Below are 72,089 nucleotides of genomic sequence, written 5' to 3'. Positions count from 1 at the left end.
CAGCAGGAAAGTATTTAAGTTTAGCGCTCAGATAGAAAAACAATCAGCAAATCCATAGATATGTGAATCACTTCTAATCTTTATACACAGAAGGACGAAGCTAAAGTTGGCTTCCTATTCGCCAGCTTCTTGTTCGAGTTTTCCCATTCCACCTTAAATAGTGGAGCAGTCACTTTCTGGTTGATGCAGTATTTAAGGTGGAACACAACCAATACGCTGCATTCCCTCCGTTATACAATCCTAGTCCACTGCAATATTCTTGAAATAGTGTAATTTTGGACAGTATCTTTCTTAAACTGCTGCTCTGTAATGGTACTGAATGCAGTCCAGCAGCAATGTTGACTGCCCTGAAATGGAGGTGTCATTGACGTGCCTGGCTGGACCCAACACGGTATCTAGGTGTGTATGTCTACGGTATAAAGACCCCAATAATGAATGTACTTGTGTGCTGTCTGATGGAAACCTTACAAGCAAAAAGCTTGCTCTTTACCCACTTCCCATGACCAACTTACAAAAGACTACAAATAGATGACAACATTCAAGCACATTTATTAGAAAAATAACTGATTTCATTCTAAAACAACCCTGCTGTGAGTGAGTGTGTAAAGGGCTGGGGTTAGTCCCAGAATAAATGCTAAACGCTTGCATTGCACCTTCTATTTTCTTGCTGATGTCTTTATCTTAAGGCAGCACATCAGTTTTCAAAGCTTATCCGAGCATATTCCTCACAACCCTGCAAGATTTCATTCAATACACCTGGGAATCTGAGCGAAATATCCCACTCCCTCTTTAAGCAAAAGTCATCCACATGACTGGGGGAGCTGACGGCTTCAGTGAGCTCTCATGTTAATCAAGATGGATGAGAAGAGGATGCTTTCTATTTGGCAAATCCAGGAAGGATTACTGATGCTGTTGGGCACTAATTCCCATGGTGTACTTACTGCATAAGAGATGAGGCATTTTTCAGATGTTATTGACTCCTGCAAATAATTCAGGTAAACAGTGGTGGGTGGTATTAATAGAAGTCAGTGCCAAAATATTTTCTGAATATATACATTGCAGTGTCATGGCATCTGATGGCCAACATTTTATGTCTTGATTTCATGTAAACGTTTCATACACATGGTATATTTGGTCACAGGACCAGAAGACAAACATATGTAAATAAAGATACAACAGTCATATTTGGTACGCCTGTATTATGGTTACACCTATATTATAATATAATATATTATTAGGTGATGTAGAGATTTCAACATTTTAACTGTTTTCTCTCATGACTGTGTCAAGCTTTGGGCATGCGTAGGCTAGTGGGGGCAGATGTGATCTTGTCATGAGAATGTCTGTGGTCAACATTGAGAAAGTTTCAGTTAAATGTGGGTGGGAACAAGTGTGAAATCTCTAAACCAATCCAAACCTTGTGAGACCAGATTGCAAAGAAGGTGGTGGTGCAGTTGTCAATGTCCAAATGATATCAAACCTTTAGCGCTGTTGAGAAGTGCCACAAGACACTCCATATAAGAGTGCAAGTCTGTCGCATATGTGGAGAACATATATACTCTTGCAAGTAAAAAAAAAAGTTTAATTAACTAATAATAGCACGTTTTGTGTCTGTTATAGATTGTACCCTCTGGATGGTGGAGGTTTGTTTTGCCACAATTCAACACCAAAAGCTTAACAAGTCCCCATATGTGTATTCGCATTACAAGATCACATATGGCCCACAGAACTATGAACATGCAAGAACTATGACTACCCAAAAAAGGCTATGAGTGACATTATCATTATAACTGTGCTGCCTGGGGAAAACGCAAAAATATTCAGAAGTAAATGGGTAAAACATATGAAACATAGCTTGTTTTGAATCTTTTGCAATATTTTAAACCTAACCAGATAGAAACAAGGATAAAAGTTATCCTTTAAAAAAGGATAATTACTATTTTTTAGGTTTTGTGTACAATCCTATTTCCAAATGAAATGGTGCAATGATATGCAAACTATGTAAACCATATTTCTAAAGGAAAATATTACAAAGACAACATAAAAAATTTCTCAGCTTCAACATTTGATTTTTTTTTTTTAATTTATATCTATTTTGAATTTGATGCCAACAACACATTTGAAAAAATTTGTGATGGGGCCTGTTTACCACTGTATTTCATCGCCTTTGTGTGTTTGGGAAATGAGGAGACACTGCGGTAGTTTTGAAAGTGAAATGTTTTTCCATTCTTATTTGATACAGGATTTCAGCTGCTCAACACTTCAGGGTCACCTTTGTCATATGATGTCAGTGGTGACAGGTCTGGACTACAAGTAGGCCAGTTTAGTACCCTGACTCTTTTAATATGGAGTCATGCTGCTATAATACAAGTAGAATGTGGTTTGGCATTGTCTTCCTTGAAAAAGACGTCATCTGGATGGCAGCATATGTTGCCAAAACACACACACACACACATATATATATATATATATATATATATATATATATATATATATCTCATTCAGCATTAATGGTGCCTTCACAGATGTGCACATCACCCATGATATGTGGACTTATGCATCCCTACATCACCATGGGTACTGGCTTTTGAACTGTGCACTAAAAACAAGCTGAGTGGTCTTCAGTCCGGAGGATACAGCATCCATAATTCCCAAAAAAAATTTGAAATGTTGATTCATCGGACACTCAGGACACTATTCCACTTCCACTCAGTCCATTTTAAAAGAGCATGGGCCCAGAGAAGGTGGCAGCATTTCTGGATCCTGTTTATATATGGTTTCTTCTTTGTGTTTTAACTTGTGTTCTAATTTGTGGATGCAGTGACAAACAGTGGTTTTCAAAAGAAGTGATTTTCTTCTACAGACTTATGTCTGTTATTAATGCAGTGCCGTCTGAGGGCCCAAACGGCCAGCAAATACTGGATTTTGGCCTTGTACCTTATATACAGAGATTCCTCCAGATTCTCTGAATCGTTTAATGATACAATAGATGATGAAATGCAAAAGTTCTTTGTTATTTTACATTGAGAAATGTTATTATTGAATTGTTGCACTATTTGACCATGTAGTTTTTTTATGCCCAATTATGTTACTGGCCTGTTGCCAATTAACCACCACGTGTTCTTTTTTAGCATTACACAACTTTACCAGCCTTTTGTTGCCCTCATCCCAACTTTTCTGGAACATGTTAATGTTTAAAATGGGCATATATTTTTCAAAAACAATGAAAAATAATTTATGCTGTCTTTGTCCTATTTTCAATTAAATATATGGTTTAAATGATTTGCACATAATTGCATGTTTGTTTTCTGTATATTTTGCACAACGTCCCAACGTTTTTGGAAATGGGGGTGTATTTTCAGCTGTTCTTTTAAGATATGGTAAAGTGCCCAATGAATTACACATTTTTACATTTCTGCCAGAAAGACTCCGGAGGCAAGAGAGAAGGACAAATGTTTTATATCCTCAATAAGATCTTACACGTTGAAAGATAACATTTCGGTAGAAATTATAGTCCTTGGCATAGGCCCCATCCTCCGTCCAGGTCTTAGAGCATCGAAACCCTCACTGATCCTGACAGATAGAGATGGCACGGGGCAGAGCTTAAACACCTCCCCACCCCCCAGACAGGGACCAACTTTGGTGAGGAAGAAGGTGGGGATCATTTACGGCATTTGGCTGACGCTCTTATCCAGAGCGACTTACAGTTTGATCATTTTACATAGGTAGGCCAAGGCAGTGTTAGGAGTCTTGCCCAAGGACTCTTATTGGTGTAGTGTAGGGTGTTTGCCCAGGTGGGGATTGAACCCCGGTCTGCAGTGTAGACGGCAGAGGTGTTATCCACTACACTAACCAACCACCATCAAAACATATGAAAACATAGGCACCTGAAAGCATCTAAGTCATTTTAAAGAAGACGCGTTGTGGACTCATAATTGCTCATGAGTCATGAATGAATGAGTGATCTTTTTTTTTTTGATCAATTATTTATTTATTTTCATTATTTTCCACCTATAAGCAATAACATACATTACAGTACAAAATCAAGAATGGGGGTGATTGTGTACCCCTCCCACGAACTCCCACCCCCCCTCCCCAAGGCACCCTTCTCCAGTGACCAGTTAAGTCAAAAACAATGTTACATTAAAAACAGAGATAAGATTAGAAGAACACTATCTTCATGTTATAAGCAAAGTCATTCGGAATGGCTTGATGCGAAATATGGCAATGTGCCAAGTTCACAACAGTGGTGACAGGAACCAGATTTCTGAAGGTTTTAATGCCTCTGAAAGCCAAATTATAGAAAGCTATGACACAACATGACTGTTAATGTGTTGCCTAACGTCCAAGTCATTGTGTCACAGGATTTTGGGCTAAGATTTTGTCCTCAAATATATTTTTAAAATTCATTTAGAGAGATACATGCAGGATGTTGAAAGGCAAAATAGAACTCAAAGCTTTTTCTTTAGATTTACCACAACTTGACCATCAAAATTTACATATAAAAACTATTTTAAATGACTTTATTTGCATTGTGTCCACTCACTGTCCACTCTATTAGACACACCTACCCTGTCAGTCCACCTTGTAGATGTAAAGTCAGAGACGACAGCTCATCTGCTGCTGCACAGTTTGTGTTGGTCATCCTCTAGTCCTTCATCAGTGGTCACAGGGCACTGCCCACAGGACGCTGCTGGCTGGATATTTTTGGTTGGCGGTCCAGCAGTGACAGCGTTTAAAAACTCCAGCATCAGTGTTACTGCAGCGCTGAGAATGATCCACCACCCAAATAGTACCTGCTCTGTGAGGGTCCATGGGGGTCCTGACCACTGAAGAACAAGGTAAAAGGGGTAACAAAGTATCAGAGAAACAGATGGACTACAGTCTGTAACTGTAGAACTGCAAAGTGCAGCTATACAGTAAGTGGATCTGATAAAGTGGACAATGAGCATAGAAACAAAATGTGGTCATAATGTTATGCCTGATATGTTTGTGACGGGTTTTGTTGCTCAACATGAAAAAAGGTTTGTGCCATTTGCCTGCCCCTCCATGTCATGCCATGATGAGCTATGAAAGACACCACGCTCTCAGAAGATTTAACCAGCTAGATTGCGTGCTTGATTAAAAAGACAACAAATAATAATAAATACCGGAAAACTAAAGTAACATTGCTCCAGATCAGTTTCTCAACACCTCTTTTGTTGTAACCACTCAACTTTCCATGTGTGCATGTACTCCCCTCTTCATGACTATGAAAACTCCACCTTCCACCGGTGCCAGTCACATTAGCCGTGTTGGACACATCATGCCAGCTGTTAACCACTCTTCCTGCGGTGTGTTTATTTAGCACACTCTCTGGAGAGCTGCTCTCTTCTCTCTCCACTCAGCCTATGATCAATGACCCATCATTTTTCCTGTGGCAGTCCTCCTCGACCTTCTGCATTATATCTGCTCTCGCTTATTCTTTCTCCCTGCTCCTCTCTCATTTGCTTTCACTTGGCTGAAAGTCATTATGCGACCAAGATGAAAGAAAAAAAAAAAAAAAAGGCCTTCACTCCTTTTCACAAAACCCTGACAAACAGGCACCAGAGAAACGGAGAGAAGGGATGGAATATTCTTGGAACTGAAAATGTGTGCGATCAGTTCAAAGCTGCTTTACATGCCATGGTGCAGCAATTTAACCACAAACAGCTCTCGGTAGCAAATTGTCATTTATTGCATTGTTAGTACGGATGAAGAGGTCTAAAAAAAATCACTAAAAACGTCACTGCAAGTTTTGTTCAAGACTTGAAATTGATTGCAAATTGTGAATCCAGGTTTCTGCAGCAGGTGTTATTATGTTGAGAAAAAATGGGACAATGCCAGTGTCAGCTGCCTCTTCACAATAGAGATTATGCTTCCCAGCTTGGCCTACATGGCATGCAGACAGAATTTCAGGGGCAGCTGTAGCGTCTCTAACACTGCTGTGCCAACTTAGCACTAAAACATTTATGCATCACGACTTTCCTAAGCAAAACAATTTAGATATCTGCCCAAGAAGGTGCTCATCCTTTTGTCATTTCCAGCATGTCCTTAGATAAACTCGCTGTACTGCTGAGAAATATCACCTATATACATAACATTATGACCTTGTTTCTATGCTCATTGTCCATTTTATCAGCTCCACTTACTGTATAGTTGCACTTTGTAGTTCTACAGTTACAGACTGTAGTCCATCTGTTTCTCTGATACTTTGTTACCCCCTTTTACCCTGTTCTTCAGTGGTCAGGACCCCATGGACCCTCACAGAGCAGGTACTATTTGGGTGGTGGATCATTCTCAGCGCTGCAGTAACACTGATGCTGGATTTTTTAAACCCCGTCACTGCTGGACCGCCAACCAAAAATATCCAGCCAGCAGCGTCCTGTGGGTTGAGTTTGGTTTTTCATCTGACTTTGACTTTTTTCCAAAGAATGATTCTTCACTTTTCTTTAACTTTTGTAAGAACGCTTTTCCAATTCTTTTAATTCACTGCCCATTTTTACATTAGAGAACAGATTAAATTAAAACTAAAACAGACTTAACTTGAATTAATTAGCAACGTTTTTCCACATCATCGGGGACTTCGGAGCGGAGGATGGGGAGCTCTGGGTCCCGACAAAAGCTTCAAACTCACATGCTAGCAATGGTGTCTACCACTCTCTGCATCACATTTTTTGGGTCACTGTGTCGTCACCTCAAGAGTTAATGGTTAATTTACATTCTAAATCATCAGGATCTCCATATGCGCTGCTGTCAATGATGCATTCATAGCAAAATGTCTCATTTCAATGAACTTTGCATTCATATCTAACCTAATGTAATGGTGTGGAATGAATGAATAAGTAGGATAGTGTTTTTACCATTTAGCTCAGAGGCAATTTAAGATATGCTATCAAGCATTTATTCCTGGCATGTACTAAGCTCCAGGAATGAGCAGAGATACAGATGGTTTGCTGCTTTGTGCAAACTCTTAAATGGCACAGCCACAGTGCTCCAACTCACTGAGCAGTGCTATTTAGACTGAGCAAACATTTCAGGCATGCTCTCTTTCCACCTGAAAGGAATGGGAATTCTGCGCTCTAACAGAGCCCTGATATAATCATACTCTACTACAACAAGGACATGCATGGATATGTGCAGTAAAGTTCATTTAAGCACTTTTATATTTGCTTTTAATCAGTCCTGTGAACTTCTTAATGCTATACCTTGGGATCTGCTCTTTTTTAAAAAGTGGTTTAGGGTTGAGAACTTTGATCAAGGACTCAGCGACTACTAAAAATGTAGTCTCTGGTCGTAGGCCAACAAAACGATTTCCCCAAGAACTTTCAAAGTCGACTTACTACTGTTGAGTAACTTGTGAATCCTTACAACACAGTATCAGCCTGTCTCCACAAAAAGCTATTATTTTTCTGCACTTGCAAATTATTGTCTTTAAAATTTCAACCAATAGAGTCAAAACGATGGTGGTTGAGACTATATTTGCATGCAGGCAGAATCATTAAACTCAGCTCACCTGTAATTTAAGTTTTATCTTACACCCACAGACTTTTCCCAATTAAGAAGGATTTACTTACACAGTGGCACCTAACATGGCACTCCTAGAGACCCTCCTAGAGAGTTTTGCTCCAACCCCAATTTAACACACCTGATCCAGATAATCGAGGTCTTCAGGAGCATCTGTGAATACTGGAGCTATGCATGTTAGATTAGACTTTGAGCTAAACTCTGCAGGAGGCTACAAATACAAGAGCATGGTTGGGAGCTTTTGATTTAGGTGATATAATCAGCTTGAAACAGGCTAGAGTCTACTGTTGAAAGCCACAGCTGGTCAAGGCAGCTTTTCTTCTGCCTTATTTTTTTTAAGAAGGCCAGACTCTAGCTGCTAATCTACAACCTCCCATTTCCTACACCTGCATTCTATTTTCAGTGTTTCCACAGGCATTTTTAATAGCACCATCATCTCATATACTCATAACTCTCAAAGATGTGAAGGTTGGATTTTTCTATTCTGACCTTTGGTGTGGTTGGATTTTAAACTACTAATACAGGAGCATTTAACTCTCTAGCATTTAACATTTAAGTCTTGGAAGGCCAGTGCACAGCACCATTTGGTAATTCCTCTACACAAGCACACCCACTAAACCTGGCCATTAACAGGAGAATTGAACTTTGTTTGTGGTGGACACTGTTCCTCCAGGACCGGAGGTGAACATCCCTGCTCTAGTTAAAAACCTGCTGAAGTATCACAGCTGTATATGTGGTCTGGTCCTTTTAAAAGCTTTTTTTGCCAGTCCTAAGAAATCTTATGTTGCTGGCTGGCTTGCTGGCTTATGAACTTATGGAAGAACCTCTACCATGTTAAACATTGGGATGTAAGATTGGGGTCATAATTAAACCCTTTACAGGTATAAGAGGCCTAAAGGTTCTTTGGAATAAAGTGATAAAACCTTTGTTTCCACACAGAACTTTGTGGTGTGTTGTTGTTTAAGAAGCCTGTGCCACTGGCTGCCAGCAGTACGACAAGTTCAATGAACTCCATTACCCAGAAGCCCTCGGGCTGATTAGGCCCAACCTGGCACACCTGTGGACTCCTCTATTTAAGGCTGTGGCAAACAGCAACCCTTTGTCACACCTTTATAGAGGGGTGACCATTATGATACTTTAAACAAAATGAAAAGGGAAAAAGAAAAGAGAGAAATTGTCGCAAAACTACTTAAAAGCCGAAAAGAAGCCCTGAACAAGAAATGGCTCCAAGCCGTACAAAAAGTGTTTGCACCACAAAGAGCAAACAGGTGAAACATTAAGTCAACTTTTCTCTCATAATCGTAGAGAATGTGTCTTTGGATTTTTATTTCACTTTTCTCAGTTTTATGCTTTCAGCACCCTTTGTTTGCCTTTTCCCACCATTTTTTCGTTTCCCACTCGTTGAGATGTTTTTCCTGTTTTCGCCTATGGTGCATCAGTAACTCCTCCTCCTGGGGCTGCATCAGTGGTTCATGCTTGGATCTGAGCCACCTGGACTCCAACATGCACAACTATCAAATTCACACTCCATCACCTTAATAAGCTCATTTAAGACCCTTTCTCACAGGTTTTCCTCTCTGTACTTGGGTCAGTCTACCTGCCATTCCATAACAGTACACAATGGAAATGTTACTTAGTGAATCAAAACTGGATCCTTTATGGCAGGGGTGCCCAATATTCATTCTAGAAGTCTAATGCCCTGGAGGGTTCAAAGTAAACACACTTGGCTCTAATACTGAGATGCACCTGAAGGCCTTCATTACCTAAATCAGGTGTGTTAGATGAGGGTTCTGAAGGATGGTAGATCTCAAGGACTAGGATTAGGTGCCCCAGCTCTAAGGCATAGTTTCCCAGCCCTTGTCCTACAGTACCTCCTAATCCTTGCACATTTTAATGTTTTCCCTGCTGCAGTAGGCCCACTTAAACTTATCAAGGGCATGTTAAATAGCTCACTGGTTTTATCATGTGTATTAGAAGGAGGGATAATATTAAAATGTGCAGGGCAGGGGGTATTCCAAGACTAGTCCTGGAAGGCCTGAGTTCTGCAGCGTTTGCTTTCTTAATTTTCTTATTCAAACACACCCAATTCAACTCAACAGCTAATTGCCAGGCATAGTAGGTGTGCTATAAGCAGGAAAATCATCCAACTGTGCTGGACGCCGGCCCTCCAGGGTCACAGATTGCCACCTCGGTTCTACGTCACTGCTCCAAAAAACATTTTTTTTTAAAAACAATATTTTTTTTTAAAAAGTGTAGCCCCATATGAGGGCAATTGCCTCTCCTTGATCTACTTTATAATTTGCTGCTCGCTCCATTGTCCGTGTTGTGTTCTCTGACAGGTCTGTGTTCTGACATCTGTTCCTCCTCAGTTAGCACATTTTTTTTCTTTCAAACTTCCAGAGCCCTTGTTGCTCTCAAGCTTAACAAACAAGTACTTGCAAAACAAGCAAGTCATGTGCGCTGATAGATGGCCATGTCTGCACTCTTATGTGACAGGAAGCAAACAAAGCTCATTTTGAATGCAACAACTATGCTGAACCATTACAGTACAGCTAACATTAATCATACAATCACCCGTTTTTGTCCTACATGGAGACAACAAAAATTCTGCTATGTCTGCTGTCTCAGTGCGTTCAGTTTTACAGTGAAAAGCTCTGGGATCTTTACGGAGGTTAATCTCCTGCGGAATTTCCACCACTTTCATGGATATGTTCCTTAATGGTCTTTCTGGCAGTCTTTTCTTATAGTGCAAGAGCAAGTGTTTCTCTTGAGATGGATTGTAATCTGTTTCTTGGAGTGTAAATTGTTAAGCTCAACGAGATGGAACAGTGGTTTCCAGCCGCAATCTCAGTGTGCTCATCCTCTATATTGTTGATTTTCTTTTTAATACAGCAGAGAAAGTCTTGGGATGGGACAGTTCACTTTAAATATCCAAAGTCCCATTTTAAACTTGGTCTTTACAAGTGGTATCTCTGACATTAAGCATTGGTTCATGGTTCCATGGCTTTTAGGCTTTTAGTCTTTAAATTTAACTGAAAAGGTTAAGATTTGGTCAAAAACAAGAAAAATATCTACATTAATGATGAGGATGTCTGCTAGTACCCCTATGAGATTTAAATATTATAAGCACAGTTAATGCAGATAAATGATAACATTTTTGGCCATTCTAGATCTTTGAAGTTTCTAAAAGACTTTTTTGTTTTATTTGAACCTTGCAACAGACATACTAGGCTAAGACTTTATTTGGATAGTCCACTTTAGATGGTTTGTAGATATTCAATTTACTTTCATGTTACATTCAACTAAATATCATCTACTAAACTGACCATTTCATTTAACTCTTAACCTGGCTCTAATCCTAACCTTAACCTCAACCCAAAACCTAAACCCAACCCTCACCCAGGTCCTACCTCTATCCCTGGTCCTACCAGCCCCTACCTCCGGACAAATTTGCTTAATCCTACCTCGCTCCAAAACCGAGTTACAGGCCCTGACATCTTACCACTCTTAGCCGACTTTCGGCACCCAAATCTCGGCCACGCTTACGTTCTAACCTCCCGCAATAGATCCACCGGCTTCCCCTACCCAGGTCCTACCTCTAACCCTGGTCCACATCCTAACCCTCACCCCACTACTGTTTCAAATCAACTAAGTTTCAAGAGATAGTTTATTAACAATTTGAACATCTGTAGATACTCTGTAGTGAGACCTTAATTTCACCATTATGTTGAAGTTAATGAAATTATATTTAAGCTGCATTTAACTAAATGGCCATTAAATGTTACGTGGATGGTCCACTGTAGGTGCTTTTGTACATGCTCAGTTGGCCTTTAAATACATTCAACTAACTATCCATTAAATTCAACTGAACTTCAAGTTTAGTGTGAAATGTATTAAACCTAACCCTCACTTTAAGCCCAAGGTAGAACCTACATCTACTCCTAATTCTAACCATAGTGTTGATAAGCAACTGAGTACCCCTAGAAAGTTTCATAATTTAAGTCCCTGTAGAGCATCTATAGGGGACCATTCAAATAAAGTGTGACCCAAGAATTTAACCCATTTGTCCTCAACCAAAACTTACAACTTGTACAAAAAAGCCTGTAGACTATTTAAAATACAAATTAGCTAAGATCTGTTAAACACAATCATTGGCATAGAAGCCCTGAGGGTTCCCCACTGATGTTTTCCATATGCTATTGTGGCTATGCACAGTAACGCCATGCTGAGACTAAGCAAACAAGGCAGAACATATCACAGTCTTTATCATGTTTGCAAAAAAAAAGAAGTAAAGATTTCAGTGACGCAGAACCGATTTCCAAACAAAGGCATAATCTGGTTGATCTTGCTCCTGTCTTACTCAAATGCACTGAACAATGCTTTCCTTTGTAGTGAGGAGAATCCATATGCCTAAGCCATAGATACGTTGAGGAAAAGACTGGAAGTGGACACCCTGTCAGAGCACCTGTCATCTCCCTGAAATCTGAAGGCAGCTGGGGATGGAACGGCCCACTAAGTCTGTCTGCCTCCAAGGCAAGCTGATGTGCTTCACATCTGGAACATAACGGCTCCTGAAAGCACTGAAACTTCACAACACCGCCAACTCGCTTCTCACTTCATGAGTCATGTTGGGCTCTGTTTAGGTCTCCGCTGTTGCCTGGCTCTCTAATGTAGGCGTTATGACAAAGTCACCTTTTCATTAGCATCACCCCTAACTGCTCCATGGATTGATGTAACTGCCACGCGTTGGTGCCATTTCGCTTGGCATTATTGCAGTTTAAATCAGAACCTGCTTACTGCGCCCACTGTCCACCCATGAAGCCTGTGGAGGAAACATTTGGTCCACTCCCTGAAAATCCTGTTTGCCAGCTGGTCCCTAAGCTATTAAACCAATGGGATGCCAAATCCTCCAACCATATTTACACTAGAGCTATGAACATTTACAGTACGCTTTCTCAGTGAGCGAATGTTAGCATAACAAAACCTCCCATTGTTACACTATATTACCAAACTATGAGATCATAATATCTGTGACATGTAATTAGAGTCGAGCCATGTATGAATTAGCAAATCAGTCAATGCTGACTTTTTTTTTTTTTTTGCATTTTTCATAACTTAATAAGCCTAAGCCCCCTCAACCAATTAGCTGTGACCTTAATACAATCTCAAAGTAGTCTGAATGGCAGATATCATTAGCATGCACGGCATGACCCAAAGAAAGAATATATTTGCTTTTGAGCCAGCCAAATGCACATTTGACACTGCTGTGTGCACGCTTGGTGGAAATAGATTGGAATTAATGTGCCATAACACATCTACATAGTTCCATATGAAATCTAAAAGCAATTTTATAATTCACTCATAAAAGCTTTCTATGCTGTTCAGGTGCTGGTAATTTACTGACAGTTTATTAGATGCAGGGAAGTCATACAGATGCTTAATGAACATGCAGCATATTATCCTTTGCAAATGCACCTCGCTCATTCAAAGTGGTAGAAGTACAGAACCTACATGGATTAAAATCATTCAAGCATAAAGGGACAAGCGTCACAGAGCAGTGGTTAAGAAATTAATTTTGAAAGTTATGATTGTTAGTTGGCAGGTGTGATCCATCATAAAACCCTCTTGCTGCATTGCTATGGATTCGTGCATTGATCTCTACCAATATTGTATTGGTTACATGTGCCCCTAAAGGGGATTATGAAAGGTTAATATTTGCATCAGGCTTTGCATCTGTGAGCAAAATCAAACAAATGACGTAGGTGCTTGCATGTGCGTTCTGATGTCAGTTCTGGATTAAATAAACATCTGTGTCCTGTTGAGGACACAACTGTGGCCTCATATATGGCCATAACTAGCAGGAGGACACACAGGGCTAGACCTCTCTAGTTTTGGCAGGTACAATTTCCAATGATCAGGAGATTCTGTCTGGAAGCGGTGGTAGCCGAAGCATACAAACTTGCTTTCCAAGACTGATCAGCTATGACATGACCTCAGAACAGCTGTGGATGCCTAGATACTTGATTATCCCCACTTTGCTTAGTTTTAATGACAAAGCATCACTTAGACTTCATCAGATGTACAGGTGTGCAACACACAAACATAGGTACTGTATAAATGTAAGAGATTGAGAGCAATTAACAGATTATGCTTGTAAAAGGTGAATTTATTTTGTCATTATTTGGACCCCTTGTACCATTGCTAGCTGAATCAGCACGATATTGTCAAGTCGCAGCTGCTCAGTTTAAGCTACAAGCTCTGAAACTGGCTGCATTACCAATAAAATCAGAAGTTCATGACAGGCAAAACTTGCTGTGTCATGTTATTAACTCATGCCACATCATATATGAGTGTATTGATGGCATTGCATCAGGTAAAGTAAATGGTTGCTTCTAAAATATCAGATAGAAGGGAACCTAAGACAAGATAATTCTTTATTAGTCCCGCAACAGGGAAAGTTGCAGTGCTACAGCAGCAAAGGGACAACAAGGGAATTAACAATATAAACAATTAATAAATCAAAAAACACAGATATTTAAAGATATTTCTGTAAGGATATTTGTTATACATGGGATGGTGAGGAGTTCACACTATAGACATTATGAATAGAAAAGCAGACAATCTCTACACTATGGAGACCTTTTACAGATGTTCCACATGGAGTATTGATTATAATGGTGATGAATTCCACAGTATGTTCTGTAGGTGTGTGAGGTCTACTGGGGTGGCGGTTTCTACTGGGAGCATTGCTGGTTGTACAGTCTAACAGCATCAGACAGGAAGGACCTGTGATGGCGCTCCTTCCCACTCTTGGGGTGAAGCCTCCTGTCACTGAAGAAGCTGCCCAGTGCTGTCAGTGTCATGCATGGGGTGGGACCTGATCTACAGCCTGGACGCTAGTCTGGCTAATATCCTCTTGTCTCCCATCACTTGCACTGGGTCTAGGAGCAGCTGTGACCACCCACGTGGCGCCAACTTGAAATGATCCTAAATCCAAGTAGGTTAATCTTTTCTCTTGTGAGCACCAAATGCCTATTTACAAAGAACATATTGTTAATAGCTTTCCAATAACCAACCAATGTCAGGTATATTTAGAACTTCTCCTCTTTTGATATAAACTGTGCAGTCCTAATCTTGGGTAATGCTTACAAAAGAAGTAGCCTCACCAATCACAATGCTGATGTCGTTTATACCACTCACATGACTTTAACAATATAAACTTGACCTACCAAGGCTGCGTTCATACAGCAGGTAAAAGTGGCCCAAATCTAATTTTCTCACCAAATCTGATTTTATTTATATATATATATATATATATGGGCGGCACGGTGGGTAGCGCTGTCGCCTCACAGCGAGGAGGGCCTGGGTTCGATTCCCTGGCCGGGCGACCGGGGTCCTCTCTGTGTGGAGTTTGTATGTTCTCCCCGTGTCTGCGTGGGTTTCCTCCGGGTTCTCCGGTTTCCTCCCGCAGTCCAAAGACATGCAGTCAGGCCAATTGGACGTGCTAAATTGCCCCTGGGTGTGAGTGACTGTCTGTCTGTCTGTCTGCCCTGCGATGGACTGGCGACCCATCCAGGGTGTATCCTGCCTTCCGCCTGAAGACTGCTGGGATAGGCTCCAGCACCCCCCTGCGACCCTGACGGAGAAGCGGCTTGGAAAATGGATGGATGGATATGGAGATATGTATATGTATATGTGTGTGTATGTATGTATGTATGTATGTATGTATGTATGTATGTGTGTATATATATATATATATATATATATATATATATATATATATATATATATATATATATATATATGTATATATATATATATATATGTATATGTGTGTGTGTGTGTATGTCTTTTTTTTTTTTTTTTTTTTTTTTGAAAATGTCACGTATATGGTAGTCTGAACAGATCACATTCCTAAACTGACCTGCATGCACAAAAGAACAATTCTTCATGTTGCTTCTCATGGCATACTGAGGTAAACAATCATGACTGCCAACGAATTCCAGTCCCTCCCAGACATCTTTGCCAGCATCACAGGGGCCATCCTGAAGCTTTACTGACTGAATGTTCAAGCTCATTGTAAATAGGGCTTGGTCACTTCTTTGGTTCGTGTCCTCAGATTCTTTAAACTTTGCTTTCAGACTTTTAACTGTTCTTTCTTGTTCTTTGTTCAGACATTTCTTTTGAAATCTCCTCGTATGGGGAGGGGTTTGGATAAGCCTCTTCACATTTTTGTACAGAAACATCACCCTAAATGTTTGAGTCTCAGCAGCACAAAATTATGACCAATATCGAGCTGGATTGATGCAAAAGTCACATGAGTTCCAATCTGGCTGTTCAGATGGAGTCACGTTGATTCATATGGGATATGGGTTGGATATTAGTACCACATATAAAAGCATCTCAAATCAGAATCAACAACATCAGATTCAATGTTTTTTTTCACTGTTCACACAGACAACACAAAGAAAAAGATTGGATTTCAGCCACTTTTTCCTGCTGTATGAACAAAGCCCAACACTTGTCTGCCTGTCTGACTGTTCGTGCCAGCATCCCTTTCATCCACATCCAGTGTGAATAAGAACCTTACTTTCTTTAAGATGGATAACATCTTTGGTGAGCAATAGTGGCATAGTTGACCACCTTGATATGTAGTGCTGCTTTTACTCATTTAGCCCCGTTTCCTACACACGGTCATGTTTGGCTGTGCTTTAGTGGCTTAAAAGTCTGGGCGTGCTGGACTGAGGTCTGTCAAGCACACATGCTCATCACACCTAGGCAGTTCTCAGATAAATCTAATAAGTGAATTTTGAGCTGTTTTTATGTTATATTTCTATCTTTTGTCTACTAAAATATTTTTATACCATGTTCTCTGGGATTTTAAGCTATAGTATGTCTCTCACTGTATGAGTAGCCAGCTGTCCTTTTTATTACCTAGTTTGGACGAGGCAGCCTTTTTGGCTCACTTTTAATATGCTTTTTAAGTAATTGGTGACGACCGAGTAGCAAGAGAGACGCACACAGTGACTGATATAAACCACATTAAATGAGTTACATTATATAAAGTCATTAACGTCAAAAACAGTGTGAAACTATTAGCTGTTTTTGTGTTGTGCATAGGCTTTAACATGTAATCATGAGTAAACAGGTAGACGAATAACTATCTAAACAAAAATATCCAAGAAAAGTGTCCTGTGGTCTGACGAGTCCACATTTCAAATTTGTTTTTGGAAATCATGGACGTCGTGTCCTCCGGGCCAAAGAAGAAAAGGACTGTCCGGATTGTTATCAGTGCAAAGTTCAAAAGCCAGCATCTCTGATGGTGTGGGGGTGTGTTAGTGCCCATGGCATGGGTAACTTGCACATCTGTGAAGGCACCATTAATGCTGAAAGGTACATACAGGTTTTGGAGCAACATCTGCTGCCATCCAATCAGCGTCTTTTTCAGGGATGTCCTGCTTATTTCAGCAAGACAACGCCAAGCCACATTCTGCACGTGTTACAACAGCGTGGCTTCATAGTAAAAGAGTGTGGGTATTAGACTGGCCTGCCTGCAGTCCAGACCGTCTCCCATTGAAAATATGTGGTGCATTATGAAGCGCAAAATACGACAACGGAGACCCCGGACTGCTGAGCAACTGAAGCTGTACATCAAGCAAGAATGGGAAAGAATTCCACCTACAAAGCTTCAACAATCAGTGTCCTCAGTTCCCAAACGCTTATTGAGTGTTGTTAAAAGGAAAGGTGATGTAACACAGTGGTAAACACGCCCCTGTCCCAACTTCTTTGGAACATGTTGCAGGTATCAAATTCAAAATGAGTGAATATTTTCAAAAAACAATAAAGTTTATCCGTTTGAACATTAAATATCTTGTCTTTGTAGTGTATTCAATTGAATATAGGTTGAAAAGGATTTGCAAATCATCATATTCTGTTTTTATTTATGTTTTACACAACGTCCCAACTTCATTGGAATTGGGGTTGTATGTGATGTCACTTTTCTGCAAACTGGACCTCACTAAAATTGTTATTCTAGTTCCTGCCCTGGCTTTCCATTAAAATGGGTTAACATTAAACATTCTTGTGTACTTAGAACACGTATTTGTGCTTAAGTGTTTCGTCCTTAATTGGACACACTGTATATTTAGTGTTTGCCAACCCTGGTCCTGATGTCCTTTGCCCTGCACTTTTTAGTGTTTTCCCTACCATGTTTTTACACTTTAACCTTCTCTGCCACTTTAATAATGAGCTTTTAATGAGCTAATTAGTTTGATCAGGTGAAGGCACTAAAAGGGCATGGCAGTGGGCCTCCAGCACCAGGGTTAAGACACACTGGTTTAGTACACATCTGTGTTGAGACAAACTTGTGAAAGTTTGTAGACATCTGCTCAACCAACCTTTCTACTGAAATCGAGGTTGTTAATAAAGAATTTGTGCCCCCTTTGCTGCAGCAACAGTCTATACTTATAAGCCATTATACTAGATGACAAAACATTACTTTAGCAGGTTGATTGCAGTAAGCAAGGCCAGGTAATTATGTGGCGAAACGAAATAGCAAAATTGATGTATAATCCCTAGAAAGTGCAACAAATAAAAGCAGCAACAAAGAAAATAATTAAAAAAGTTAAATGTACAACAGTCAATATTAAAAAAACATGAAACTTACCTGTCAATAACAATAAGAAAAGCTAATTAAATGATGTGTTTTTAACTTTTTAAAATCAGGGATAATACATGCCTGGCAAATATTTATTGGTAGAGTGTGTTCAGATCGTCGTTGCATGAAAACAGAAGGCTGCTTCACAACCTTTTGAGTCATGCCCCAAAGGAGTTCTTAAGGACAGAGGTCCACTGCTCCACATTCCAGTATTGGGGGGCTTTATACCCCTCCAGCTGACAACTTGGCATTAGGCATGGTGACTTCAGAGTATCCCATGGGTGCATGCCCAGGGTTCCAAACCAACAGGGGACCCTTATGACCTATTATGACAAAATCTAAACAGCTGTTCAGACTTGCTGTGGGAACTTTACTGGAGGCCCTTAAACTAGTTTAAGCTTTGTCTTTGTGCTGTGGCTCATCGTAATCCTGGCACTCTTCACATCTTTCCTGAACATCAGCTTCATTTTGTCCTCCAATCACTGCTTATCCGTCATCTGCTGTTCCAGGTTTTGTTACCAATTTAGAATAAGACTACCAATATAAACAGTTATTTATTTATTTATTTATTTATTTATTTATTTATTTATTTATTTATTGTTTATATGTTGTGTTGTAACTGTTTATTAATGAATGTTAAGGTATGTATGGCCTGATTAATAACTCTTTATTATTAACTATAATAATACTATTAATAACTATAATAACTACTTTCTTTAATCGGTGTGCTAGCATTCCAGTGAATGTACCTAAAAAAATTTACGTGGGGTGACTTGACACCCATAGAGAGAAAAGGATGCCCATTTCCAAGTCCGAACTCAAATTAAAAAATGTTTTTGAGTTAAAGAAAAAAGCTGCTGTGCTGCTGTTGGCAATGATCTGCAAACTGTCTTCTTCCACATAAAGTCATCAAAGGTAAGACATAAATGGTCCATACCCCTTCCATGTCCACTGTGGCAGTATACTTCACTTTAGGCTGCTTGATGGTTTGGCTTTTTTTAGTTTGCTGGTGGCGTTTTCTACATCTGTTTTATGTAGATGTAAGCAAATTTTTATTTGTGTCATCTTAATTGGATTAAATGATGTGCTTGTCAGCCTGTGTTCTTGTTGTTGTTGTGTGCATAATCTGGCTGATGTTTTGTTTTGCTTCGTATCACTATAGAGCACTGGGATATGTGATGACTGTACTGCTGTCAGCAACTGCCTATAACCTCATATTATGCTAAAGCAGGACACGGCACCTTTGGGGAAAAATAGCGTTTGGCAATTTTCCAATTGTGTTCATGCGACTCAGGCACGTCAGCAAAGGTCCTTCTAAATAAATAATGTCATTCAATTTTACATGAGGTTATTATATTTATACAACATATTTAATTCAGGAGGTTTGTTTTTAGCCCCTTAACCTTTTGTCACAAGGCTCAGACAATGCAGCTTGGTTGGGACATTCACAAATAAAAAAAAAAATGTATTTTTGGCAGCTACATCGGCCTACACCATGGTTAGTATGCTGCCATCATCAAACTGCACAGCCTGCATGTACTGTAACCTGCTGATATCGAAAACAAATTTCTTGACCACCTAAAAAGGTTAGCCAGGGAGGGGTACTTCAAACATTTGTGCCTAGAGGATTATAACTTGATGATCCAGGTCTGTCTTCTGGCAGTGCTTTTCTAAGGGGATTATACCAGCTGTGTGCGTATAATTAAACACCTGTGTCAGCAGTGGGTGCACCTTAAAGTAGCTGAAAAGGTCTTTGGATGTTCTTGGAAATATTTTATATACACTGTAACTAACCATATGAGAAACTGCCACAGAAACATTAGGGACCTATAATGACCTAATGTGGCGTATCCATAGTGCACTTCATTAATCTGTGCTTAGCAAACTAAACCATTTATTGTTTATTTGGTGCTTCACTAGCCCCTTCCTATACAAGTGTCCATGAGTCTTTTGGCTGAGTAATATCACAGCAGCACTCTGAAGGCTGTGAATTGTAAATCACAAGCCTTGTTATATAATAAAAGAATGTGCTTCAGTGGTTCTTTTCAGAAACCCCTGCCCTTCTGCAGGCTTCTAATTGTAAAAGTGATCAGTTGGAAAATTACAATCAGACGCCCAGTCAGACCGAAAAGTTGGTTAAGTTGTGAGGAGTTTAACTTTAAATTATGTTTCAAGTGACTTAGCCTGACTTCATTGCAGTGATTTTTGCCAACTTAAGTTATTAAGTGACTGCAAAACATTGCATAGCACAAAAACAAACAATGATACGTGACTAATGAAAAAGAAATGCTATCGTTAAGCTCTAGAGTTCAAAGCCTGGTGTTGCATATGCCAGGCCAACTCCAAAAAAACTGGGACAGTGTGTGTAATGCATGAAAACAGAAAGCAGTGATTAGTGTCTGTCTTAAAGGGAAACCGTACAAAAGCATGTTTTTTTTTTCCTTATTAAATTTATTGTACTTGTTTGTGTGTAAATATGTGTTCATTACAATTATGAGGCCTGCAATATGTTCCCAAAAAAGTTTGGATAAAAGCATTTTTACCGCGGAGTTACATCACCTTTTCCTTTCATCAACATTTAATAATTTTGATCTGGTTTTAAAAGCAGAATTTTTGCCATTCATTTGTTGACAAATGTGAACCTTCAGTTGCAGAAACAAATGGGGTCTTCATAATACCGCCACATATTTTCGACAGGAGACAGGCAGGCCAGTCTAGCACCTGCAACCTCTACTTACGCAGCCATGCTGTCAGAACAGGTCCAAAATGGTTCTTGGGCTTGAGCTTGAAATAGGCATGGACATCCCTGAAAAAGACAACAAGGCAGCATCTGAAAGGCACCATATATTGCTCCAGAACATGTATGCATCAATACACCCTATACCATGACAGAACCTAGGTTTTGAACTTTACACTGGAAACTATTTGGGTAGCCCTTTTCTCATTTGACTCAGAGAATGACATCCAGTACTTCCAGAAACAATTTCAAAGATCAGACCACAAACCTTTCCATTGTGCATCAGTTCACTTCAGATGAGCTCAAGCCCAGAGAAGTCGGCAGCGTTTCTAGACCCATCCTTGCTCATAAAGGGCTAGATATTTTCTGTTTATATTCTAGAGTGAATACATCTCCTCTTAAAAATGTTTTCTAGGCCTTTTAATAACATTTTTAGCCTTAAGTTGCTCCTGTCCCAACACTTTTGGGAATGTATTGCAGCCTTCAATTTCAAAATGAGTGTATATTTACAATGAAGTTGATAAGAAAACAACATTAAATACTTTAAATTATATATATATATATATATATATATATATATATATATATATATATATATATATATATATATATATATAATTTTGTATATTCACCCATTACAGCATCAGTAAAGCAGGAAAGGAAGTGCAAAAGTCAGCAAAAGTCCTCCTGTTTGGTCACTTAGGCTTACATTAAAGGGGGAAGGGAGATGATTGTTCTTTGTCTAACATATTTTCATTAACTTACTACACAGGCATTAGACAACAGATAATTACATGCAATTACTTCCAGCATATTGCTTTAAAATATGATAATCAAGATTAATATGAGGCAGTTGACTTTATTTATCGCTAAAGCGCCGGGGGTGCGCCCCTCTGCTGTGTAAATATATAATTAATTATGCATTGGCGAGAATAGCATAATTGTAATATATCACAACTGCAAGTGTGCCAAATTCAAGTGACAGAACTATTCATTACTGCTTGAGAGTGTGTGTGTGTGTGTGTGTGTGTGTGTGTGTGTGTGTGTGTGTGCAAACATGTGTGCGTGAGCTCATGTGTTTGCAGTCCCAGTCCTCCATGCTTATGTCTGCCAGAATAAAACTATCAAAGCATCATTATGCGAAGATGCCAACCCCTTATCTCTTTTAATTAAAAACTTCTACACAGATGCTATCAGTGGAAGCAGTCTTTCCTGGCTAATACCCCGTCTCGAAACGAACGGAGGCAAAGAAAGCATAGTGTTCTTTGAAGAGCTTCAGTCCAGCTTAGAGTTTGACTGATCTTAATAAGTGACTTTAATGATGGTCATTATTCATGTCTCACTTTATGACTTAATGACGCACAGGTTTAAAGCAAAATCTTCACAAGTTAGTCTTTTGGGCCCACTTTCCCCAAGAGTGTCAAGATTATCCTAATAGGAAAAGAAAGTACTAAAAGCTACACCAGCTCTACCTTTTAGGACACTAAGATGCTTTTCAGGACCCCCATGGACCCTGACAGAAGAGCTATGGTTTGGGTGTTGCATCATTCTCAGCACTGCAGTAACACTGACAAGGTGGTGGTGTGTTACTGTGTGTTGTGTTTGTACGAGTGGGTCAGCCACAGCAGTGCTGCTGGAGTTTTTTGCACACACTGAGTGTCCACTCACTGTCCACTCTATTAGGCACTCAGACCTGGTCGGTCCACCCTGTAGATGTAAAGTCAGAGACGATAGCGCATCTGCTACTGCACTGTTTGTGTTGGTCATCCTCTAGTCCTTCATCAGTGGCCACGGGACGCTGCCCACAGGACACTGCCCACAGGACGATGCTGGCTGGGTAGTTTTGGTTGGTGGGCTATTCTCAGCCCAGCAGTGACACTGAGGTGTTAAAAATCTCCAGCAGCACTGGCCCACTCATACAAGCGCAACACACACTAACACACCACCACCACATCAGTGTTCCTGCAGTGTTGAGAATGATCCAACACTCAAATAGTACCAGCATACCATCATCCACAGCACGACATATGCTGGGTTTGTTTTTAACCAGCTTATTAACTTCCAATGCTGCTGACCAGCATACCAGCTTCCAAAACGCAGCATATGCCGCTTTTGCAATCGACCGTCCATGCAATTTTTTCCAGCAGGGTTGACCTAAAAGGTGACAAAAAGCAGCCTTAATTACAGAAAACGCCTTTCAGAATAAACCATATAAATGTTCATGTCAATGTCAATGTCAGTTTATTTATAGAGCACATTTTACACATTAGTTGACCAAAGTGCTGCGCAAATACAAACATTAAACTACAGTACTAGTAAAACAATTTAAGAGACAAAACAAATTACATAAAAGCCATGGAATAGTAAAGAGCTTTAAGACTAGATTTAAAACATGACAGAGTGGGTGCCAATCGAATCTGCAGCGGCAGCTCATTCCAAACCAGCGGCAGCCACAGCAAACGCTCGGTCCCCCCTCTGTTTCAGCCTCGACTTGTGGACCACCAGTCGAAGCTGATCGGCAGATCTTAGGGCCCGTGCCGGAACATAGGGCACAAGCAATTCAGCCAAATAGCTGGGAGCTAACCCATGCAGAGACTTATACACTAAAAGCAAAAGTTTATACTGTATTCTAAAAACAACTGGGAGCCGCTGGAGTGAAGCCAGTACCGGAGTAATATGTTCTTTTCCGGGATGTGTGTGTTAAAAGCCTCGCTGCAGCATTTTGCACCAACTGTAGCTTAGCAACCAACGAATGACCAGCACCAATGTATAGTGAATTACAATAATCAAGCCTTTTGGAAATAACATGCATGAATTACTCTCTCAAAGTCTGAGAAAGATAAAAACGGCGTAACTTTGGATGGCTGTCTGAGTTGGTAGAAACTGGACTTGCCTACCGCCTTTACCTGCTTGTCAAATTTAAAACCCTCATCGAATAGAACACCCAGATTTTTGACCAAGGTCTGAATAAAAGTCTGACATTGGCCTAGGTTCCACTGAGGACTACATGACGGTCTTTCCTGGCCAAATAGGAGAATTTCTGCCTTGTGTATGTAGGTGTCAGGTAGCTATGAAGACAACCCTGCAGCAAAGTGTTACATTGTCTCTACATGCCACTACTGTCAATACATGTTTTTCTCAAATTGCCAAATATCTTAGCTATTGCTCTTGATCTGCTTTTAGTGATCTGACAATTTCCTGGTAAGCACCCAGGCGTAATTGTCTTTCTCATTGGGTCTTAACACACTTGGACATGCTAAAGCACTCAGGAGGCTTTTGCTGTCATGTAATGTGCAGAGAATAGGCGATGAAGTCTAGTACGATGCCTCATTGTTCATCCCCCCTCTACTCTAATTGAAGGCAGTAGTGTGGTAGGAGGAGTGCACGTGGCTTCTGTACGTTGTGAATGTGGATTTCAGCGTAATAGCAGGATTACAGCCGCCCACTTGGGCGACTTACTTGCTGCTCCTTTTGGCATAGAGAGTTCCTTATTATTCTTGAGTCATCGTGCTTTTCACGCTGGAGCTGCCTAGATCCACGCTGCACTGAAGAATCCTTTGCAGTCAGCTCCCCAAGGCCTGAAGCCTACAAGTCCCCGGAGGCTTCCCGCACCCTGCACCACACTCAACCCACACACGATTTCTCACCAGCAATGCTGCGCGTGGTGCTGACACATAAAATGCTATTTTCCTCATATTTGTGTCACTGTGCACGGGCCAGAAGTTGACAAAACCGCCAGTCTGATTATGCGTTGATGGAAGTCGTAGTTTAGCTCACGCCTTTTGTTCACTTGGAACACTCACTCAGCCCCCATACTCCATAATGAGCACTCGGAAAAAGCACTGGGGACAGCCATGAAGTGATTACTTTTGATGGGCAAGATTTTTTTCCCCCCCTCACACATGTTTTTCTCTCCCCCAAGCTGCTATAATACATGAGCAGCAGCACAGAAACAAAGGAATGAATCACATATTTGATTCAGTCAGCCAACAAAATGGCAATTTTCTTTATAGAGCCTCATAGTTAAGGCTGGTTGTTTATGAAGGGGTTCCACTCAATTAAACATGTTAACCACTTTGAAACACTCTGGAGAACAGAGTCAAATAAATAAATATAGATGCTGTGCAAAAGTCAGAGACCACACGTCATTGGTTTCATTTCCAGTCAAAATGACCAAGAGCAATAGGTGATTTAAATGCTACAAAACGCTCTCTGTAGAAGTGATTTGTCATTCTGAAGGTTGTTTTATAATATAGAACCACCTAAGATGAAGACTCATTACTTTGCAGGCTTGTATGAACCATTATATCATAACGGGGCACTGGTTCAGCTCCATGGATAATGCCACGTTTAGATCAGGATGGCAAACTCACCATAGAGGTAAAAAACTGTGTGTGCTCATTGGTTAAAGCTACTACAGTTATGTTAGTCACTTCCTATAGGGGCTTGCAGTACCAGAGGTGCCAAATATAGATGATATTGGGGGTTCCAGGATCCCTTGATTTAACCTCTTGGACCCCTTGAATCTCTGAATTCAGGAATCTGGGGGGGTTCCTGAAAATAAACTGACATTGTACTGTAGTTTAGGGAAAAACAGGTGCTCAAATTCAGTGAACAAATCATTGTTTGGCTGCTTTACTCGCAGTCAGCATGCTTTTGTCTTTGATAGATGCAGCACTCGGGGTGCAAACTGGTTCACCCAATTGGTCCTTCATAGCCTAGCAACTGTAACTATGCCTAGGATACCTCTGAACTTAACGCCATAGCATAATTGCAAATCTGAAAACTCAAAAGCAATTTCCCAAGAGATTGGTGGAAAGAGGAGATAAAAGATGAAGTGTAAAGGATTTCAGTTAATGTGTGAAAGAGTGCATTACCAAACTAGAAAACAGCATTTCCAAATAAGCGTAAACTAAACTAATTTAGCTGCCACTGACACATCAGCACTGCTATCTAAGTGAGTTAGCAGTCAGCCAATGCTAAAGTATCCAGCCAACATGGAAAGCCCAGATACCAGGGGGTACTTCACATACTGGCAGTAATTGACAGGCAGAGGTGGACCACAAATCATGTACTTGAGTTAAAGTAGAGACACCCGAGGGAAAATATTACTCCAGTAAAAGTAGAAGTTCCTCCCTTTAGACCTCCACTTGAGTAAAAGTACTAAATTATTTGTCTTCAAATGTACTTAAGTATCGAAAGTAAAAGTACTAAAAGAGTAATTATGGCTCTGATGTCCTGTTGTTACAAAAGTAATAAGACATAATATTCCAGTGAAAGTCCTCCAGCGTCTCTCTTGGTAAACCAGTCTTTTAATTGAACGTCATTAATTAGTGACACTGACGTCTATTAAAATGATAAATGATCATAAGCACAAAACACTGAAGGCAAACAGTTTCCATCAGGGAGAACTGAGTGGCTCTGAAACATTTTCAGTTCAAGATTTATTTTCAACTTAGTTACAAGTTTAAGTTTAATAAAAAGTTGGGTTAGTTCATCATTTATGTTGAATAGACTCTCCCAAGATTTTACACTGCTGCACTGGTTGAACTGTACGGCGGTGTTTTAGGGCCACTGTTAATAAAAAATAGTTGACTTCGAGAATAAAGGTGTAGGATTATGACATTAAAGTGGCATTAATGCCAGGAAAGGTCACAATATTGTGGCCAAAGGCTTTGCAGAGGGAAGCAGCATTGGTGGCGTTGAATTGGTGGAGTTATACTTTCATATTGATTCACCCATAAAGAAACACTCAGTCTCCCTGTGTCTCCTTTTCAGAGAAATCTGCAGGCATGTTTTTCTACACCTACAAAGTTGTAGATGCAAACACATTCAGGGATTTTGAGGTCTGGATTCTGGGGTAGTCAGACCGTTGTTCAGAGAACACCAGCAGTTTCTTTGTTGCAAATCTCCTTGGTTTTTTTTGTCCTTTTTCTCTTGTGAACAGGATACATTTCATCATGTGCACGCATTTCCTAATGTTTAAGAATTTTCCTAGTATGTTCACTAGGCAAATTCGGCAAATAACCAGTATTTGTGCTTTGAAATGTGCAGAAGTGTGTTACTTTCACTTATCACTTGAAAAAAAATCAACAAAACATCTAATGTGACCATCGGTGACAACTTCTGCGCACGACTGAATATATGCATTTTATTCGCTCAAATAACAGAATGGAAATATAACAATACCCGCTATTAGATAAGGGATAGGAAATTATGGGATGTAATCTGCCACCAGGGCTCCTATTGCTACAAAACCAGAATAAACATTTCAATTTGAACAACAGCCTAATTGTGTCTGATTCATACATTCACATGGTAGACAATACCGCAGACCACAAAGGCCTCAAAACTGCAGTTTGTTTACTCATTCCTTCCTTCTCTTTCATTTTTCTTGCACAATCAGTGTGAATATGGCAATCTCTCCACCACACGCTGTGTTCTCTCCCAGCTGCATTAACACTCGGCACAGTGTGAGAGCGTATCAGCTGCGAGGGCTGTGTGAGTGGGCCATTAATGGCTGCGATGGGATTTACTGTGACACGATGGGAGGGGGACGGCGTTTTAAGATATGTAAATGAAAATTCTATAGTTCCACACAGTTTGTCAAAATGCTAAAAGATATTAACCCCCTGGAGTCAATCATTGTGAAGGTCTTATCTTATTTGAAGTGTGTTCCTAGTTAGAAATGTACAGTAAAGTGCATTTGCAGTAGATCAACAAGGCAACTTCAAACATATATTAAAAAAGGGAAACTGGGCAAAATGGCTTAGACCCAAGAGACCTCCTTACTCAGATCAGGTGTTTCAGATACACTCATGGCTAACAGGTGTACAAAATCAAGTATATAGCCCTGCAATCTCCATAGCCCAATACTGGCAGTAGAACAGGTCATACCGAAGAGCTCAGTGACATTGTGTGGCACTGTCATATGATGCCACCTTTATCATGAATTTCTGCCCTGTTGATTGAGAGCCAGGCCATTTTATCCAACATCAGTGCTTGACCCCAAAGGGTTTGACTGAATGGGCACAAGTTCCCAAAAAACACAACCCAAATCTTATGTAGAGATCCCAGAAGAGCGGAGGCTGTTATCATAAAAGCGGGGCAGCTCCGCATGAATGCCCATAGTTTTGGAATGGGATGTACAACAAGCGCATATAAGTGTGATTTGTCAAGTGTCCACAAACTTTTGGCCATTTAGCCTCGTTGAGCAAGACGACAAAATTAAGCTCCACTGTTGCTTAAGATCCTTCCATGTGAGAAGATAACTCAACCCCGTGGGTCTGAAAGGATGTGTAGCTGTCAAGAATCTGTTATTAAGAAAAGGTAATAGACCAAAAAAGAAGCTGCTGATGCTCTTATAGCAACAGCCTGACCACCCCAGACCTCAGCATCACTGAATGTGTTTTGGGATTACTTGGATTGTGGGAAGCAGAAAAAGCAACCAACTTTTAGGACTGAACTTTGGAGGTGTGGAAAAATATCCCTGCAGGTTTCGTTGAAAAAGAAAGTAAGCCTACTAAATGTGCATTCCAAGCGGCCATTCTTTTTAATTAGATGTGCACAATCCTTTGACTGCTAGGGTTTAGATATTTAATTGTGCAAAACATGATAGAGCAGGCAGGAGTAGATAAATAACCTGCAGTTATAAGACCTTTGTGGTCTGTGGTCTTGTCTACCTGTATGAATCAGACATTATTATGCTGTTGATCAAAATGCATTTATTTCTGAAGGTGTGAAATCTAGTTTCATAGCAATAGGTGACCTGATGGCAGATTACAGCGCAGTTTTATGTCTTGAGACTATAATTGTTATTCAGTCCATAATTACATGACCGTATATGAAAAGCCTAAAACTGAATTCCAGTACAGAACCGGCACCTTTTCTTTAATGTGGTTAACATAGAGAAGTTCCATATTGTCTATGTGCTCACTAAAGGTTTAGAGTCTGACTCTTCATAAACGTCCACATTACATTGGCTTGGATGTACTTGCAACCACTATGTGAGATCAACAGTATCACATCTTTAACTGCTCATAAGTAAAGTCAAAGTAAGCAACACAAAGGGGAGGTAGTAGCCAATTTTTCTTAAAAAGATGTCCTCAATTGTTCTTGGCCAGGACGTATAGTTCCAGTCTAAAAGTTGTCTTCAAGCTGCACCTTGAATCCAGTAACTTCTGTAGAAAGTGTGAAATTGGGTGCACAAGCCAAGAAAAAAACAACGCGGCATGTCAAAAGTAACCAAATGGATTGCAGCAAACGTTTCAATCAGACTGGCACTGATGAAAGTCTGTCCACTGAAGTATTTGCTGCACTGTTTTTACGTCACCTTGTACACCTTGCACTTCAGCACCGTGTGTGGCTTACAGACCTTTTTTGACCTTTCATTCTCCAGGGTATATTTTGGCTTGTCCGTCTGACAAAATTGTAAGGCAAGTTATTCAGTAACTGCATGAAATAAATGTAAAAAATGTATTGTATTTATTTAAGCTCTGTTCAAATGAACTGAACATGTGTTTTATGATCACACCTATTGTATAAAATTACTTTATAAAAATCATTTTTACAGAGCAGATCACTGAACAGATGCCGTCTGTTTATAGTGCACAGCCCAGATTTGGGGAAAAATGGGTCGATTTTCAGTAGAAAAAAAACTTGAGTTCAGCTTCTTTTATTATAAGGGTTTAAAATGACATCACCGTCTATTTGACTGGAAAGAAGAGTTAGAGCCTCACGTGATGCCCAGCTTCTGAATGTAGCTTATGAAATGTCAAAGTTTGTGCATGAGTAATTTGATTACTTTTGCCCTGGATAGTGCTGGGAAGTCTTTATCTGTCTGTCTTGACCCTATCATCAGGAGATAGCAAGCTCAATCCACAGCCATCTGTGGCCCAGAGTCCATGACCGCTTAATTGAACTCGCTGTCTCTGATTGAGTAAGATGACTCTTCCTCTCCCTTATAATACAGCATTATGCTTGTCTGTGCAGGCATCTGTTAGTTGATACACCAGAACTGGCGTGTTGAGCGCTCCAGTGATGTTGAATTAGCAGCAGTTGGAAAACCGAAACATGTACTAGACTTCACCCTCCCAGCTTACTAAGGTTGAATGATGGTCTTGTCTAAATTGGGGAGAACATTTGGGAAAGAATCAAATTAAAGAAAGAAAGACTTTTTATCTTCTTTTTCAATCTCTTAAAGGACTCTGGTGTTTGGTGTAGTGTTTTTTTTTTTTTTTTTTCTGGTGCACACCACATACTATTATGCGCTTACTAGATATTGATTTGATGTAGATTTTCAGTTATGATTTGGTGAGCACCAGATACTATTTAGGGAGCACCAGACATTGTCAGGTGAGATGGTAGCTGGTGCTCTCCCAAAAGTATCTGGTGCTCACCTGATAATATCTGGTGCTTCTCTGATAATATCTGGTGTTCACCAAATCTGAGAAGCTAACATTTCATGAGAAGCTAAAATTTGAGGAGAAAGCAAGCTTTAAAAAAAAAAACTGTCAGTAATGCATTTATTTTCTACAGAGCCCTCACGGTGAAGTTCCGGATAAATAAAAACAATGCATGGAGATCCTAATCCATGGCCATGACTTAGCCATGGTATGAGTAAGGCGTGACAATTAGATCATGCCTTATTAAGCTGTGGTCAAGGCTTATTTATCTCATTCCCATGTCTTACTAAGTAGTGGCCATGCATTAGTATCTCGTTCCCATGCCTTACTAAATCATGGCCATAACTTCATTATTTTTTTCCATGCTTTACTAAATCATGGCCACATATGAAGGGATGTCACTAGCAGGGGTGGTTTTCTGATGCGATGAATCAGTCTTGCGTGATTTCCTGAGTGTCTATTGGTCAGAGGCAGATGACGTGTGCCTCAACCCCTCTTCATAGGCTCATAACTCTGGATGTGAGTCACATAAATTCTCGCATTAAGATGGAATTAAAAGAGTGACTCTATAGATACTCTATAGATTCAGGAAATGTTTGAACCATATTTCTGTGCTGCGTTATCAAAAAGATAGAGAGATATATGTAGAAACATTGAATTTGACATGTGGGTGAGTCCCAAGACCACAGATAAATAAAATTTACTGAGTTCATCTGTTTTGCATACTTTCCGTAGCTACCTTTTTCATTCGCTTACTCTTGACATACCTCTTTTATCGAGAATGTTGCTTTATTCTCCTTCACCTGATGGTTTCACAGGCCAAGTGTAAAAACTAAAAATTATTTGCAGAGCCTGATCTACTGGGCTATTGGTCAGTCATGGGCTGAAGGTCAGGGAACCAGCCCTGTGACTGGAAGGTCGCCGGTTCGATCCCCAGCGCCGACAGTACCTGACTGAGGTGTCCTTGAGCAAAGCATCTAACCCCCAACTGCTCATCAGGCCCTGTGGATAGGGCCTCCCACTGCTCCAGGCAAGTGTTCTCACTGCCCCCAAGTGTGTGTGTGTGTGTGTGCTCACTAGTGTGTATGTGGTGTTTCACTTCACAGATGGGTTAAATGCAGAGGTGAAATTTCCCTGCTGTGGGACTAATAAGGGTCACTCACTTAATCTATTTGCTCCACAATAATAGGTCCTCCACTGAGGTCACTGGCTTTATTACATATTACAACAGACTCTACAAAAAGGCCATTCTATTATTTATGACCCTTCATACATCCTCCAATCTGAGTTGTTGCCCCTGAGCCACCATTAGGGCTGTCCTTGATATCATTTGTGCCTGATGCTATCAGGTTGATCATCTTATTTCATCTGAAATGAAAATGTTTGTATGAAAATATATTTATCTATACTTGTCTCTATGGTCTGTGTCTGTGTCTTATGTCCATATGCCCAGTTATTCTAGTCTAGTCTAGTCTAGTCTATTCTAGTCTATTCTAGTCTTGTCTATTCTGTTCTACAAATAATGTCTGCAGCAAATAGTATCTGGTGCTTACTAGATACTATTTTAAAATAATGCCTGGTGCTCATCTGATTGCACTTAACCCTCTTCTGCATACATTATGAAAGCAATTTTCTTGCACACATTGGTCCGTGATTAACTTTTTTCATTTTATTATTTGAATTATTAACTTTTAAAAACATAAAATATGTGCAGGGGTCCTTTTGGAGTATGTGGCCTTGAAGCAACACTGTGCTACAATGGGAAGAAATGGAGATGTTTCCTCAAGTGGCAGAACCTGGTTTGTGCCTGGCTAAATCCATTCCACTGTTGCTTCTAGGCAACAAATATGTTTCTGCAAAAAAACAACTGATAATGATAATATGTAAAAAGAGGTTTAAATGTGCCCACTAAGAGATCAAGTACAGTAGTAACACTACTTTTGCTCTATACTCCAGCACACTGGACTGGCAGAGCATCACCAAAAAAAAGACACGTATAGCAGCAATGTAAAAGGCATCGGAAGACTCTCGTAACAGTTTTACAACACAAATGTGTCACCTCCTGCTAGTGACATCCCTGGCGCACCCATCAAACTGGAGCTGACATGCCTGAGAGGCTGTTAGCAGTCCTTTCACTGAATTGCAAGCCAGTGTTCCATTCAAGAGAAAAATGTCGCACGGCACTGCCGACTGTTCTTTAGTAAATGCAACATGCTGCAAAGTGCATTTTACTCCCTAGCAGGCATTTCTGCTCACTGCACTTTGGACTGCTGTGCTAAGGGACTGCCTTCATCTGGTATGAGGTCACTGTGGTCAGCGTATAGAGCTCTACATTATTTTTTTTAATAGAAGAATTATGGGTTGAAGGGCCTGTAATTTCTTGAATTTGTTGTAATTATATTTCAGAACATATTGAATTACTGCAGATATTTAGTGTTAAGTCTCCTTTCAAATCCAGTGTGCTGGAGTATGGTCACAAAAACTGTGTTATAGTGGATGTTGAAGAGGTGCATTCTAAACAAGAAAAATATAGAATTATATTACAGTAATGTAAAGAAACAAGAGCTTTAAATTAACAGGTGGTTCTTAAGTGTTAGGGTTAGGATTTGGACCAGGGTTAGGGTTAAGAACAGGGTTGAGGATAAATGTAGGTCTTGGGTTGAGGTTATCGTTAAGGTAAGGATTACAGCCAGGTTTAGGGTTAGGGCACAATTGGCACAAGCACAGTGTCAAGCATTGGATGGGATGGGGTAAAGCATGCTACCCCTGGACTCTGGAGCAGTGGAAACTGTGTAGTGATGGATCATGCTTCTTTATCTGTCAGTCTGATGGACAAGTGTGGGTTTGGCGAATGCCAGGAGAACGTTATCAGTATTGGGCCAACAATAACGTTTGGTGGAGGAGGGATAATACTATGGCGTTGTTTTTTTCAAGGGTTGGCCTACACAAAAAAAGCTCCTAATTTTACAGGAAATAACCCTTAAATTTTTAAGGTAATTTTCAGTTCTTTTAATTGTATACAAAACTCTGTAAAATTACAGACAACATCTGTAAATGTTTTTTTTAACTTATGTGCAAATTTCTGGAAAAACAATAATTATCTGTAATTAAATAAGTAGCACATTATATAAAGGTTTTGTCACGATTGGACCCTCCCAGTCCAGTCCGGTTTGTTTTGGTTTTTAGTCCAGCCCCCTCATTTCATGACTCCACCCCTGACTGTCTCCACCTGTTTCCCACCTGTCCCTCGTTTACCCTGTTATTTAAGCCCTGTTCTTTGCCCTTTGTTTTGCTGGTCTTTGTACTGTTCAATGTATTGTTCGATGTACTGTTCGCACGTTGGTTTGGTGTTTATCATGTCTAACTATCAATCTGTTTGTGTTGGCTATTTGAACCTGGACCGTCTTGACCATGACCCTGGATTTGCCCACAATAAAAGTCGCTTATCTCAGCACATGCATCCGCCTCCTCGCTCCCCAGCGTTACAGGTTTCTCGATACTAGCAATTTAAAGTTTTTTTTTTTCTTAATACTTTTAAGGTATGCCATTAATATAAAAGTTTTGTATAATTTTACAATTTTTGCCAGTTAATTTGACAAAAGTAAAATGATTAAAGCCAAAGTCAGAAAAACAAGGCATTGCAATACTCCAGGCAGGAAGTAGCAAAACCAGGAATGAGAAGCTCCAAGTCCTTTTAGAGCAGCAACATACTAGAAAGTTTCAACCTCGAGACAGCAGTACAATATTTGCCGTATCAGATTTACTGTGAATTTATTATTAGTTCCTGCTTGTTGATGGTAAAACTTGATCACCAGGGAGCACATTGCTGAAAACAGACTGCTGCACATTGCTGATCACTGCACAACAAACGGCTAAGAGTGGAGTCAAATTTCTAAATTCTAATTGTGTTACATTAAACTGGATTAGGCCTTTTTCTGCTGTTCAAAAAATTGAAAATGACAGTCCTCTGATTTCCACATTCTGGAAACTGCGATGTAAAAATCTTATGAATACTTTTGCTATTTCCCCTTAGTGAAGTTAAGTCAAGTCAACTTTATTTTTCTTTCTTTTCCAAGTCATACTTTCCTACAGTTGCTGTGCTTCCACACTGTAACAATTGCTATTGGATGTCTCCTCACCACGTTTCTATGAGCATGATTGGCTAATCTGACTGTCATCCAGGAAACTGGCCAATCACAGCTGAGCGCCCTTCACCCGGTCAGATTTGAAAATCCATTAGAGCGGCTGAGCCGTTACTGCTTCTGCCACTGCCACGCATTTTACATCGGCCTGTCAGTTTATTTTGGGCGAATTTGAGTTGAAAATGTCAACAGAGAAGCCAAAACTGGAATGTGGACGGAGAAGAAGGACGGGGTCTGTTTCGCAATATCAGGTAATGCCGCTCAGTCTAAAAGTGAAGTTAGCTGGACAGCAGCAGCAGCTATGGCCTGTGTGGCTATGCCGTCTGTGTGACATGACCAACGGCTGATGGCAGTGCTCATCTTTCCGCCTAACCGTTAACTAGTTACGTGAGTCACAAACAAGAGATGTTCATCTCCCTCAGTGAGCTCAGCTTGTGGTCTGTTTGGTCTGCGCTTTCTGACAAACATCGTTCTCTTTGGTTTCTGTTTAATTCTCATCTGTTCTGTGTGTTTTTGAGCACAATGTGAAAGCGATATACTGGTAATATGTGTCCTGAAACGAAAAGCGTCGGGTCACTTAACTCAAGGCTAACTGAAGTAGGTTAGGACTCTCAACACGGCGGACCGGTAAACTAGCAGACATCCGTCCCAAAACCATCGTAGTTCGGTCGGACCACAGCAGTCTGAAACACACTATGGTTAACGTTACGCGGTTGAACCACCGCGGCTTTGTTTTACTGCTGTCTTTGATGTAAATTACAGTGAATAAATCCCTAAAACGCAGATGAACAGTAAAGTAATGTCTGCAGATAGTGTGGGTCTTACTAAACCACGAGCGTGAAAATGAAGCTTTTATGAAACCAGTGGAAAGTAAAATTTGCCAGTCTAGGCCACAGCATTGAGGTTGGTTTATACACGTTTAATTTCAGTAAACCTTAAAAATTTCGTCTGCAAAAAGATTGACATCAGGAAGGACCAGAATCTTTTTTTCAAGCAATAGTTTATATGTTTATTATAATACAATTTGCATGTACAATATGTGTCAAGTTATTAAGCATAAGTAAATATTCAGGATATCTCAAGGTACCAGTGAATACACCATGAAAATTACACCGTATGCTATTTACAAATTAGTGGTGCATGTCATGTAATTAGAGAGAATAATCATTCACCAAAACATCACTAAATCTGCAATAACAGTGAAAGCAATAGTTTCATGAAGGTTGTCACGATTGGCCCCTCCCAGTCTCCTCATGTGCTTGTGTTTACCTTTGTCCTGTCCATGTGCTTGTGTTTTCTTCCTGAGGGGTATTCCAGAAAGCGGGTTAAGTGACCAAACCGGGTAAGTAAACTCAGAGTTAACGAAAACTCAGAGTTTTCCATTCCAGAAACCGAGCTTCGAGAGAACCTGAGTCCGTTACTATAGCAACTTACGCTCTGAAGCTAACCTGCTCGCTGGCAGGCCAACTTAGCCCGAACTCAGGGTTACGCCCACTTTTCTCACGCAAACATGGCGTGTCCTTTTCTCCAGGATCCAGTTGATATTGAAGCGCAAATTATTCACAGAGCTCTTCATCGTGAACGAGTAATTAGACCCAGATTAGACGTGCTTTCATTTCCCGATGCGTTTCTCCTCGAACGTTACCGTTTTTCCTCGCAGTCAATTTTATACCTAAACGATATTTTAAAGACACACATTTCAAATATCGCACATCGGGGATCAGCCCTCACGTCTTTGCAGACTTTATGCATTTCTTTCCGTTTCTTTGCCAATGGGTCTTTTTTGTACAATGTAGGAGACGCTGAACACACAGGCAAGGCAACTGTATGTCGGTCAGTCTGCAAAGTATGCCTAGCTTTGTGGTGTTCCCTGGGCATAAGCCTTTAATGAACATTAAAGAGGAATTCCACAGAACTGTAGGTTTGTCTTTATTAACAAAGATTACCAAATTATCAGACAAATGGGAAGTGAAAGATAAATAGCTCTGCAAAATTAATATTTTAGGATTTCCAAGAGTCATTGGATGCATGGATGGAACCCACATTCCAATTAAAGCACCTGCCGAACATGAAGGGGATTATGTAAACAGAAAATCCTTCCACAGCATTAATATACAAGTACTGATCATAAATTTACTACTTTTAAAAAAATAAAGGACTAATATTTAACGCATTACATAAACTTATTTTCTCCTCCATTAAGATCATATGTGATGCTACCAACATTAGTACTAATGTTGAAGCCAAATGGCCAGGCTCTGTACATGATGCAAGGATTTTTCGAGAGTCTGCACTATACAGTAAATTTGATCAGGGTAAGCCTGTGGCACTTTAGCTGTGGCTCACATTTAGTGTATTGTTACATTATTTCAGTTTTAAACGACGGCATCCTCCTTGCAGACAGAGGGTATCCCTGCATGCCGTATGTGATGACACCATACCCTGACCTGAGCCTGGACCCCAGTCACGCTACAACCTGGCCCTCTGCAGAACAAGAGCAAGGGTTGAAATGATGATTGGGATCCTCAAGGTGCGGTTTCAGTGCCTATGGGGGCTCAGGGTCACCCCAGAGAGGGCATGTGACATTATAGTGACATTATAGTGGCATGTGTGGTATTGCACAACATTGCCACCATAAGAAGGGAGCAACATCCTGCCATACCCCAAATAAATGATGAGGAGGAACCTCATGTGGATTTACCCAAACACAGACATGGTCGAATTGTCAGAAATGCAATCTGCAGTCACTATTTCGCTGATTGATTATTTTCCCACCCATTTTCCTTCCCCATCTGCCCTTTACAATATAAACTGAGGACAATTTGAATTGTGTTCATGATTTCTTTATTTCCTGAAGAAAAAAATATGCCAACAAGTGAATTTTCTTGTCCTTATTCTTGGTAAAAAAGCGATATACACTCACAGCAACTACTCCCACCTTTAATTTATATTCCAGCAACTCAATTTCCAGTCTTGTCTGTTTTATGTGTTCCTTTTGAAGATCACACTTGTCAATTTGTTTTTTTAGGTGAACCTTGTATAAATCTTTAACAGCCATCTTGAAAGAAAGAGACAAAAATACCATATTATGCTCAAATAAATAGCTTTGTGTTCTGAATAGTTTTGATATTTGTTGCGACATAAGCATTCTTACTGTTCCAAGCTGAGCTTTGGAGGTGGATGGTTCCTCATCAGATTCCTGATCACCAGTCACATTCTGTTATAGGACAGTCACACACATTACCATCTTTAATCAAATGAAATACTATGATCAACATATTCAACATATACTGTACCTCCATAGGCCTCCCAGGATCCTCCCATTCTGAGGCAGCAGAGATTGTTTCATCATCATCCTGCAACAGGAATTTAGATTTTTTTTGTTAAACACAGATATTTATACACATCAAGTAAGATTTGGGAACATTAAGATAACATACAACTGCAGGAGGCTCATTTAGTTGCACCACACCACCAACCACTGGGGAGAAGGCATTAAACAGGTTAAGAATATCAGTGCAGTTCACAGTTTATGAACTATGAACTAATAAATGTAATGAACATGCCTTTAACATAATGAGGTGTGTCCTGGGGGGTTGATGGCTCAGATGAGCTCCCTCCAGTGATTCCATAAGTGATGGGCCACCCACTGTTGTGTGAAAGTGCCAGCTCCTCTGCCTGGGTAAAAGGTGGCGGTGGTGGCCCCCCTCCTGTTTTTCTTACCTCAGCCTTTTTCCTATTAGCTACAAAACCATAATCAACTGTAGGGCAAACGTAGCTTGATAAAAGTAAGAACATTAGGTAGTTGTGTACAAGTCCTACCACTGGGACTATGTTTTTATATTTCATCTTCACTTGCCGCTATGTGCGTTTAATCCCACTTGGATTACACCTAGGTTAATTAAAAAAAAGAACAGCGTACAAATCAAGACAAATGAAAATGTTTAAATAATAATAATAATAACAATTAAACAATTAAATTAAACAACAATCTAACTATTTTCCATGTCCTTTCACTAAGTGTATTGTTGTGAGTTTTTAATTTTTATTTTAACTCACACATTGATTCTGTCAGCAATTTTTGCCCAAGCTGACTCCCTTTGTTTTGCTGCTGCTGCTGCTGCTGAATTGCTTTTATGCCTGAATATGATTTCATACTCTGCATATGCAGACATTAATATTTCCTGCTCAATGGGGGTGAAATATGATGCCTTGTGCTTTCCCTCATTCATTTTCATGGTCAATCCCTGTTTCAGCACTCCATTGAGAATGCCTGTTTATAGGTAACCGTGAACGCGCTTCAGCTGGGTTTAACCTACTCAGAGTTGAGTTACCTAACTCTGATCAGCTGCTGTGGAACTGAAAACTCTGAGTATGACGCGGTGAGGTAAGTCAACTCGGAGTTCAGGGTTAGGTTTGGAGTTTGTTGAACCCGCTTTCTGGAATACCCCTCTGGTCTTCCATGTGCGTTTGTTTTGGTTTTTCTGTCCTGCCCCCTTGTTTGGTTACTCCACCCCTGATTGTTCTCACCTGTGTTTCCACCTGTGTCTTGTGATCCCTTGTTAGCCCTCGTGTATATAAGCCCTGTGTTTGCCTCGGTCTGTGTTGGTCCTTGTTGTTTCTTGTTCTGGTTGTACTGTTTGATATTGTCTGGTGTTTGTTCCTTCCGGCCTCTGTTTGTTGATCCTGTTTTCATTTTGTCATGTCTGTCCCTCCTTCTCTCCGTGTTGACTGTTTGACCCTGGACCGTTGTGACTATGACCCTGGATTTGCCCCTAATAAAAGTCACTTATCTCGGCGTATGCATCCGCCTCCTGGCTCCTCGCCACAAAGGTGGTGCTGTACAGGCTTTCTAACGGACAAAATGATTTTATGATTCCAGTCTAATGATCCAGCACTTATTCAGCTTTATTGATTAGATGATTAGATGATTAGATATAACCAGGAGAATGTCTTTGATTTATTGATTTTGGTTTGACTCTGATCACTGCAGGTAGAATACATAGTGCTGATGCTGAAATAGCATCTTAAAGTTCATCCTTGAAAAAATACTGATGTCTAGAGCCATAAATACATAGCTTAGTAAAGGTTTTCAGAGGGACTCAGACAAGGTTAACATTCCAGGACGTGATGAAAGTGTGTTTTTGTTCATCAGCAGTATGAAATCAACCTGCAGTCGATTCAGAATCTAAATCTGTCTAAAGGTGGATCACTGTAGCATCATGTTTTACATCAGTAAATTAGCTCTTTAATATTCCTAATATTCTTGGTACAGAATCATCAGCAGCTAACATGATTTTGGTTGAGCTGATGATGGTGAAGAGCTAAGCTGCAGTTATGTTTTTCACAAGCCTTGAAAATGCAGACTTCTGCTTGTGCAGTTCTCTGACCGGTGGTTGTGTTTGTATTTATGTCCAGGTCTGTCATTGGTGATGCAGAGAAGGACATGCGAGTGAACAGTGGGGATTTACACAGTTTGAAGAGACGGTAATGAGGATGATGCTGAGCTGTGGGACACTGCCTTTGTGATGGAGGTCAACAGTTTTGAAAATGCATTCGTCATGGTATTTAGACTCCTTTATGCACTTGTTTTCAGCTTTCTGACAACTTGAGTTTGTCCAGAAGATCTTGATGAATTTGGATGGACACAAGCTAAACAGAAAAATGTCCAGAAGTGGTGGAAATTAAGTTTCTTTGGATGGTCTGGCGTTAAAGCTCAGGTTAAATGTTCACCAAGTAAACTGCATTGAGTCTTTATGCTCATGTTGGTTTTTGCAATTTGAGTTGTGTTCATTCTGACATTTGAAATAGCATTTTATAGGAGTCGGTTTTGCACTGTAAATTCTTTACTACGCTTAGCGTGGGATGTTAGTGTTAAGATATTAAACCCCTCAACATGACTGAGGTAGGAAATGTAGGGCTGACAGCACTTTATTTTGAATTTGAGCTAATGGTGGACAATAGATAAGCTACAATTGTGTTTTTCAGCAAAGCCCAAACTATTCTTGACCCTATTTTTTATATAAACTGAATCTGTTAAATCAGTCAATATTTGGTCATATTTACGTTCCTTGTCTGACATCATTAGAATGACTATTGAATATTTTGTCTGCTTAATTTGAATAATTGACGGGTTGTTCAAGTTGTGACATCTGGTCCATTATGTCTTATCTACTTCTAAAGTGCTTTATTTGGTGGGGGAACAAATTTTAAGTGGGTAAAATAGATGTGAAACTTTGCCACTGATTGAATGATTGTTAAGGTCAATAAATGTGCCTGAAGCAGATTTTCTCATTTGTGTTTATAAATAAGTAGGTGTTTGTAATAATTCAGAAAAAGTCGGTGAAAAAGCAATGTTTCCCCGTAGATCTTGTAGTGCCTTTACTTTGTTAAGAATCTTAAGAACTTTTTGTGCCATCACTTATTGAAGATTTTTGATCACAATAATTTAGGAAAAATCTATAAAATAACAGTTTTTAGCTGCAGAACCTTTTGTGTTATCATTTTTTTGAAGGCTTTTGATCTTAATATTTTAATAAAAATGTGCAAAATACGTTGGGGGTTTTTTTTTTGTTTGTTTTTTTTTTTTTCTGCAAAACCTTTATTGAAAATTTCCATAAAATTGTTTTTGTACTTTTTTGAATTAGGATAATTTACTTTAATTGTATTTATTTATTTTTTTAGTTACATTCCCCTAGGGGGATGGAGATGGAAGGGAAGGACACAAGTACACAGTAGTGGCATTTGCATTCAAGACTTTTACTTTGCTCCCCCCCTTGCAATAGTGTATGATACAAGAGTGTTCCTTATAAGAACAGAGAGGCAATGCAAATACGCTGAGCAAAAACTAAATATAAATCAAAAGAAAAGAAAAAGAATGACTAACTGTTCAATATACAAAACATTAACTAATGAAGCCCAACCAACCACAAAGGTGGACGATGGACGGTGCCAAAGTAATAAACCAAGGAAACGAATCTAACCTGCCCAGCTGTAAATCCAATCCTGTCCAAAATACAATTCAATAGGAGTCTCAAACACGCTAAATGCTCTCTTCTTCATAAATGGCCACAGATGAATCCTATTATCCGCCAAGGCCCATCCCTCAGCAGAAATCAGCCATTCAGATTGGTGGGGAGAGAAGCACAGCCAAGCATCCAAGACCCACATTAGTCCATTATGCATACAGCTGCACCTAATCTGGTTGGGGAAATAAGAAAAAAAAAAACATATGGCCAACGCTGGTGCGTAACACATATATATACTTTTTTTACAGTGTAGACAACTTGGATCCAGTATAGAGAAATCCTAATGCTTCAGCAGACCAAGACATTTTGGGCAGTTGCATGGTTTAAACTTTGTGGGAACAGTTTGGGGAAGAACCTTTTCTGTTCCAGCATGACTGAGCTCCAGCACACAAAGCAAGGTCTATAAAGGCATGACTGGGTGAGTTTGGTGTAGAAGAACTTGGCTGGCCCGTGCAGAGCCTTGACCTCAACCTCATCGAATGCCTTTGGGATGAGCTAGAATGGATACTGTAAGCCAGGCCCCATCCTCCAACATCAGTGTCTGACTTCACTGACTTTCCAGAAGAGTAGAAGCTGTTACAGCTGCAAAGGGGGACCAACTCTACTATAATGCCTATGGATGCCTCAAATTTGAACAAGTGTAACTGAAAAGACTGTGTCTTAAAATAAGTGGCAACAAGTTGAGCTTCAAATCGATCAAATTGATGGCAAAGTCAAACAAAATTCATTCCAAAGTACCTTCTGCAATAAAAGCACCTCTCCAACAACTAAACTAAAATTATACTTCCCTTCTTTGTCTCCTCTGTTGGAGCTCAGCAAACCACTTTAATGTCATCGAATGAGAAGTGAGATATGAAGGAATGCTGAATTTAATAACCAACATCACACGAACCTAGTGCAATATAATCAATAGACCACATAAAGAAGACACCATCAAAGTGTACTGTAGTTGCTGGCACAAGCATTCATGAATTATTAGCTATGTTAGTCTTTAATGAAGACAGATGTGGCTGAATTGAATATATAAAAGGCCCAAGTTTCCTTTGCTGGAAATGAAGCCAACATGAAAGATGAAGAAGAGATCAGGTGGGTCTGACACCTTCTCTGAAATATGATATTAATATGTAACACCAAATGTTCAGATATTACCAGAAATATGTGACCTATTTGATGTACCAAAGCTTTTTTCTTTTTCATTTATGATGATTGGAGCATTAAGCTATGTTATAGATTAACTGGTACATGCAGCTCACCAAGTAGTAAAGACTGTGATGTCCACCAAGTTCACATAATGTTTCTTTAACTACATAAAAAGAACTTCTGATTAACCTGCTATCATCACTCATAACTTGGCCTATTGGAAAGATTTGTTTGATCAGTTGTTACATACAACTTTAAACAGTAACATCCACTGAAGATGATGAGAATTTATTGCAACGCTTCATTTGAAGGCTACCTATATATAGGACTTCATAACACATGCAACCAATTCTTCAGTATTTATAAACAATTTATGTCAGTATTTTCTGAAGTAAATGATGTGTAAACTTAAGTCATGTCCATTTGTAACACTGTTATAAAACATTATTCTCAAGTAAAGGTACTTATAAGGCAGGGACCTGATAGTTAAGAGCAACGGTAACACTTTATTTGAAGACTACCTGTATAAGGACTTCATAACACATACATAAATATGAAATAATCTTCTCAAAGTTAGTAGTTAAGTATCTATGAACAGCTTATGCCCCTAGTCATAAAATGACATGGGTTGTTTTATAAAATAAATATAGTAAGCCTGTTATTTTAAGGGGGTAAATGTAAGGCTGATAGACATTTACTCCTTTTAGAACATCCTAAAAACTGAACTTTTCTGTCGTTTGAGAAGTACCTAGTTATAACAGTGTTATAAATAAAAAAAACTGTCCATCACTTTAGTTTAAGGGCGCTTATATCAGATGTTATTTACCTCATAGAAGATATTGTATCACCTTGCAAATTATAAAATAAACTGTTCATAAATACTCCAATATTGCTTTATAAATATGTTATTCAATACCATCCATGTGTAATGAAGTCCTAATGTAGGTAGCCTTCAAGTTAAGTGTTACCAGAGCAACATATGAGTTCTATCTAAGATTTTTATAACTTTTCAAAAGGTTGAAATATGTTGTTCTTTCTAGACTCTCTAGACTCTGCCTTATGATTTCCATTATTAAGGAATGATTATAACAGTGTTATAAAAAGAACAAATGCTTTTCTCATTTTAGGGCCCCTATGTAAACATAATTTCTTCTTGTGCATACTGACAGCACCAGTACTTAACACTAAATACATTGTAAAGACATGACTTAATATTTACATGCATGTAATTCCATATTGCCGCTGTCCAAAGAAAAGCAAGTATCTCCAAACTGTCAGCTTTGCAGGAGAGGGCAAAAATATTCTTTACTTAGAGTTAGTGAATGTAAAGATTTTATTTCAAGATATTTTGAAGCATTTCTACTGGAGAGATAGACAATTACAAAGATTTGCATGTTTTTTTTAAAAGAAAAAACCTGACATATAATAGAATGCACATATTTATTTCCCTAATGAAGGTGGTATTAAAGATTTTGTAGTTGTTTGCTTGTTTCCAATGACAGTTCATGACACATTTTCTGTGTTAATATGTTTACATATGTATATTACTATCATAGCATTGATGACTGTAAAAAAAAAGTTGATTGCTGTAAAAAAGTGTATCAAATGCTATTTGTATTGAGTTCAATTATAAACTGTATTGTGTCTAGAAATATAGCAAATAATTACCAAAACTATATTAATGGTATAAAATGGTGTAAAATGTGTTAGTTTAATAGTTCATGATGTGTACATATGGCTTATTCCCTGTAGTGCAAAATGACTTTATAAGTGCTGTAAGCTGAACAAATGTATGTTACTTTAGTTGATATCATTTATACACACACACACACACACACACACACACACACACACACACACACATTTTCTAAGCCGCTTCTCCCTCAGGGTTGCAGGTTCATGAGTTCCAAAGTGTTGCTTTTTAAACACATTGTTCAAAGCTTATGCATGCGTTTTGAAGTCCCTGTGCAATTCCTCGTCACCTATAAAGATTCCCTTCAAGATACATGAGATTTTGTTATGACGGCGACAATTTATTTACCTGCCTGCGATGAGAGTTCAACTTTTTAGTGTAGGACACATCAGTGTTGTTTCAGCAGTGAAGAACTTCCGGCTGAATGGATGAATGTAAATGTAGCGCTGCTGTGCTACACCTGGATTTTGTGCTACTCCAGAGAGTTAATTAACCAAGGTATTGGAAAAGCAGAAAGCTATTTAAACTGATCTTCCCAGGTCAATAACTTCACGGCTTTGTGTGGCATCATGTAATCATGAACGTGCACCAGCCACACTTTTCATGGTAGGGTTTAATTGATTCACTTTAATAGGGGTGTTTTTACTGCACATTCAGAAACAAGAACTGACCAAACATGAACCAACATGAGTTTGTTTCCAACTGCTCAAAACACAGCTGGAACCGTTATAATAAATGTGATTTAATGATCTTTTTGTTCATTTTCTGTCACTCTGGACCATCTAATTTGGCTAATTGCCTGCCAGCCAGCTTATGGGCTGAAATAAAACGATGTAGACGTACTGCACTGTTCTGCACACACGCTCACATAAACGCCTACATTTCCACAGAATCATGTTTAGAGTCAAACAAAGCTCAACGAGCTTATGTCACCTTATGTTACACTCTGTGCAAAGTAATAATTCTAAAAATGCCAATCACAGCAGTGGATCAGTTAATCAGACACAGGAGTGCTGGAGTTTTTAAACACCTCAGTGTCACTGCTGGACTGAGACCATTGATGAAGGTCTAGAGGATGACCAACACAAACTGTGCAGCAGCAGATGAGCTGTCATCTCTGACTTTACATCTACAAGGTGGACTGACAAGGTAGGAGTGTCTAATAGAGTGGACAGTGAGTGGACACGGCATTTAAAAACTCCAGCAGCACTGCTGTGTCTGATCCACTCGTACCCGAACAACACACACTAACACACCACCACCACATCAGTGTTACTGCAGTGCTGAGAATGACCACCCAAATAGTACCTGCCTTGTGAGGGTCCATGGGGTCCTGACCACTGAAGAACAGGGTAACAGAGTATCAGAGAAACAGATGGACTACAGTCTGTAACTGTAGAACTACAAAGATCAGCTATACAGTAAGTGGAGCTGATAAAATGGACAATGAGCGTAGAAACAAGGAGGTGGTCATAATGTTGGGCCTGATCGCTGTATGCTGTCATAATTTACATTCTAGTTCACTTATTGCTCATGTAATAGTGCTGAGTAACTATTTCACTAATTTGTCATTAGCTTCAGTTTCTAGGTTTACCCAAGAACAGAGGACCCCTTAGTGGGCTCATCACTACTTATAGCAGCTCTTACTACCACTGAAAGCTAGAAAAATGGTAACAATCTATTATATTCTTGGGTACATTTGACATTGCAGCCTGAAAGCTATGTTTGAATTTAATACAAATTGTACCATAAACTGAGCTGTTTCCATGCTGACTACATGAGTTATTCTCCCAGAAGTACAGCCAACCAAACATTCTAATTTAATCTATCGATATGCCCTATTCTTGTTAATGTCCATGTGATCACATCATAGTATTCATTGAATACATTAATTAAAAAGACTAATAAACACATCTGAATGGGCCATGAATCCTAATGCTATTTACATTAAAGGAGTTCAATTGCAAACTCTCTTCTGTTTGCAATAATAGGAAGTAGCAACTGAAAGCGTATTAACGGTCTTAAATATTGCTTAGTGCAACGTAACACAGCTTAACAGTAATTCCCAATATGGGAATGGGTTTGGTTGGCTAGTCCATTAAAATGCATCTAGAACATGTTTGTCCTTTGATTCCATGTTTGTCCTTTAACCACCACTAAATTCCTGAAGAGCAACCACTGTCACAGCTACATGCAGACCGCATGGGTTTCCTCTGGGTTCTCCAGTTTCCTCCCACAGTCCAAAGACATGTAATCAGGCTGTTTGGGCATGGTAAATTGCCCCGTGGTGTTAATGTGTGTATGTGTCTGTCTGTCTGCCCTGCGATGGACTGGTGACCTGTCCAGGGTATATCCTGCCTTTCGCCAAGTGACAGCTGGGATAGGCTCCAGCACCCCCGACGACCCAGAAGGAGAAGCGACTTAGAAGATGTGTATTGTATGGCATGCAAATTTCAATAATTAGTTAACTAGCTGGACTAAACAAAACACATTACAATAGAGGACCACGCTAGGACTGACTGGGACACTAGCATTAGGCCAGCAATATGCATTTGACACAATATGTATTGTATTCAGGTTCAGCTAAACCTAAAACATGTCTTTAAATTACAAACACAGTAGCAGTGGAAATGCAGTAGAGTGCCACTTGTTCTAGTTATGGAGTATCACTGAAGCACACAACAGGTTTTCAAGTGGAAGAACTTTCAAAAGCATGTAAGTTCTGGCGCCCTCACAGCAAAGTGCCCCATGGTGGTCTCTCAACATGTTAAAACCAGAAGGAAGCCATATTCACAAGCACGATCAACCATCACGAGCAGATGTCAGGACCCCTGGACACCCTTTCATGCACAAAAGCAGCCCACCAGGATTCTCCTTTTCTCCCATGTAGTGTTCTGTAATTGCTCCTTTGGCCACATAGCTCCTCATTAGTCAAACACAAGCTCTATGAGGTATAAATATTAATGGCCAACTCAGCGATGACCTGGCTCTCTTTCCTGCACTAATATGGCACATCTGTTTTCCGCTATGATAGTACCGGCAGGCCAGCACGCCCAGGGTCTCTAAAGGGAGTGCACTCAGATTAATACTGGCTTACCTGCTTTTAGGGAACGTTGTAATTTCAGAGATAGATTACAAATTTCACTCTCCTAGAAAACAAGCACTTTATTAAGTCTGGAAGATGTGTTAACATTATTAGAGTTTAGCCGCAAAATAAGCTCATCTAAATCGAAAGCCGCAATGATGTCAACAGCTGAAATGGGCCATATTGGTATTGATTTTCTCATGTGAATCACAGCGAACATTTCTTGTGAATCATTTGATGTACCGGGTGATTCCGAAAGATTCATCCAGTTTCAACCGTATTTGTACAACCATGAGGCGCCTAGAAACCTATCACAATCCAATTGAAAGAGGGGGTCATAGAGTGTCAGTGGAAGACGGCTCCTTCAGTGCTGGATTGGCTGTAAAGTTCCCCCTTTAGTGGGGGAACGTTAAGGATTCTGTTCATGTGCCACCACTCCCAACAACACTGGATGATCTCAAGAATCTCATTGAAAGAGCTGTGAGTGCAGTGACACCTGACATGCTCAATCGAGTATGGGATGAATTTCTCTATGGTGTTCATGTCGTCCGTACAGCTGGAGGAGGTTCATACTGAGCACTTATAAATTTGCATAATAAGTTTTATTCTCAACGAAACCATTTACAATTTACTGCATTGTTCTGTAATGATTTACTAGGGAAATGAATCATTTGGAAATCGTGAATCTTTTTGAATCACCTTGTATTATGTAAGCATTGTATTTTCAAAATGTACTTTTCACTCCCCAAGCAGGTCCACAGATTAAAAAGAGAGCTGCAAGAAAACCCTACTTTAAATCATTTGGTTTGTTTTGATGTCATGAAAACCAACATATTTAAATATGTAGTATAAAAACCAGCCTGTTTTAAGTCTAAGAGATAAATGTTGGAAAATATAAAGATCAATTATGACAGTGCGGCAGTCACCCGATCCACAAGCACTACCTTCCCGCCTTTATATATATATTCCCACTTTCACTGTCACATTACATCAGTGCATTATATGTGTGAGGACGTGTACTATTATGGAAAAAAAAACAGACTATGACTACTTTTGATGTGTTTTTTTCAAGCTGGCAAAACATTTTAGAAACGGAGTCTTGGGTCTCACTTTATTTGGATAGTCCACTATAGTCCCCTATAGATTATCTACAGATGTTCAAATTGTTAACGAATTATCTGTTGACACTCTAAGCAGTGGTGGGGTTAAGGTTAGTATTTGGACCGGGATTAGGGCTAGGACCAGGGTGAGGGCTGGGTTTAGGTTTAGGGTAGAGGGTTGATCTTAACACTGTTCTGTGAAATTATGTATTGTTAGACATTGGGGCAGTAATGGGCTGGAGGTTAAGGAACCAGCCTCATGACCACCGGTTCGATCCCCAGAGCCGACAGCACATGACTGAGGTGTCCTTGGGTAAGACACCTAACCCCCAACTGCTCCCCGGGTGCTGTGGATTGAGCTGCCCACCACTCCAGGCAGCTGTGCTCACTGCCCCCTAGTGTGCTCACTAGAGTGTATGTGGTGTTTCACTTCACGGATGGGTTAAATGCGGAGGTGGAGTTTCCCCGTTGTGGGACTAATAAGGGTCAATTAAACTTAATCATTTTTGAACTTAATCAATCTTAAAATGTCAGCAAATGCAGGAAGTGAGAGACATTAAAAGAAAAACTCCAGCTTGCATTTCTTGATGTAGATCATGGTGTTTTTTGAGGTAAGTTTTGGATCATTGTCCTGCTGTTAAAAACAATCTCAGCTTCAGTGTCTTGACTGACGGTGTCACATCAGATTCCAGAATTTGCAAATATTAAATATTAATAATGCAGTGTTTCCTCTGCCTCTAGATGCCATGCCACACAAAAAAGCATAATATACCCACTCCCATGCTTGACAGTTGGCAAGGTGTTCTTTTCATCAAATGCTGTTCCTTTTTTTCCACATATAACTAGTTAGTTGTTTTGTATAGATCAGAGACAGACTCTTGTGATGAGGTCACAGACAAAGTTTCCTTCTGATGACTGTTCAGTGCTGCACAGTAGAAGGGTCCACCACCCTAGTGTCAAATAACTCACCTGAATGTCTTTTGCTGTCATTTGGGGGTTTTAGTTTGCCAGCAAACAAAACCTTGCCCTGACTTCAACTGTAATTCAGCTTAGCTAGAGTGAGAAGTGCTTTGATATCTTTTTATATATGTATTTCCATTTTTTTTCCACTTTCACTGTCACATTACATCGGTGCATCATATCATGTGAGATGATGTGTGCTGTTATGAATAAAAACAGACTATGACTTCCTTTAATATGGTTTTACAAGCTGCCGAAACATTTTAGAATCATACAGAGTCTTTGTGCAGGCAAAGGAGTTTGGTGGTGTTGTGCACTTATATCAAGAACCACAGCAAAAGACCCAACCACAGAAAAGCTCACCAACTAGCACTTTGTAGTTCTGAGCTTGCAATTTGGCATTGCTGCCATTCAAGCCATTTAAGCCTAGCGCCCTTTGCCAGTGGGTGCTAAGGAAAGTTCTTTTGATGTTTGATGTTCTACTCAGCCTTCAAACTCAGTTTGGAGAAAAGCCTTTCCTTGCTTTGTACACATCAATTAGCTTCATTTTCAGATTCGCAGCCAGCTGCTTAGAGGAGCCCATGTTTTTTTTTTTTTTTAATTGTCTAACATAGAATATAAAATCACCAAGATAAGTCATAACAGACAAAAAAATGGGAGGAAGTGGGGAGGTGGGTTCAATAGACCAATAGTGGATATTCTTTGTGTTTTCAATAATTTCTTTAAGCAATACAATATCCAGCAGAAAAAAAAAACAATAATTCTTTAAATTGGTTAAATTGTTTTGTTTTCTACTCGTTATACACCCTGCAAATCCCATACAACTGCTGCACTGAGAGTTTAAAGTGAGAATCATCATTCATCAGAGAAAGACATGAGTCTAGCTTGAGACTGACACTAATCAACCTTGATAACATTTGGATAACCTATGTCCAGAAGATAGCTATTGTAGGACACTACCAGAATACATGCAGAAAAGTTGTGGGCTGTGGGACATGTTCATCTTCTATGTTCTCCATGGGGTAGTGTATGCTTAATGAATAATCATCTAATGTATTAGTTGATGAGCAAGACATTTAGGTGTCAAGATTAGTCCAGATCTTTTCCCAATTTAGTTGAGGACCTCTCTGTTTAGACAAATAGAACTAACTTTTTTTTATTTTTTTTTTAGAGTGCTCAGTAGTTCAATTATACATTTTGGTATCTACTCCCAGCCAGCCATCATTAAGGTCTATAATCTTGGCGCCCACTGCATATCTTAGTTGTAAATATAAAATACGAGCCTGGAAGAGAAAAGTCTGTCCTTGTATCTTGGAATGTGGCTAGGCCATCATTATGGTAAATATCTTTTGAGACAAAAATGCCTTAAGGGGCGTGAAGGGTTGTCCAGCTGATAAACTGGATTTATTCCATATTAAGGGTAACTGTGTTAATTAAAATGTTCACCATTACCTTCTCAGCTTTGTATCATATAGTCAACATAGTAGAGACGTTCTTATTAAAAGTATGCTTTTACATCCATGTGGAGTGTTGTGAGGATATATCTGACCGGCTTCTAATTATTGCCATAGTATATGTAGCATAGAGGTGTCAGTAGGGCAGTTTTAGGGGGGCTTAAACATTATTTAACCCCCCCTGCCCCCCGATAAATGTATGTAATTCGTTTAAATTATCAAAAGCATTTTGCACTTTTTCCTCAAACAGTGGGCAAAGCTGAGGTAACATCCATGACTGTGTGTTTCTTTCTACCAAGGAACAACTGCTGGTCTCAGTTGATGCACACAGTACCATCGGTGGCTGAATTCTTTATCAGCTTGCTGTGGTCATCGTGTTGTACAGCGGCTTTTTTCATTGGACATGGTGGCAGCTGCTCCAAAACATCCAAATTCTGTTGGCAATAGGTTTCAAAGGAGATTTGACAAGATGTATGTGCGCAATCGAATGCTTATATCAGCGATGGACGCGGCTTAAAGTATCGAGTTTCACCACTGCTTATATGGCGTTGTCATATCTCTTCTTTAGATGCTTGAGCAGTGGATTTTCTGAATATTTTCTTTGCAGGAGAGCACTCGTGTACTCTTATGTGAATTTGATCAGATTGAAATGACATCTAGTCAAAATTGTAAGACGCTGAGTTTGCCAACTACAATTTTTTTTTTTTTAGAAAATAAGTGAGTTGTGAGCGGAGCCCAAGTTCAGAGCTGTCTTATAGATGCCAGTGGTGGACAGTAACTAAGTAAATCTAATTTGTTGCTGTACTTAAGTAGTTTTTTTTTGTGTATCTGTACTTTACTGAAGTATTTCCACTTTTCCACTTTCCACATTCATTCCACTACATTTCAAAGTCAAATATCTTACTTTTTTCAAAATGAAAAAAAGCACGAAGCCAGAGCACCAATCAGGGCCCAGCGGTCACTTTGTTTAGAGCTGGTTTTGACCTGTTGGTCATACCGACCCAGTGCAGCGCACGGTTCAGCGTCAGCGCAGCAGCGTAAAACTTTGGGAGAGTCTGTTCAACATAAATGATGAACTAACCTAACTTTGTGTAAATAGAGCTCAATATAGAAATATGTCCACATATGCAGTCGAGACTGACGCGGCTTTTTTCTGAATTTCTACAAACACCATTTCATTTTATAGTAAATGAGTTTGGGCTGGTTTATGTTTATGAACAGAGGCCTACAGATCAACATAGTAAAGGAGCTCATCTGTGATCCTGAGTTTAAAGCCAGTTTTTATTCAACTTAAACTTGGAACTAAGTTGTAAATTGTAACATGGTATGAATGTGTTTATAGACGCTTACAAATGTGACCTTCATAGAAAGTGTTAACCTTTTTTTTTTTTTTTTTTTTTTTTTTTTCTGTGTACACGGTTCCCTTTTGTTAGTCAAATGGACACTGCAGATGTTAAGGTGTTCAGTACTATTGATTTTGCTGTAGGTTTAAAGCAATGAATTTTGTAATTCACCAATGGGCCGTCCCTGTATGATGTGTGCAAAGACATTGTACACTGTGATCAATAGTACTGCACTCAAGATAACAGATTAAATGCAGACAAATGGCTCCTATTAGCAAGCTGCATCCCAGTGCATCATGCCAGATAGTGTAGCCTTGATGGAAAAGATGCCAAAGGTTGTCTGATCTCATGTCCCTACAGTAATCTTCTCAATGCATAAGTGATCTCTTGGTCTTCTCATCAGGGATCTGAGCCTCACACACACACACACACACACAAAGGCAACCACCATCTGCACTGTATAACTGTTACTTAGCAACTGCCATTCTTCTTTTCCCAGTCTTGCTCAGCTCGGCAGAATGGTATCTGTGACTGTGTTTATTCTGTCCAGCATTAGAGACCTGGGCTGCATCTCTGAAGTAACAAAACCCAAAGATCATTATAAGTTGGTGGAGCTAATCCACTTTAAAATCTCTGTCTAGCAGCTATAAAGGTTTTGACGCTGTTTAGCTGTGATGGCCAAATGTTTGTAGACGCCAGCTCATCTACAGTTTCTTCTGAAATCAATAGCAGTAATAGGGAGTTTCGGTAAGGTCAGGTAGTGATGCTGGGTGCTTACTTCTGATCACAGTGCCATTCCAACTCATCCCAAAGGTATAGAACTCCATCACTCCAGAGAATGCAGTCCCACTGCTTCACGGCCCAATACAGGGGCTTTTTTTCATTGGCCATGGTGGCATCAGGCTCTTGCAGCTGCTCCTGAGCATCTCATTCTGTTTGCAATGATTTTCGAAGGAGATTTGACAAGAAGCATGTGTGCAATTGAATGCTTGTGTCAGCCATGGGTTCAACTTAAAGTAGCTGCATTCAGTAGAAGCAGGGGACGTCTGGTTACTTTTGGACAAGAATATCTGCAGGGAAGTTCAGCCTTAGAAGTTCAGTCTTAGAAGCTGGTTGCATTTTCTGCTTTGGCGTGGTCAGTCCATTTCTATGAGAACACCAGCAACCGCTTTGTTTTGCTCAGGTTCTTGTTTTGGACAGAAGGATGGACAGAAACACCTGTGATTTTTCTCATGGCACATTTTTGTTTGAAAACAAACACATCGAGAGACTGGTGCAATAAATGTGTATGGTATATATATAGTCACAAAATTTGGTCATAAGTGGTCAGTGAAGACAGATTTGAGACTCAGGGAAATGACTGGTGTAAATGATCATCTCACTGTCCACTTGTGGGGCGTATTGGGACGATACTTTGTTTTAAGAGGTTCTTTTGAGATGAGATAAACACTCAGCCACCCCTCAGTAACATATCAACAAAATATCAGTGATGTATCAGCAGTGAATACATTCAGTAGATTATTAAGAGGCCTTTAATTAACTGGGTGAATACAAGTGTTTATAATTTGCTGGATTTCGCAGTTTTTTACTTTATTTGGAGTCCAAATTCATATTTGTAGATGTTTCACCTGAGAGGTCACTGAACATCTCAGAAGTATAAACAGACCTTCTCAACATCCTCAATATGTTGTTCTAGACATGCTGCTGACACATTCTATAACTGGAGTTTAATTAGACTAAATTTGGGTTAAAGTTAGGGTCAGGACTAGGGCGAGGGTGAGGATTAGGATTAGATTTCGGGTTGAGTTTAGGGTTACGGCTAGGATTAGGGCCAGGGTGAGGATTAGGATTAGGTTTTGGGCTGAGGTTAATGTTACAGCTAGGATTAGGACTATGGTGAGAATTAGAATTAGGTTTTGGGTTGAGTTTAACGTTACAGCTAGGATTAGGACCAGAGTGAGGATTAGGATTAGGTTTTGGGTTGAGGTCAATGTTACAGCTAGGATTAGGACCAGAATGAGGATAAGAATTAGGATTTGGGGTGAGATTAAGGTTACAGTTAGGATTAGGACCAGACTGAGGATTAGGATTAGATTTTGGGTTGAGGTTAAGGTTACACTATGGTTAGGACCAGGGTGAGGGTTAGAATTTGATTTTGGGTTGAGTTGAAGGTTACAGCTAGAATTAGGACCAGGGTGAGCGTTAGAATTAGATTTTGGGTTGAGGTTACTTCTAGGATTAGGCCCAGGATGAGGATTAGGATTAGATTTTGGGTTGAGGTTAAGGTTACAGCTAGGATTAGGACCAGGACGAGGATTAGGATTAGGTTAACAAGGTTAAAATTAACGGAAGCACCAAATAAAGTCTACTTCAGGTAATCTATCAACAATACTACTTAAAGTAAATAATGCATCAACAGTCCATCATCAAGATATTTCTCAGTGTTTTCAGGTGCAGCATTACTGCTACTTCACTGATATTTTGTGGATGTGTTACTGATAATCTGTTAAGACTTTATTTATTATCATTTACAAGGGACCACTAAAAATAATGTTACCCATATTGGTTTACAGACTGTTTTCATGCCTCTGTGATTAAACCATGAATCATGGACTTTATTTACAGCAGCTTAAATGGTCCCCCATTGATCTACAAACTCTACATCTGCTTAAGCATAATCACAAAAGTGTTTTACACATGTATATTCTGGTTCTAATTGCTCTGTGCTTTGTGTTTTTTCTGTTTGATGTTATGAAAAGCGGTCTCAGTGGTCAGACTTCATTGTCTTGCAGAGTGAGATTTCATCACACTACATGAACAAGTTGGCTTTCTCACAGTGAACAGATGAACTAAGAGTAATGAATATTATGACATTATTTTCAGACAAATGAGATCTGGCCAGAAGAGAGCGAATGGGGCAGGGGTCAGCAACCCAAACGTTAAGAAGAGCCATTTTGTCCTTTCAGCAAAAATCAAATCAACTTGGGAGCCACAACATTTTGGCTGTTGACTGTGAATATGGCTCAGTATGTGTTGATGTACTAGTCCACATATATATATATGTGTACAACCCCAATTCCAATGAAGTTGGGATTTGCAAATCCTTGTTAACCTATATTCAATTGAATACACTACAAAGACAAAATATTTAATGTTCAAACGGATAAACTTTGTTGTTTTTTGCAAATATTCACGCATTTTGAATTTGATGCCTGCAACACGTCCCAAAGAAGTTGGGACAGGGGCAACAAAAGACTGGAAAAGTTGAAGAATGATCAAAAAACACCTGTTTGGAACATTCCACAGGTGAACAGGATAATTTGAAACAGGTGAGTGTCATGATTGGGTATAAAGGGAGCATCCCTGAAAGGCTCAGTCGTTCACAAGCAAGGACGGGCGAGGTTCACCACTTTGTGAACATTTGCGTGAGCAAATAGTCCAACAGCAATGTTTCTCAATGTGCAATTGCAAGGAATTTAGGGATTTCATCATCTACAGTCCATAATATCATCAAAAGATTCAGAGAATCTGGAGAAATCTCTCAAAGTAAGCAGCAAGGCACAAAACCAACATTGAATGCCCGTGACCTTCGATCCCTCAGGCTGCACTGCATTAAAAACCCACATCATTCCGTAACGGATTTTCCCACATGGGCTCAGGAACACTTCAGAAAACCACTGTCAGTGAACTCAGTTCGTCGCTCCGTCTACAAGTGCAAGTTAAAACTCTGCCATGCAAAGCGAAGCCACATATCAACACCACCCAGAAACGCCGCCGGCTTCTCTGGGCCCGAGCTCATCTGAGATGGACTGACGCAGAGTGGAAAAGTGTCCTGTGGTCTGACGAGTCCACATTTCAAATTGTTTTTGGAAATCGTTTTCGTCCACACAACTGCAGCTCACTGGATATTTCCTCTTTTTCGGACCGTTCTCTGTGAACCCTAGAGATGGTTGTGCGTGAAAATCCCAGCAGATCAGCAGTTTCTGAAATACTCAGACCAGCCCGTCTGGCACCAACAACCACGCCACGTTTAAAGTCCCTTAAATCCCCTTTCTTCCCCATTCTGATGCTCGGTCTGCACTTCAGCAAGTTGTCTTGACCACCTGTGCATGTCTACATGCATTGAGTTGCGACCATGTGATTGGCTGATTAGCTATTTGTGTTACGAAGCAATTGAACAGGTGTAAATATATATATATATAGCAGCTGTGGGAACAAAACCTTTTTTGTGTGTTGTGTGTAAATATTATGATGAATGGACCAAAGGAAATGGTCCAAAATGACATAGAAAAATGTCTGGTTCCATTGACTTTATATATACATACATACAAAAACCAACTGAATGCATATAAATGCGAATACATCCATTCATCTCCAAATTATCATTGTTCATCATAAATCTTTCCCTTTGCTGCTTCATTAGCTTCTAGCTAGGCAAGACTGTTGTCTGCATTGTTATGGTAATTGGGAGCCTATGTGCCAGTCTTCAGGGTTGAAGGGTGAATTAGCAGTTCTACATTAACAATCAGCAGAGCTTTATTTTATAGCAAAGGAGGATTATTTTATTATTACCTAAATATCTAGTTCTGCTGTGGAGCCGCAAAAATTTTAAGTCATTTGCTATAGGCAAATGGATTTCTGAGTTGTCAACTGATGTTAATAGCATTGCTGAAGGCTTTTTGCGAATATGTTGGGATCACCAAAATAGAGCTGTGGATCAAAACCCTAATGCAATATTAGTTCCTTCCCATATGTGTGGACAACTAAAGTAGGAAAAACAGAAAGTGTAAGAACTTATGAGGTCTCATTCAAGAATAAAGCACCAAACTTGAGCCTATATGTGACATTAAGGGTTATTAGGTTGTTTACAGAAATAGAACAGCACTCTAAATTCTGTTTCCATGGAGAAAATTGCTGTACCTAATAAACAAATATAATTACAATACAAAAACGTGTCTGGTGACAAACTTAAGGCTGCCTCATTCTGTGAATGATCAGGTACAAAATGTTTCATCTTAATACATTTAACTTTTAAGGCATTGCTGTCGGAAGAAATAGAAGAACCTACAATAAAGTCTTAGCATGAAATGGAAGTGTTGCAAAATATGTCCTGCGTCCATTGGGCTACATGCTTTCTTCTCTGCTTCATCTTGAGCATGTTCCTGGGCACACACTTAGACATTCTCAATCATCGTTCTGCTCTTCTTCACCGTTATCTCCTTCATGGGCCCCATCACATCTTCAGCAGATCAATTGTCAATGTGCTTTGTTGAGTTGAGGTTGGTCAGCGGCTTCTTTCTGGCCTGTTTTTGAACTGATGCGCTCGTTCACTGTCTGAGGCAGGATGAGTTGAAATCTCTTATGTCTCATTGGCAATCAAATTTCTGTGAAACGCTCAGAGTGCTACTTTGTGCAGATGCTAGCTTGCCGATTTTCTACTTGAAACACCAATGGGCTTTATAGCCTGAGAGTGATTTCAGTTAGTGAAAGTCTAATATATCTAATATAAACTAATATTGTCGGAAGAAAACCTCGTATCTCCATTTTTGACGTTTTTCAGTTTTTGACATTATTTGGAAATACCTGCTGCCCTTTACATTGTGTGTGAATTTCATGACGAACGAACTAAAAGAAATGACCTAAAATGATTTGAAAGAAATTCTGGTTCCATTGACTTGCATTTAAAGTAAAGTAGGTTTTTTCCTTCTGCTGTAAAGTTACTATTTTGGAGATGCAAGGTTTTCTTCCAAACAACAGCAGTACGGTGCATTATGCTATGATTTTCATCTACACAGTTAGCTTTATCTGAGATGGGCAAACCACTCCCACAAGTAGTGAACAGATTGTATAGTAGATGTTTCATAGTAATTAAAAAAACAAATGCATAATTTTTCTTTTTGCTCTTAGAGGTAAATGTACTGTGCAAAAAGTCAGAGAAAAAGCAGAAAACCTATGGCTGTTGTCAGAAGAAAATCTCATAATTTTTAAATCTCATGCATATTGTGCTTTACATTTCTGATTAATTTCATGGTGAATAGACCAAAAGAAAGGACCAAAATGGCTTGGAGAAAAGTCTGGTTCTATTGACTTCCACTAAAAATAAAGTGTGTTTTGTCCATCTCCTGTAACGTTATCATTTTGGAGATATGAGGTTTTCTTCCAACAGCAGTGATATATTTAACACACAATTAAACAGAAACCCATCCATCCATCCATCCATCCATCCATCCATCCATCCATCCATCATCTTCCGGTTCTCCGGGGTTCGGGTCGCAGGGGCAGCATCCTAAGCAATGAGGCCCAGACCTCCCTTTCCCCAGCCACTTCCACTAGCTCCCTGGGGGGGATTCCGAGGCGCTCCCAGGCCAGCTGGGCGATATAGTCACGCCAGCGTGTCCTGGGTCTTCCCCGGGGTCTCCTCCCGGGTGGACTTGCCTGTGACACCTCCCAAGGGAAGCGTCAAGGAGGCATCCTAATAAGATGCCCGAACCACCTCAACTGGCTCCTCTTGACGTGGAGAAGCAACGGCTCTACTCTGAGTCCCTCCCGGATGACCGAACTCCTCACCCTATCTCTAAGGGAGAGTCCAGACACCCTGCGGAGGAAACTCATTTCGGCTGCTTGTATTCGCGATCTTATTCTTTCGGTCATTACCCAAAGCTCATGACCATAGGTGAGGGTGGGAACGTAGATCAACCAGTAAATCGAGAGCCTTGCCTTATGGCTCAGCTCTTTCTTTACCACAACAGACCGGTAAAGAGCCCGCATCACTGCTGACCCAGCACCAATCCGCCTGTCAATCTCCCGCTCCCTTGTACCATCACTTGTGAATAAGACCCCGAGATACTTCAACTCCTTCACTTGAGGTAAGAGCTCATCCCCGACCCAGAGAGGGCTCTCCACCCTTTCCCACCTGAGAACCGAACAGAAACCTCAACAATTAAATATAATGTGACATTGTTCAGTATCTAGTGTGTCCACCCATTGCCTTTATTCTAACTGTCATTCTTTTCTGGAGACTTCAAAGCAATTTGCAGGGATGTTTCCACACCTCCAAAACTCAGTCTTAGAAGTTTGCATTTTCATTTTCTCGCAATCCAAATAATCCCAAATACATCCTGTAATGTTGAGTTTGGGCCTTGTGGGTGGTCAGTCTAATATTTAGAGAACTCCAGCAGCTTCTTTGTTTAATTTGGAAGACCAGATTTTTTTAAGATTTGAAGCTGAAGTGGAGTTTGGAATTCTTCTGTCTCTCAAAGAGAAAAGCTTTGAGGCCTGTTTTGTGAATTCAGTCTGTGCCTTTGCCGTATGATGGTGGTATGAGGGGAAACTGTCTGACCGATGGGGGGGAGAAAAAGTTTTGGGTGCCTTCTGCTGGAAGCGATAAGCTATCAACCCCTGTTGATGGATAGAGGTAGGACCAGTGCGCAAAATACTGCCTGCTGTTTGGTTGTCCTATGTTGGCTGGTTACTCAGGCATTGGCTGGCTTTTTTGTAACTCTGAGGCAGATCAGTGCTGCATCACTAAGAGACAGCTCACTGTTTCCTGAAGCAAGTTAAATGATCTTTCCCTGAATTTTCAGCATAACATCATAATTTTCAGGGACCCCCCAGAATTTTGATTTTGAGACATTCAGGGGGTCCAAAAGATTAATTAGGTTCTCCCAGATCATCTAGGACTGCCTACATTTCACACCTTGGGTAGAAGTGACAAACAAATCTGAGGAACAGGAAGGAGATGGAGTGCAAATATTTCATCATGGGTTACAAGGTAGAGAAAAGACGTTTAAGGGCATCACATTGAAAGTGGGAAGGATTGCAGGAATGGTCCTCCCACAAACTCCAATTATTCCATAACTCCATTTATCTGGTGGCAACTTGATAAGAGCTTGACTTCTCTCTTCCTTTTGCCTTTGGATTATTTGTGATTATGCCAATACTGTTGTCATGCAATTCATATTATTCCTCTTCTTGGTTGTTATTTTTCTGCCGGATTTTTGTCATCCAAGTAGTCATCCAGCAGTTTTTGAGAATTCCGGAATGTTCCATTCAGTCAAGAATAGTTTGCCTTTTGACTGAACGTACATTTTTCACACGATGATTATTAAATGACATACTTTTTAGGATAGGAATGAATGAAGTGCAAAAGTTTGTGTACTCAGCTAATATTACGATGTCCATTAGCAACACCGTATTAATCACATAGAATACCATAGCAATCACCTAGCAGCACCCTAGAAACCACCAGAAGTACCATAGCACCCACCTAGCAAGCTTAAACTGCACAGTCCCTCTGTTTTCTTGAGATAAGGCCCTTTTCTAGGTTTATATTTTATCTCCTCAGAAATATCTCCTGAAAAATTAATAACTTGTACCCAATTGCCATTTTTGACTGCAAAGTAAATAACTGAAGTGTGGTCTCTGACTTTTGTAGGCGTGTTGACTCGGAAATCGTTTGCAGCATAGTTTCATCACAATGTCTTATTCCATGTTAAAATACATGCAACATAGTATTTACTGATAACTGAATGTCAAGTGGGCTCATTTTTGCAGATGCACAGCATGCGCTCTTGTTTTCTCCAGCAGAAAATGCTAATCTCACTGATATGACTTCAAGCAGACAGCAAATATCCTTCTGCAAATTGTTATCAACCCACTCATCCGTGTGTTTTCTTTCATTGGGCTCGGGCAACTAGCCAAAAGACCTCGAGCTGACAAGCTACACACCAAGCAAGCGCTCAGAGAGGGGAACATCTGTGTGATGATCATGATGGTGTGAAGTTTTTGTGCTTGTGTGTCCGTATGTGTTTCACGTGTGCTGCACTGCAGCGGACAATGCTCATGCCCATTGCGGTCACTCATGCAGCAGTGTTTGGCTCATGAGCTTGGCTGCACACTGACTGCAGATTTTTTTTTTCCATTTCTGAATATAATACACTAATGTTATATTGCCTTGGTCAGTCGTCACGCGGTAGTAAATCGGGTCAGTATGACATGCAGAATATCAAGACTGTCTAGAAGAACAAGGTTCACAAGTGCGTGGTGTTGTCGTTTGCACGGCAGCTCCCTTGGTTCAAATTTCAGAATGTGACAAAAACAAGCTCATATATTTAAGCTGCTGTTTCTGTTTATGCACTTAGAAATTCCACTGGCTATACGTATGAAGAGTAAAAATGAGGCTGAACCACTATCTATGCAAAAATCAATATTTATGAAAGTGAAGCTTCACTTCATAGCTCCTCCGCATGCTCTTGAGGTATATATAGCACCAAAAAGGATTCTTCTATCATTACAAGCTTGACATCCTGACAGTAGCAGAACCCTTTTTGGTGTTATATAAAATCATTTTTAAAAAAGGCTCTATATGGAAGCATATACAGCACATTCTTCATCAGTCTGAAGAGCAAAATCACCATACAAAGAACCATTTAATCATAAATTACTTTTATATAGAACTCATCGTTTTAAAATAAACATTCATTTTACTAAAGAAACACTTGGGAAACCATATTTAAGAGTGGAGTCAGATATGCATTTTGTCTTTGGGGTAAAAATATATCGCTGCTGTCGGAAGACAATCTCCAAAATGGTAACTTTACAGGAGAAGGAAAAAACCTACTTAGCTTTTAATGTAAGTCAATGGAACCAGAGTTTTTTCAAAGTCATTTTGGGTCATTTTTTTAAACCTATTCACCATGATATTGGCACACAATGTAAAGGACAAAAGGCATTTTCAAATAATGTCAAAAACCGAGATATAAGGTTTTCATCCGACAACAGCGATATGTTATGTTAGGTTTTGTCCAGGCAACAGAGATCCATGTATATTTTATTATCAAGTCATGTAATTCATTATCACATTTTAAACAGCTAACCTCTGTCATGTAACAGTTATTAATGCATGTAAACCTTGTTATTTATTAATAGGCTTAATTAAGTATGTATATAAATACCACCATCAGGCCAACAGCAGGATGGTGAGGGTTAAATCCCGACCAGTGGAGAGGGGATAGAATGAAAGGTGGTGTTAGACTGCAGAGAGCAGCAGTCCTGCTCAAGGGATTGTAAAAACAGCAGCAAGTGGAACAAGGATTTTGGAACTCCATTCAAATGATAAGTGAATTTTTCATGAAACATGTTAACAGAGGAAATACATGAAGAAACCGGCCAGCCAGCACCAGTGAGGAGCAGCGGGAATTAATTTAAAATTACAGCGGCAGAGTTTTCCCCTTGTGCCTTATGAAGATGTATTCACAGGGCATTCTCAATACATTCGTATGTATGTGTTACTGGAATATTAAGTATCTGTATTCACTCCATGTTACCTTTTGAAAAGGCAATATTCAGAATACAGAAACTTTTTTAGAAAAAACAAACTTTTAGAATATTCAATCATTAAATAAAAAAACAATGTTCAAAACATCAATATGTGTTCAACTGTTAACTGTGGCATGTACTATAGCAGGCGCCTCATATGAGTTCTAAAAAGGACTTCAATTAGGGTCTTCTTTACACCTGATGAAGTTTCGTCTGAAGCCTGAGTAGACTGATAAATCAATGTGATCAGTTATTAATCTCAGTGTTACTGAGCTCTGCTAAAGCCTGAGTAGACTGATAAATCAATGTGATCAGTTATTAATCTCAGTGTTACTGAGCTCTGCTAAAGTCTGAGTAGACTGATAAATCAATGTGATCGGTTATTAATCTCAGTGTTACTGAGCTCTGCTAAAGTCTGAGTAGACTGATAAATCAATGTGATCGGTTATTAATCTCAGTGTTACTGAGCTCTGCTAAAGCCTGAGTAGACTGATAAATCAATGTGATCGGTTATTAATCTCAGTGTTACTGAGCTCTGCTAAAGTCTGAGTAGACTGATAAATCAATGTGATCGGTTATTAATCTCAGTGTTACTGAGCTCTGCTAAAGTCTGAGTAGACTGATAAATCAATGTGATGATCAGTTATTAACCTCAGTGTTACTGAGCTCTGCTAAAGCCTGAGCAGACTGATAAATCAATGTGATCGGTTATTAATCTCAGTGTTACTGAGCTCTGCTAAAGCCTGAGTAGACTGATAAATCAATGTGATCAGTTATTAATCTCAGTGTTACTGAGCTCTGCTAAAGCCTGAGTGGACTGATAAATCAATGTGATCGGTTATTAATCTCAGTGTTACTGAGCTCTGCTAAAGCCTGAGTAGACTGATAAATCACTGTGATCGGTTATTAATCTCAGTGTTACTGAGCTCTGCTAAAGCCTGAGTAGACTGATAAGTCAATGTGATGATCAGTTATTAACCTCAGTGTTACTGAGCTCTGCTAAAGCCTGAGCAGACTGATAAATCAATGTGATCGGTTATTAATCTCAGTGTTACTGAGCTCTGCTAAAGCCTGAGTAGACTGATAAATCAATGTGATCAGTTATTAATCTCAGTGTTACTGAGCTCTGCTAAAGCCTGAGTGGACTGATAAATCAATGTGATCGGTTATTAATCTCAGTGTTACTGAGCTCTGCTAAAGCCTGAGTAGACTGATAAATCACTGTGATCGGTTATTAATCTCAGTGTTACTGAGCTCTGCTAAAGCCTGAGTAGACTGATAAATCAATGTGATGATCAGTTATTAATCTCAGTGTTACTGAGCTCTGCTAAAGCCTGAGTAGACTGATAAATCAATGTGATCAGTTATTAATCTCAGTGTTACTGAGCTCTGCTAAAGCCTGAGTAGACTGATAAATCAATGTGATCAGTTATTAATCTCAGTGTTACTGAGCTCTGCTAAAAACTGAGTAGACTGATAAATCAATGTGATCAGTTATTAATCTCAGTGTTACTGAGCTCTGCTAAAGCCTGAGTAGACTGATAAATCAATGTGATCAGTTATTAATCTCAGTGTTACTGAGCTCTGCTAAAGCCTGAGTAGACTGATAAATCAATGTGATCGGTTATTAATCTCAGTGTTACTGAGCTCTGCTAAAGCCTGAGTGGACTGATAAATCAATGTGATCGGTTATTAATCTCAGTGTTACTGAGCTCTGCTAAAGCTTGAGTGGACTGATAAATCAATGTGATGATCAGTTATTAATCTCAGTGTTACTGAGTAGATTGTCTCCACTTACTATATAGGTCCACTTTGCGGTTCTACAGACTGTATTCCTGTTTCTCTGCATACTTTGTTAGTCCCCTTTAATCCTGTTCTTCAGTGGTCAGGACCCCCATGGACCCTCACAGAGCAGGTACTAATTGAGTGTTGGATCATTCTCAGCAGTGCAGTAACGTTGACGTGGTGGTGGTGTGTTAGTGTGTGTTGCGCTGGAATGAGTGGATCAGGCACAGCAGTGCTGCTGGAGTTTTTAAACACTGTGTCCACTCACTGTCCACTCTGACACTCCTACCTTGTCAGTCCACCTTGTAGATGTAAAGTCAGAGACGACAGCTCATCTGCTGCTGCACAGTTTGTGTTGGTCCTCCTCTAGTCCTTCATCAGCGGTCACAGGACACTGCCCACAGGATGCTGTTGGCTGGATATTTTTGGTTGGTGGACTGTTCTCAGTCCAGCAGTGACACTGATGTGTTTACAAACTCCAGCAGCACTGATGTGTCTAATCCACTCAGACAAGCACAACACACACCAACACACTACCACCACATCAGTGTCACTGCCAAGAATGATCCACCATCCAAATAGTTCCTGCTCTGTGAGGGTCCATGGGGGTCCTGACCACTGAAGAACAGGGTAACAAAGTATCAGAGAAACAGATGGACTACAGTCTGTAAAGTGCAGCTATACAGTAAGTGGAGCTGATTAAATGGACAATGAGTGTAGAAACAAGGATGATGATGATCATAATGGTATGCCTGATCAGTGTAAATGACATATATTGGATATTATGCACAATTCTATGGACACTTTCAAACATATGGCCTCAAGCTTGCTAAAATAAGTTATTCTGATGCAGTTCAACTCCAAATGCTGGGGATTTAAATGCTGCCTCACAGTGTTCAGTTGAGCTTGTGCCCTTTTTGAGACCCAAGAAAAGCTTGCCACAAACATTGGTATAAAAAGAGAGCAAAAACTTGGCACAAAAGAGCTCTGAGCTTGAAACACCGATGTTTATTTCATACTACAACCAGGACTTCAACCAATTAGTTCTCCAAAAACACAACAGCCAGCGTGGTTAAAAAGCATTACAGAAAAGTAATTTGGATTTACAGCGTATTACATTAATATGACATCCATCAGGCCTTATATTTCAAGAGCAATCGATGATTATGTGATTTACACAGCATGATGCCATATGAGGCATTGAGTAAATTCACCCTTTTTGCCCCTGAACTGGATGGCATAATTTATCACCACTGCTTTAGGAGAGAGCTGCAGTAAATTAATAAGAAAGCTATGTCTAGCCTCTTCGGTTAAGTACTTTCAGATTCCTGTGCATTAAGGGAATATGGTCTTACAGAAAACCATCGAAGGTTAAGATCATTATTCTCAACCTTACTAAATATTGATAAAGGTTCTTTATTTGGTTTATATATAGATTTTAAAATGGCTATGAGACTGTAGGCTTGGCTTTATTCTCTGTCCCTGGTCTGTATTTGAAACTTGGCCTTGGTGCTTTGGAGGATAGTCTTCTTAACCAGGGTCTGAGCCTTGGATTTGAAACAAGACCACTATATCGACATTAGGATACCATATTCATAACATGCCTGCATCAAATAGACCACTGACACTTTTCCTCTTTAGTTTTGCACTAATGTAGCTTATGAGTAGTTGAAGGTTTTCATACATACTGCATGCATAAATAATCGCACTTTTGCCTCAAACCGCATCAAGCTGTTAAGCAGTGGTGGACAGTAACTAAGTAAATGTAATTCATTACTGTACTTAAGTAGTTCTTTTTGTGTATCTGTACTTTACTTAAGTATTTCCATTTTGGGCAACTTTTTACTTTCACTCCACTACATTTCAGAGTCTAATATCCGACTTTTTCCTCCTACATTTTGAGAAATCTGTGGTTCCTTTTGGTTCCTGTGTGTATAAAAACGTAACATGTCAAAAGAAAAGTGCAAAGCCAGAGCACCAATCAGGGCCCAGCGGTCACTTTGTTTAGAGCTGGTTTTGATCTGTTGGTCATACCGACCCAGTGCAGCACACGGTTCAATGTCAGCGCAGCAGCGTAAAAATTTGGGAGCGCATGCGTCACCTAAATGATGAACTAACCTAACTTTGTGTAAATAGAGCACAATATAGAAATATGTCCACATATGCAGTCGAGACTGGCGTGTTTCTTTTTTTCTGAATTTCTACAAACACCATTTCATTTTATAGTAAATGAGTTTGGGCTGGTTAATGTTTATGAACAGACGCCTACAGATCAACATAGTAAAGCAGCTCATCTGTGATCCTGAGTTTAAAGCCAGTTTTTATTTAACTTAAACTTGGAACTAAGTTGTAAATAAATCTGAAACTGAAACTTTGCTTGTGTGTAAAAAGTGATTTCAGAGCCACTCGGTTCTCCCTGATGGAAACTGTTTACCTTCAGTGTTTTGTGCTTCTGATCATTTTAATAGACGTCAGCATCACTAATTAATGACGTTCTATTAAAAGACTGGTTTACCAAGAGAGACGCTGGAGGACTTTCACCTGAAATGAGTTCATGAAGCCAGTCTGGTTATAAAAATGATAACAGGACATCAGAGCCAGAATTACTCTTTTAGTACTTTTACTTTATACTTAAGTACATTTGAAGGCAAATACTTTAGTACTTTTACTCAAGTTGAGGTCTAGAGTAAGGACTTCTACTTTTACTGGAGCAATATTTTACCTTGGGTATCTGTACTTTAACCCAAGTACACGATTTGTGGACTTCGTCCACCTCTGTTGTTAAGCAATCTCAAATAGACTTAACATAATAACCTAACATAACTCATATATAAAATGTCCTACTATCTATACAAATTGCAACTCATACAACTTATATGGTACATATTGTAACACATGGGAGCCAGTGGTATTCTGGAGAAAGTGTGCTGTGTGTTTATTCTGGCTTTTTCAAGAATCTTGGTCAAAAACAGGGGTCAGTGCACAGGCAGAGCAAGTAATTGTACGTTTAGGAAGCACTGGTGCAGAAAGTAACTAGGAGGAGGAGCCAGGGCAAAGTTGCAGCAGGAGATTTGAACAGCAGAGGATGGGTCCAGCACCAGAGTGTTCTGGGATGTGGGGTCTGGGTCTAGGCCTTAGCCTCAACTTTTAGGGGTCTGGTCAGGGGGAGGGTCTGGAATTCAGTCATGGTCAGATTATTTTTTTTCCTCTAAAGTCATGTTGGACTAACAATCCTCACTCTTGTTACTTCATATCTTAGACTGCGTTTTAGGGGTTAGTCACTGTCCAGAGTAAATTATTATACACAGTTTAGCCAAATTAAACATATTTTACAACCAGGGAAGGATTACTGACCACATGAGTGGGGCCATCTCTGTCTATTGATTTATTGATATGACACATGATAAAATGTGTACCAGTATTTAAAGATTCAACCAATCTGATTGGCTAATGAGTAGAAAATAAAGATTTTTTTGTGTTTGCTTCCTTTGTTTTGCCTTAACTACAACAGTCCTCAAAGCAGGACTGCCAGCTGTATCCAGAGAAGACTATGGAAAGTAAAACAGAAAATGATTCACTCGTTGAAATCATAAATACATTATTATGCAGTAGTAACATAGTAATTACTGAATATTAAGTATTAAAATAAGAAAATGAGAAGTCTAGAGTTTATGGGTCAAGGGTGTATACAAGCACTATACAAAATGTTTACATTTGAGAAATTCTAGTAATGTTATGAGTCATTATGTCAGCATGACAATAATGCAACTGGTAATTTTGCGTAGTTGAACAACTGTAAAACGCGCAGCACCAGCTTGCATGGCCCAGAAATAGGCCCACAGCCAATTAGCGCTCTTCTGCCTAGTCCATGAAGTGAAGTTGATCCTTTGTGGATTTGAACTTCTAGCGTAGGATTTTCAGTTCTCTGCAATATTAACACATCCTGTCATTTCAGCTTTAGCGGCGGGGTAGACGAGCTGGCTAAAATAAAAAAGGGGGGGGGGTGGGATACAGTAATCAGCATCACCTCTTTCATCTCCTGCCTCGTTTGTACGACCTGTTCAGCACAAATCTGGCCTGGATGGTTCACAAGGAAAGAAAAAGGGAGCTATAAAATAATTATTGTTCCTCTATAATACAGTGGGAGTCGTTGCATTTGAGATTGCATCACTGCCCTCAGCTAGTTTCCTCGGCTTAGAGGGGGATCATTCTGCTGAGCCGTTTCACCCTCGCATTTCATACAGGCTCTTCCGTCTAAAAAAAGCTTCATCCAGCAGGGCTGAGAAATCCTGTCTTATTCAAAACCCTTAGCTATGGGGATCTGCAGGGTGTGGAGGGGGGATATCCTGCCTTCTCAGTGTCAGCTTGGCCACATGTTTCACTGCTGATATCCACTCACTGGTCCAGGAGTATTTCTACTTGTTTAGGAATGACACTGTCTAAGTTCTCAAGTGACAGGGCCAGAGGTTAAAGCCATTAGGCTGGCTATTGGACCTTAAAACTACACAACATTCTTTCTGAAATAAACCCTCATTATCCAGCACAGTTACCAGGTTTCCACCACTGAGGTGGGATATATAGGGTGGGTAACTAGCCTATATTCAGTGTGACATGATGTTGATAACTCTTTTCAACTCCAGAACCTCTACAGCTATGAAAAGATTTTAGGCAATAATGAAAAACGTAGATGAAACATGTTTTAGAATTTGATGTAGAAAGCTTTTTAGAAAGCTTTGATTGATGCTTAGTCGGCATTTTGCATGATGATCAAAACACATGCATGTTTTGAATTCTATAGGTCTACAGTTGAGCCTGATGAACATATGTTTATATTCCTATATATGACCAGGAAAAAAATTCAAGAAAAAAAACAACATAAAGTTGGGTCACTACGAGTCAACAGAACTGCTTCTGTGTGCTTCAACACAGATTCCACAGCTGTGTCCAGACCTAAAGGTAGCTCAATGCCTTGCTGCCAGTGCTGTCTTATGAATCAGTGTCTTAGAGGGCTTCTAAGAAGTGGTATTAACAGAAATGAAATGCTAGATATTAGCATTAGCCATTAGAGAATTTAAAGGCATCCACCCAAATGTAAAGCATTTTAAGAACCTTAGTACAGTGCACCTTTTAAAACAAAAATGTGGTATTTTCCAAAAATTAAACATTACATGCAATTTTAGACTTTTACAAGACAGTAATGCCTCCTGTTATGATGTATGGTTTGGACACTGTGGCTCTGTCTAAGAGACAGGAGGCTGAGCTGGAGGTGGCGGAGATGAAGATGCTGAGATTTTTGTTGGGAGTGACGAGGCTGGACAAGATTAGAAATGAGCAGATCAGAGGGACGGTGAAGGTGGAGCAGTTTGGAGATAAAGCCAGAGAGGCCAGGTTGAGATGGTTTGGACATGTGTTGAGGAGGAATAGTGGATATATTGGGCAAAGAATGTTGGAGATGGAGCTGCCGGGCAGAAGGAGAAGAGGTAGACCTCAGAGAAGGTTTATGGATGTAGTGAAGGTGGACATAGAGATGGTTGGTGTGAAAGTAGAGGAGGCAGTAGATAGGGCAAGATGGAGGCAGATGATCCGCTGTGGCGACCCCTAAAGGGAGCAGCTGAAAGAAGAAGAAGAAGACATGCAATTTTAGACTTATGTACAGTAATAGTACAGGGAGATTCATTCGAAAGAGACCCAGAATATTCTGTTCTAACTCCTGTTCAGATGATGCAATCTGAACCAAAAAATATGGTATATACATTGACGTATGTGTGAATGTGTAAGAGATTGCATTACATGCGATGCTGCAAGTGATCTCTGTTTTCTACCAGACACATTCTGATGCGGTGCTCTATGTTTCTGAACATATTGGCATTAGAGCATTAAAGAGATTAAAAATCATGACGGCTGTCCGGGACCTACCTCACTGCTCCAACGCAAGGGCATCCTGGCTTGTTTGAAGCTCCATATACTGAGGAATGTTTCATTCAGATTGCTTCATTCTAGCGAGAGTATTACAGAATATTCATGGCCTCTTTTAAGTGAATCTCACTGTACACATCATGGTTTTCTTCTTTCTGTGTATCATGTGCTTTTGTTTACATCTACCACATGCCTTTGTTTTCTAGTGCCACATGTTCCTGTGTTAGCTCCTCCTCTGTCTTTTCCTGACTTTGGTCTTCATTTAATCTTTGTTTCTTAGCCCCACCCACTCTCAATCGTCTCAGGTGTTCCTTGTCTCCGGCGTTAGTATATATACCCATTTTTCCTTTGTTCCCAGCAATGTTGCATGACCCTGATCCTTGTGTTCTTATTTCCCTGCTTGTCTTCCCTGTTTTCTTTGTCTACATTTAAACTTTTTGTTTCAATGCTTTACTAGTCAATTCATGTTCTTAGTAGTTTCCTTTGTTACGATGTTTTGGTGGGTTGTCTATAGATCCCAGCACTATTCTTGCCCTACGATGGACTTGTGACCAGTGATTGGTTTGCCTTCTGCCCACTGACTGCTGGGATAGGCTCCAGCACCCAATGATCCAGAAGGATAAGTGGCTTGGACAATGTGTATGCTTGTGTGTGATAATTCTCTTAAAACAGGTATTAGTAAAGACTCATTAAATGCACTTTCATTTATAGTTTATGTACTCATAGCTACTTTTAATTACTAGCTAAATTAAGCAGCTATTTGTGTAAGAATATATAGCCAACCAGCTAATTACTTCTTTGGGTGAGCCTCTGCTTGAAGGCTGGTACATGTAAAGTTCCATTTGTCATACACTTTAAATATTACAACTTATGTAAATGTGATCATTTATATCTGAAAGCTTTTTTTCTTGTGAGTAGACAAGCATCATTATATACTGACATATGGCCCTTCAGATGACATTTTAATTCCCTCTTCCAAGTAAATAGTAAAACCTAAAGACCCCACCTTCTTTCTGAAATGACAGGGCAAGAGGCCACAGTTTCTTGGCTGCCATTTCTACTAAACTATGACATAATCTTAATGAGAAGTGACATCAGCTCCAGTGACCCAGACAGAAACAGGGGGTGGAGATGGAGCAGCTCCAGAAGGTCTGAGGACCTGTAAAATGACCTAGCACAGGTTAATGTCCCCATTCTCCTCACTCAAAATAAAGTAGCTACAAGCATGTGACTCGCTGTGGAGAGTATGGCACGCAGCAGTTCTTTTAAGTGCTATAATGTGCAGACGTAAATACATGGAAATGCTATGGATATATGCATATGTATTAATGCAGTGGTCAGCACTTTTTTTGATGTCCACTCTAGATGTTTGTAAATGTATACTTTGCCCATAACTGTTAAAAATACAGGGTAATTAAAAAAGATTAATCCCATTTTAAAGTCCCATATTTTTACAACTGTTAGGCGCCTAGCAACCAATCACATACCAACAGAAAGAGGGGGCAAGGAGTTTCTGACTCTCACTGGAAGATGCCTCCCTTCGGTCTGTGAGGACATGGAGACCCATCTGAGAAATCAGATGAATCTTTCTGAATTATCCAGTATATTCAATTCATATTCCTTTTTTTGCTACGAGCCAGCCTACGAGAGTCTTTGAGTCACTGACTGACTGACTGACTGACTGATATCTATTGTTGAAATGCTCAATGCATAAGCATCACCCAAGACAAGCAGTAGGTGGCACTATGAAAAACGACTTCCACCCTCAAACCCTTCCAATGCA

General features: G+C 39.8%; 1 long non-coding RNA gene and 1 pseudogene across 1 annotated transcript; one reads left to right on the top strand and one right to left on the bottom strand.

The window, feature by feature from the left end:
- Positions 1 to 35,995: 35,995 nt before the first annotated feature.
- Positions 35,996 to 37,248, top strand: LOC119263837 (annotated as a pseudogene).
- Positions 37,249 to 37,425: 177 nt separating this feature from the next.
- On the bottom strand, positions 37,426 to 37,843 carry LOC119263859. Its single transcript, XR_005130564.1, has 3 exons — positions 37,782 to 37,843; positions 37,640 to 37,702; positions 37,426 to 37,543 (listed from the first exon to the last, which is right to left on the bottom strand). It is a non-coding gene; the product is annotated as an uncharacterized LOC119263859 (long non-coding RNA).
- Positions 37,844 to 72,089: the final 34,246 nt, after the last annotated feature.

Source organism: Pygocentrus nattereri, chromosome 8 (assembly GCF_015220715.1).
Source record: "Pygocentrus nattereri isolate fPygNat1 chromosome 8, fPygNat1.pri, whole genome shotgun sequence".
Classification (NCBI taxonomy): Eukaryota; Metazoa; Chordata; class Actinopteri; order Characiformes; family Serrasalmidae; genus Pygocentrus; species Pygocentrus nattereri.
This window is presented reverse-complemented; position numbering and strand designations above follow the sequence as displayed.